Below are 72,089 nucleotides of genomic sequence, written 5' to 3'. Positions count from 1 at the left end.
CATACTTTCTGTGTACTGGATCTAGTCCTTGGTGTCAGGATCGAACAAGCTCAAATAAAGACACAATGCCAGAAATGCTTACCCCAACTCAAAGATGACTATTGTGAGTGAATTTTCTTCAGGAGCACACAGTTTTCTGTTATCGCCACTGAAATAACTCCACAGAGGCCGATATCCTGTCACCAAGTCACCTGTTATTTATACGTGCACAGTACATGGACTCTGACCAGCAAGCTCAGAACCAGACCCAAAAATGAGGAGAATTCCTGCAACTTCTGTTTATTTTTTTATTTTTTTTAACGGCATGTTGCCAGAAACGCTTACCCCAACTCAAAGACAACTAGTGCAAGTGAGTGTTTTCAGGAGCATGCTTTTATTTGGTGGCCACTGAATAAATTCCACAACGGCCAATATCCCGTTACCAAGACACCCTATTTACAAGCAGAGAGTCCTTAACACTGATCCAGCTCCCTCAGAGCCAGCTCTCAGAGTGAACAGAACCCCTGACACTTCTGTTTTTTTTCTTTTTTTTAACAACCGCCTAACTTTGGTGGTGCTTATTTTTCCCCAGCACCCATGTTGTTTGTGTGTGTGCAGGTGTGAGACACAGTGAAAGACACAAGGTGTATGAATCTTTATTCGGTTTCCACCACCAGGAAGAAAAGAAACACCCGGGTGGCCAGCGACAAGCAGTACCCTTCACATCAAAGGGCAATGCTGTGTGATCAAACAGTGAAGGGGAGGACAGGGATTAAATCAAAATAAAGTTGGCGGGGGAAATAATACACTTCACTCCCTGTAGTGCCCACCTCTCCCTGAACAACTCCAGGGTGTTGGTGGACACCGCATGGTCCTTCTCCAGAGACACCCAGGCTCTAACATAACCGCGGAGGCAGTCAACCCTAACAACCCCCTCCATGGCCTGAAGACTCCTGTTTATTTATTTATTTATTTCAAAACAGTGAAGGGGAGGGTACATACTCATATTTATTTATTTATTTATTTATTTATTTATTGTCTTTTGTTAAATTTTTTTTCTTAATTAACCCCCACACTACCGCCTAACTGCGGTAGTGCTTATTTTTCCCCAGCACCCATGTTGTGTGTGTGCAGGTTTGAGACACAGTGAGAGACACAAAGTGCACAAATCTTTATTCAATTTCCACCACCAGGAAGATAGGAAACACCCGAGTGGCCAGTGACAAGCACTGCCCTTCACATCAAAGGGCAATACTGTGTGATCAAACAGTGAAGGGGAGGACAGGGATTAAATCAAAATAGAGTTGGTGGGGAAATAATACACTCCACTCCACTCCCTGCCCACCTCTCCCTGAACAGCTCAAGGGTGTTGGTGGACACCGCGTGCTCCTTCTCCAGAGACACCCAGGCTCTAACATAACCGTGGAAGGCAGTCGGCCCTAACGACCCCCTCCATGGCCTGAAGACTCCTGTTTATTTCTGTCAGCAAGGACTCCCTGATTGGCCCAGGTTAAAAGCTCCAATCAGAGAACCCATATCCAAAGAGATCCACCTGGCCAACCTTATTTCAAACACTAGATTAATAACATTATATTGGAGGATATGTTTGATTAAAAGCATGGATCAATACAAGAAATAAAAGACAAATTTCCTATATTGTTATTTTAATATACATTTAACACTGATTAGCAAATTTAAAAAAAAAGTTAAATCTGGGATAATAAATTAGAACAGCATATCCTCAGACATCAAGGCACAACACCACAGTAATCCATGCAGTTAGGAAGTATGCATGATCAACCTGGGATGACGGATTTCCTGCTATTTTTGTGGCCTTTGCACAGAACTTCCCCAGAATTCACCAAGCAATAAATCACAGTATCGCCCACTTCTTACTATTCTGAGTTGCAGTGAACTAGAGCTGCAATAATTTGCAAAATCACATCCAAAAGAAAGATTTTCAACAATCAAATCTCCAGTATTTATGTAATTTAAGAAATGGTGACAATGTCAATTGGCTTTTTAAAAAAAAAATTGTGTTCCTTTTTTCATATGATTTGTTCAGCAACAATCGTCTGATACGCATCGAAAGTATTGTACAAAGAAGGTACCATTTAAATAAATGTAATTGTGCACCTATTCAAAAGACGTTATGGAATGTAATTCTTCATTTTCCCAATTACATCACCTCCTCCTTACGCCCTGCTCTTATGATTTGTAAATTTCACAATATATTGCAAAAGTAGTGTAGCATCTGGGACGGAACTAAGCAAGACCAAACAATCCTTAAGACATTTACCGCAAAGGAAGCATTGTTCAGAGCATCTATGCTTCTAAAATTACCAGCCACGCTTATTGACTGTTTCATAATCATAAAACAAAGTGAAATTAACGCAGGGCATATCACATTAAAAAAAAGCAAACATATTTTGAATTAACAAAGGAAGTCACTGTTATTGATGCAAACTTAAAAGCACGATTTCTGTACACTATTTATGGTATTTACCTTCTGTGACGGTTCAGGTTTTCATTTCTTACTTTATTTCCTCATTTACCTATAAATATTTTAGAATCTGTTACTAGTGCAGATGAGGGAATTTACCACAACGATGGCTCATTCACAGGAAAGCATCCAACAGTTTGAACTGGGGTTTAGATGCAATAGAATAAAGCTTTTTGACACATTTTCCAGTTGTGGACTTGATTCTCAGTTCCTCCCATATTGTTCTGTTGATGAAAAGGAGAGATGGTTGCATAACAATAATGTTAATGGTGTAATAATCTTGAGGCCCAGACTAACGATCTGGGAACAGTGGGTTCAAATGGCACCACAGTAGCTGATTGGAATTTGAATTTAATTGACAAATCTGTAAAGTAAAGTTAGTGTCTGTGATGGTGACTATGACAATGATTACAATTCTTTTTTTGCAAAATCCTGGTTCACTGATGTCCTTTAAAATCTGCCATCCTCATCTAGTCTAACCTACTACACTAGATCCATAGGAGTGCAGTTGACTCTTAATTTCCCTCTGAAATGGCCTGGCAAGCCACTCAGAACGAGGGCAGTAGGGATGGGCAACAAAAACATTGGCCTTGACAGCGACTCCTGCATCCCAGGAAAGAATAAAAATATGATTGCCCCTGCCTGAATCTGCAATGGCACTCCCTACAACATGACTAACAGTCACTGGAAATTTTGCATGGTTGCTCCTGCTGATAGAAAGCATGATTGCCATTGTATTCTCTCTCTCTCTCTTTCTCTCTCTTTCCATCCTCATATCACAATTAAGCTACTTTCAACACTCTTTCCTTCACACAGTTTTCCAGGCTCTCTGTTTAGCTTTGCTTTTGCAGCCTTTTTCCCTGCTATCTCTGTCTTTCTGTCTCATCTGATTGAAACATTCCTTTGGAACATGGCATTTTGCATCACCACATCTTGATCCTTTGCACATTGATAACCTGCCTTTCCTTGCTTGTCAGATAATGTTTTGAAAGCCTATCTCACCAAAGCATCCGCATTGAACAGAAATAAGGTGCATTGCCATGTTTTTCCACACCACTGTCATCCTATCCTAAAAAAAAGATTACAGCTGTCAGCATACACTTCAAGCTTCCTGTGCCACACTTTCCATTTCATGCTGATGGTACTTACAACACCCATCAGAGCAAATGGCTCAATTCCCTGGATTGCAGACTTAATAGCTCCATCGAATGCACACTCCTAAATGCCTTCGTACTTATGACTATGTTTCTCCTTCTCCCCATTGTCACATCTAAGGCTGAATGAACAATACAGTTGTAGATTTAATTTTGACAAAGAAATCAATAAAGTTTTAGTGGAACTTTCCTAATGCAGCTGCTGCATGTGCTATTTAACCTTGCACCCTACAGTACAGTTTTCATTTCAACTTCTCATCCAAATGCTGCATACTGTATTTCTTTTGTTATAACAAGATGAGTGGGAGGTCCTGGCTCCTCTTCTGTTTAATAGCCTCTCGGTTGGTCACAACACATTTCTTGTATTTTTATTTTTTAGCTCGTAGTCAATTAAACCTAGTGAACTACATCAAAAATGAAGAGTAATTTCCTTTGTTTTTCAGAGTGAATGGGGGTGGAAAAGTATTACCTACAACCCCTCCACAAAAACAAAATCAAACATACAGGAGTACACAGATAAGGAGCTTAAACAGAAAGGGGCAGTGGTATCTGGTAGGTATCTGGGAGGAAGGTAGGAGTAGATGCGGTTTCAAGTTTTTGAAAAGTGAAAGCTAAGTCCAATTGTTTTGTGCTGTCTTTTTCCTTCATAAAAGCTGACAAAGCTGTAGATGTTCTGAAGATGTCAGTGAATTATTGTTGTTGTTTCAATTGATGTTTATCAGCTAGTTTCTGAGCTTAAAGGAGATGAAAGAAAGACAGGGGAGTTTCCAGTAACCTTGCTGTTACCCATTTATATAAAAACTGAAAGAACTGTGGATGCTGTCAATCAGAAACAAAACAGAAGTTACTGGAAAAGCTGAGCAGGTCTGATAGCATCTGTGAAGAGAAATCAGAGTTAATGTTTTGGGTCCAGTGACCCTTCCTAAAAACCCTTCTGAGGAAGGGTCACTGGATCCGAAACATTAACTCTGATTTCTCTTTACAGATGCTGCCAGATTTGCTGAGCTTTTCTAACAATTTCTGTTTTTGTTACCAATCTATGCTGCTTTCTCCCTTCTTTTTGGCTCAAGTATGGCTGGTTTGTATATGCCTCCATTGTATTTTTCAAACACGCCACAGATAACCTTTCATCTCTAATATGTGAAATTAGCATGCAAGTATGAGTAAAACAAGAGATACAAATTTCTTCATGCCTCTCTGAGATTCAGTGCCCATTGATTAAAAGTGTCAGTCCTGGATATCTGGTTCTGAATATTCCTTGTGGATTGCCTGGGCTTATGAGGTGACCTCAGCCACCATTTTGGGTCAGAAGTATCCATTTTAAATAAATTTTAGTCAATGATAGTCTCAGATATTGAAGTCCAATGAGAAAAGTTGAATATTGACAGTCCAATTTATTACACTTGTAACAATATCTAACTATAATTGCAGCATGTATCACTTCTTTCCATTGAAGGCAATGGGGAAACAGAGTCAACCTTATAAATTATTTGAAAAACAATTAGTGAGCATGATTGTCCTGAGAATTATTTTAAAAATTGTTAATATAATCACTGTCAAAGCTTCCATTTAGTGTGTTTTCCTAATTTCCCCATAGAAGGTTCAGGTGAGTTATCGTTCTGATGTGCTGCAAATCCAATGGTGCAGATATATCCACAACACTTTGAGAGAAGGGTTCTAGGATTTTGACTCAGCAATAGTGAAGAAACAACAAATATTTCCAAGACAAGATGGTGTGTGACTTGGATGGATGCTGTATATTTGGAATTCCCATATGCCAGGTGCCCTTTTCCTTTAAGTTGGTAAAGGACATGGATTTAAAACTTGCTGTCTAAGAAACATTGATATGTTGCCACATACATTTTGTAGATAATATAAAATGCAGCATCAGTGTACAGGTGATGGAGAAATATATGATTAACTAATGACCTGACAGTGAAGGCACCCATAAGTTGCAGTAATTATGCTTTTCAACAATATGTTTTATTCATAGTCATGTCAGTACATTATAGAAGAGTTGATGTCAGATATTGCAGCAAACACAATAAAAACATCGCATTTCTCAATTGGGCAACTTATAAGTGTTTCCATCCAAAGCAAAATTGGGATGTTAAGAGTCAGATTGTAATGTCACGTGCACTCAAGCTTCAGAATATAGGATGACAGTGCAAAGTGTATAAAGTTGCCACTTCCAGCATTATCCTGGTGACACACTTGATTACCAGCCTCCACCACATCCTCTAGTAACTCATTCTACACAGGTACCACCCTGTCCGTGAAAAAGTTGCCCCTTAGGTCTCTTTTATATCTTTCCCCTCTCACCCTCAACCTATGCCCTCTAGTTCTGGACTCCCCGATCCCAGGGAAAAGACTTTGTCTATTTATCCTATCCATGCCCCTCATGATTTTGTAAACCTCTATAAGGTCACCCCTCAGCCTCCAACCCTCCAGGGAAAACAACCCCAGCCTATTCAACCTCTCCCTATAGCTTAAATCCTCCAACCCTGGCAACATCCTTTTAAATCTTTTCTGAACCCTTTCAAGTTTCACAACATCTTTCCGATAGGAAGGATTCCAGAATTGCACACAATATTCCGACAGTGGCCTAACCAATGTCCTGTACAGCCGCAACCTGACCTCTCAGCTCCTATACTCAATACTCTGACCAAAAATGGAAAGCATACCAAACGCCTTCTTCACTATCCTACCTACCTGCGACTCCACTTTCAAGGAGCTATGAACCCGCACTCCAAGATCTCTTTGTTCAGCATCACTCCCTAGGACCTTACCATTAGATGTATAAGTCCTGCTAAGATTTTCTTTCCCAAAATGCAGCACCTCACATTTATCTAAATTAAACTCCATCTGCCACTTCTCAGCCCATTGGCCCATCTGATCAAGATCCATTGTAATCTGAGGTACCCTCTTTGCTGTACACTACACCTCCAATTTTGGTGTCATCTGCAAACTTACTGACTGTACCTCTTATGCTCACATCCAAATCATTTATGTAAATGATGAAAAGTAGTGGACCCAGCCTCCAGTCTAAAAAACAAACCTCCACCACCACCCTCTGTCTTCTACCTTTGAGCCAGTTCTGTATCCAAATGACTAATTCTCCCTTTATTCCGTGAGATCTAACCTTGCTAACCAGTCTCCCATGGGGAACCTTGTCGAACGCCTTACTGAAGTCCATGTAGATCACGTCCACCACTCTGCCCTCATCAAACCTCTTTGTTACTTCTTCAAAATACTCAATCAAGTTTGTCAGACATGATTTCCTACACAAAAAGCCATGTTGACTATCCCTAATCAGTCCTTGTGTTTCCAAATACATGTATATCCTGTCCCTCAGAATTCCTTCCAACAACTTGCCCACCACTGACAACAGGCTCACCGGTCTATAGTTCCCTGGCTTGTCCTTACCACCTTTCTTAAGCAGTGGCACCATCTCCAGTCTTCCGGTACCTTACCTGAGACTATTGATGATACAAATATCTCTGTAAGAGGCCCAGAAATCACTTCCCTAGCTTCCCACAGAGTTCTAGGGTACACCTGATCAGGTCCTGGAGATTTATCCACTTTTATGTGTTTCAAGACATCCAGCACTTTCTCCTCTGTAATATGGACATTTTTCAAGATGTCACCATCTATTTCCCTACAGTCTATATCTTCCATGTCCTTTTCCACAGTAAACACTGATGCAAAATACTTGTTTATTGTCTCCCCCATCTCCTGCGGCTCCACACAAAGGCCACTTTGCTGATCTTTGAGGGGCCCTATTCTCTCCCTAGTTACCCTTTTGCCCTTCATGTATTTGTCAAAACCCTTCAGATTCTCCTTAACTCTATTTGCCAAAGTTATCTCATGTCTCCTTTTTGCCCTTCTGAATTCTCTCTTAAGTATACTTCTACTGCCTTTATACTCTTCTAAGGATTCACTTGATCGATCTTGTCTATACCTGACATATGCTTCCTTCTTTTTCTTAACCAAAACCTCAATTTCTTTCATCATCCAGCATTCCCTATACCTACCAGCCTTCCCTTTCACTCTGACAGGAATATACTTTCTCTCGACTCTCGTTATCTCATTTCTGAGGGCTTCCCATTTTCCAGGCAATCCTTTACCTGTGAACATCTGCACCCAATCAGTTTTTGAAAGTTCTTGCCTAATACTGTCAAAATTGCCCTTCCTCCAATTTAGAACTTCAACTTTTAGATCTGGTCTATCCTTTTCCATCACTATTTTAAAACTAATAGAATTATGGTCACTGGCCCCAAAGTGCTCCCCCACTGACACCTCAGTCACCTGCCCTGCCTTATTTCCCAAGAGTAGGTAAAGTTTTGCACCTTCTCTAATAGGTACATCCACATACTGAATCAGAAAATTTTCTTTTACACACTTAACAAATTCCTCTCCATCTAAACCCTTAACACTATCACAGTCCCAGTCTATGTTTGAAAAGTTAAAATCCCCTACCATAACCACCCTATTATTCTTACAGATAACTGAGATCTCCTTACAAATTTGTCTCTCAATTTCCCGCTGACTATTAGAGGGTCTATAATACAATCCCAATAAGGTGATCATCCCTTTCTTATTTCTCCGTTACACACAAATAACTTCCCTGGTTGTATTTCCGGAAATATCCTCCCTCAGTATAGCTGTAATGCTATCCCTTATCAAAAACCCCACTCACCCTCCTTCTTGCCTCCCTTTCTATTTGTCCTGTAGCATTTGTATCCTGGAACATCAAGCTGCCAGTCCTGTCCATCCCTGAGCCATGTTTCTATAGTTGCTATGATATCCCAGTCCCATGTTCCTAACCATGCTCTGAGTTCATCTGCCTTCCCTGTTAGGCCTATTGCATTGAAATAAATGCAGATTAATTTATCAGTCCTACCTTGTTCTCTGCTTTGTCCCTGCCTGCCCTAACTGTTTGATTCGCCTTTGTTCTCAAGTGTACCAGTCTCAGATTGAAATCTTTCCTCACTATCTCCCTGGTACTGGGGAATGAACCTGGTCAGGTGTTAGATTTGGAGGTAGATGAGCTCTTTGGCGATAGTGACCATTATTCGATTACATTTACAATAACAATGGGAAGGGATAGGTATATACTGCAGGGAAAGAGGTATAACTGGGGTAAAGGCAATTATGGTGCGATTAGGCAAGATTTAGGATGCATAGGATGGGGAAGGAAACTGCAGGGGATGGACACACTTGAATGTGGAGCTCATTCAAAGAATGGCAACTGTGGGTCCTTGATAAGTATATACCTTTCAGGCAAGGAAGTAGTTGTTGAGAGAGGGAGCCATGGTTTACTAAAGAAGTTGAAGCTCTTGTCAAAAGGATGAAGGAGGGTTATGCGAGGATGAGGCATGAAGGCTCAGTTAGGGGGCTTGAGAGTTATAAGGTAGCCAGAAAATATTGAAAGAGAGGGTAAAGAAGAGCCAGGAGGGGACATGAGATGTTGTTGGTGGATAGATCAAAGAAAACTCTAAGGCCTTCTATAGGTCTATCAGGAATAAAAGAATGACTAGATTAAGATTAGGGCCAATCAAAGATAGTAGTGGAAAGTTGTGTGTGGAATCTGAGGACATAGGGGAAGTTTTCACATTGGAAAAGTTCATGAGAATATGGAGGTACAGGCTACTAGATTAGATGGGATTGAGGTTGATAAAGAGGAGGTTTTAGCGATTTTGGAAGATCTGAAAATAGATAAGACCCCTAGGCCAGATGGGATTTATCCTCAGATTCTCTGGGAAGGCAGGGAGGAGATTGTCTTTAGCTTTGATCTTTATGTCATCATTGTCGACAGGAGTAGTGCCAGAAGACTGGAGGACAGCAAATGTTGTTCCCTTGTTTAAGAAGAGGAGTCGGGCCAACTCTGGTAATTATAGGCCAGTGAGACTTACTTGTGTTGTGGGTGAGGTGTTGGAAAAGGTTATAAGAGATAGGATTTATAATCGTCTGGAAAGGAATAATTTGATTGGGGATAGTCAATATGGTTTTGTGAAGGGTAGGTCATACCTAACTAACCTTATTGAGTTCTTCGAGAAGGTGACAAAACAGGTGGATGAAGGAAAAGCTGATGATGTGGTGTATGTGGACTTCAGTAAGGTGTTTGATCAGGTTCCACATGGTAGGCTATTGCACAAAAAATTGAGTTTCGGGATTGAAGGTGATTTAGCAGTTTGGATCAGAAATTGGCTAGTTGTAAGAAGACAGAGGGTGGTGGTTGATGGGAAATGTTCATCCTGGTGCTCAGTTTACCAGTGGTGTGCCGCAGGGATCTGTTTTGGGGCCGCTGCCATTTGTCATTTTTATAAATGATCTGGATTTATGTGTAGAAGGATGGTTTAGTAAATTTGAGGATGACACTAAGGTAGTCAGAGTTGTGGATTGTGCTGAAGGATGTTGTGGGTTACAGAGGGACATAGATGATAAGATGCAGGGCTGGGCTGAGAAGTGGCAAATGGAATTTAATGTGGAAAAGTGTGAGGTAATTCACTTTAGAAGAAATAACAGGAATGGAGAGTACTGGGCTAATGGTTAAATTCCTGGCAGTGTACATGAACAGAGAGCTCAGTGTCCAGGTGCATAAATCTCTGAAATCTACCACCGAGGTTGTTAGGGTTGTTAAGAAGGCATATGGTATGTTGGTGATTATTGGTAGGGGGATTAAGCCCTAAGGTCATGCTTATCTGCACAAGACACTGGTTAGGCCATGTGGGATATAGGTAAAGCAGTGTTACTTCTGCAATCATAATTGCTTATGCAAGGTAAATGAACTCACACCAGTGTATAATTGTTTCAGCCAAGAGCTGAGTTAACAAGAATGAAAACTATGTGAAGGAAATATATAATTGCTTTTGCATTAGCTAAAATGTGCATACAAGAATGAAATGTGCCTGCAAACAATGGTAGATGTTACAGACAAATAGGTAAGGTGCTGTGAGGGGAGGGGGTGTAGGTTAAGCTAGATATGCCGGTACAAACAGTTACAAGCATCTGTTTCCCACTTCAGCAAAAACAAAACAAAAGACCACCATCATGGCTCTGTGTAAATAAAGAATAAAAGGAAATATTGCTTTGGCTAGCACAGAAACAGATGGCAGTGAAGAAGGATAAATAACAATAAGACCACAGAGGGAGGTGGTCAAACGGCCTCGTGAGGCCAGAGATAAACATTTTTTCACGGACAAGGCTGGATGAGTTCGGAGTGGGCAGCATGGTGGCACAGTGGTTAGCACAGCTGCCTCACAGCACCAGAAACCGGGGTTCAATTCCCGCCTCAGGCAACTGTCTGTGTGGAGTTTGCACATTCTCCCCGTGTCTGCGTGGGCTTCCTCCAGGTGCTCCGGTTTCCTCCCACAGTCCAAAAATGTGCAGGTTAGGTGAATTGGCCATGTTAAATTGCCCGTCGTGTTAGGTGAAGGGGTAAATTTTGGGGAATGGGTCTGGGTGAGTTGCGCTTCGGCGGGTCGGTGTGGGCTTGTTGGACCGAAGAGCTTGTTTCCACACTGTAAGTAATGTAATCTAATCTAATATAAACAGCCGGGTTTAGATTAGAACAGATGTAAACAGGGGAGGAGCAATGGGACGAGGGAAGAGAAACGAATTACATAAATATTGTGTACTTGTTAAATTCAGTGTGAGTGTGTGCCTTGTGGACAGTGGAGACCACACCCCTCTTGCAAGAGCGTAATAAACGATACTACTGTTTCAGATCTTGTCTCGGACTGAAATTATTGAAGTGAGTGAACTTCGTTTCTCACAGGCCACACCTGGAGTATTGCGTGCAGTTCTGGTCACCGCATTATAGGAAGAATGTGGAAGCTTGCGAAGGGTTCAGAGGAGATTTACTAGGATGCTGCCTGGAAGGAAGATCTTATGAGAAAAAGCTGAGGGAACTGAGGCTGCATTCATTGGAGAGAAGGCTGAGAGATGACTTAATCGAGACATACAAGATAATTGAGGGTTAGATAGGGTGGACAGTGATAGCCTTTTTCTTCAGATGGGTAACACAAGGGGACATAGCTTTAAACTGAAGGGTGATAGATTTAGGACAGATATCAGGGGTAGTATCTTCACTCAGAGAGTAGTGGGGCATGGAACGGCCTACTGCAACAGTAGTAGACTCGCCAACGTTAAGCACATTCAAATGGGTATTGGACATACATATGGATAATAATGGAATGGTGTAGGTTAGATGGGCATCAGACTATTTTCACAGGCCAGCACAACACTGAGGGCTGAAGGGACTACACTGTGCTGTTGATAGAACTATGTTCTATCTACCTGCACTCCAAGGGACTATGAACCTGCACTCCAAGCTCTTTTAGAACAGCAACATTCCCCAGGACCTTACCATTTAGTGTATAAGCCCTGCCCTGATTTGCCTTTCCAAACTTCAGCACCTCACATTGATCTAAATTAAACTCCATTTGCCACTCCTTGGCCCATTGGCCCATCTGATCAATAGCCTATTGTTCTCCAAGGTTACCATCCTCGCTGTCCACTACACCTCCAATTTTGGTGTTGTCTGCAAACTTACTAACCATGCCTCCTATGTTCACATCCAAATCATTTATATAAATGACAAAAAGCAGTGAAATCCAGCACCAATCATTGTGGCACATCACTGGTGACAGGCCTACATTCTGAAAAGCAACCCTCCACCACCACCCCTGTCCTGGACCTTGGAAGGTGTCAGTCTCCAATATCCATTGAAGGACTACTCTTTGCAGTGGCAGCTCAACAAGTTTTGGGCAGACCAAGGAGCAACTTTCACCAAGTTGATGATTTTCTGGGTGCTGGTGATGTTTGTATCGGTGTGCATCCCAGTAAACAGCCCAAAAGCACTGCACATGGAGTTGTTCACAATGAACTTGGACAGAAACCATCTCTCTCCAGAACTTTTTTATAAAGGCACATTCCAAAGGAAGATGTGCAATAGCCTCTTCACCACCACAACCATCTCAAGGGCAGCATATGGTGGCAGACAGTCTGGGCCTGCATGAAAGATCTAACCAGCAAAGTTACATCTTGGTACTTGTTGGACTCACAGGATAATAATGGTATGACATTCAGAGATAATAATGCCATTGAATGTCAAGAGGAGATGGTCCAGCTGTCTCTTGTTAGAGATGGTTATTGCCTGTTACTTATGTGGCATGCATGTTACAACATATCGCATTGAAAGTCCCACCTTTGGACTTGATAGCTACAGAAAGAATATCATACCAAAGCCAAAGAGGTTGATAATGAATCTGTAAATCTGTAAATAGGGCAGGGAATAACAGAGAAACTTCTGGTCAAGCAGAATGGTGTGGTAGCTGCAGTGCAACAGTTTTCGCATGTTAAGAAGTCTCCAAATGTGGGATCTTTCTGTAAGTGAATGTCTTCTTTGTTTCAAGGGACTAGCCCAACACACTTGCCATTTGTCAGTTTCAATATTGAATGTTACCCACAGTTTGCTGTATGTGGTCATGAGTTGCTTCATTGTCTGAGGAGCAAAAGGAACTGAACACATATTGGACCTCAGAGAACATTCCCATTTCTGCATTTCTGAAGCAGCTGAACTCTGTCTGGGGAACCTCTGGACAGATTTAAAATAAAAAGAGAAAATGCTGGAGAAAACAAAAAACATCCAAAATTGCCAGAGAAACTCAGCAGATCTGGCAGCATCTGTGAAAAGGATGCTGAGTTAATGTCTCAAGTCTCCTATGACTCTCCTTTGGAACTGACAGGAGTTGGAAAATTATGGTTTTTATGCTGTCAATGGAGGAACAAATAGAACAGATCAGGGAGTGGCACAGTGGCTGAGTGGTTTGCACTGCTGCCTTACAGCACCAGCAAACTGGTTTGTTTCCAGCCTCAGGCAACTGTACATTCTTCCAGTGTCTGCATGGGTTTCCTCTGGACGCTCTGGATGTGCAAGATAGGTGGATTGGATATGCTAAATTGTCCCAAAGTGTCCATGGATGTGCAGGCTAGGTGGGTTAGCCATGGGAAATGTGGGGTTATGGGAATAGGTTTGGAGGCTGGGTCTGGGTGGGATGCACTTCAGAGGATAGATGCAGACTAAATGGCCACTTTCTGCACTGTTGAGATTTGATGATTAAAAGCAAAAGACAAACGCTGTCTGGACTGATTGCTTTTGGTTGAAATAGTTGTCTTCCAGTAATCTTTTCACCAACCATCCTGATGGAACAGAGAGAAAAGACATACAGTACCAACCTTGGATTTGCATCCCTGAAATTGCACCGTTAGGACAGTAAGGGGGAGCTCTCCGCTCAGTCAATGTATTTTTCTCTTTCAGTGCGCATGTTTTGGAAGCTGGGTGGGTTGGTCAGAATACGGAAGCAATCTTTTGCTAACTTTCTCCTAAAAAAACAACTTCAATGATAAATGCTCTTCAGTGCGTTGGAAATTAAAAGCATTGGAGTTATTAACTGTTGATGGCATTAATACTAAAGAAAAAAAAAGAAATTTTGATGGTTTCAGTCGTGTGACAGGTTGCTTACTTAAGAGCTGTGTGGTGGAGTGCGAGAGGGTTACCTGGCCAGGTGAGCGTGGGATGGAGTCAGAGCACGAGCAGGCTTCAGGTGTCTCTCTGGGACTTGGCATTGCCTTGCTCGCCAGCCTCGTGAATGGCTCCACTTTCGTTTTGCAAAGAAAAGGCATCCTTCGAGCTGAGAGACGAGGTTTGTAATCATTGGATTACCTCACCAACAACCCACCCCACCCCCGGCAAAAAAAAAGTTAACCTCTACATGCAAAAATGACGCCAAAAACAAAATCTGGAAATGTTTAGCGGACAATGGAACCAGTGTGTCACAAGCTTCAACCGGAAAGGGCTGGGTCATCTGCACAGCCTGACCACTCTCTGAAACTGCAGTGTAGATTGTAAACTGCTGATCGCATCTCATGATGTGTGGTCTTTGTAGAATGTCAGCTCTGTCAGAAACACCTGATAGAGCTGAATTGTAAGTGTCTTTCCTCCCCCCCCCCCCGTAATGAGCCAATGATCCATTTTGCGAAGTGGACGAAATGTACAGTATTGGATAACAGCCATCAAGACTTGAAAGTTATTTCTAATTGTAATTGAAAATGCAAATATCAGCAATTTAAGCCTTGATTTGCATTTTGTCTGGTTTCCACCAATGCAAAAGTAAAATTAACACATTGCTTGTTCCAAAACACCTGTTTTGCTCCTCCCATTTAAAAAGTATTTAAAATTGTGTTTTCTAGCCTACACTTGCATTGAAAGTGTCAGAAGGATTACATTGTCTTGCCAAAGAAAAATATGACTTTATCCAAAATTAGTGTTTTGTGTATCTCATCCTAATGTTATTTGTTCTCTCTAACTTGAAAAATGATGATGCCAGCAATGGTTTTATATCCTTGGTTAGAGTTTATGAAATATTGGTCCATGGCACAGAAGGCAGCCTTGTGGCAAACATTTCACTTGAGAACTTGACTCAATCCTACTATCCATTAATTGCTCTATTTTCAGATTTAAATAAGACTTTTTTTAAATTTTGCCCTCAACAGATAAATGGCATTTTGACTCAAATATCTTCTATTAGAAAACTTTCCATGTTAGAACAATCTCAAATGGAAAATAACTCTCTTCAATCCCTTCATCACAATTTTAAAAAAGTGTTGAAAACTGTATGGATTTTGTAACCAAAAGAAGTTATCTTTTTGCCATTCATGATTTAATGCCATTTTGAAAATACCTATTGAATCTCCAGTTGTTTTTCTTCATTGTGGAAAAGTTCCAGTACCTTGAGCCTGTCATCATAATTTTATTCTCATTTGTTAGTATCATGTTTGTAAACATAGTCAGTGGGAAATTGAGAAATAAATATGTAAGGAGATCTCAGTTATCTGTAAGAGTAATAGGTTGGTTATGGTAGGGGATTTTAACTTTCCAAATATAGACTAGACTGCCATAGTATTAAGGGTTTAGATAGAGGGGAATTTGTTAAGTGTACAAGAATATTTTGTGATTTCAATGTGTGGACATACCTACTGGAGAAGGTGTAAAACTTGACCTACTCTTGGGGAAATAAGGCAGGGCAGGTGACTGAGGTGTCAGTGGGGGAGCACTTTGGGGCCAGTGACCATAATTCTATTAGTTTTAAAATAGTGATGGAAAGGATAGACCAGATCTAAGTTGGAGGAAGGCTAATTTTGATGGTATTAGGCAAGAACTTCCAAAAGCTGATTGGGGCAGATGTTCACTGGTGAAGGAACTGCTGGAAAATGAGAAGCCTTCAGTATTGAGATGACAAGAGTCCAGACGCAGTATATTCCTGTTAGGGTGAAAGGAAAGGCTGGTAGATGTAGGGAATGCTGGATGACTAAAGAAATTGAGGGTTTGGTTTATAAAAAGAAGGAACCATATGTCAGGTATAGACAGGATAGATTGAGTGAATCCTTTGAAGGGTATAAAGACAGTAGGAGTTAAGCAGAAAATCAGGAGGGCAAAAAGGGAACCTGCGATAGTTTTGGCAAATAGAGTTGAGGAGAATCCAAACGGTTATTATAACTATGTTAAGGACAAAAGGGGTAGGGAGAAAATAGGGTCCCTTGAAGATCAGCAAGGTATAGTTAATATGTTTGTAGATGACATCAACATTAGAGGTATGTGGAGCCGCAGGAGATAGGGGAGATACTAAACGAGTATTTTGCATCAGTGTTTACTGTGGAAAAGGACATGGAAGATATAGAATGTAGGGAAATAGATGGTGACATCTTGAAAAATGTCCATATTACAGAGGAGGAAGTGCTGGATGTCCTGAATTGCATAAAAGTGGATAAATCCCCCAGGACCTGATTAGGTGTACCCTAGAACTCTGTGGGAAGGTAGGGAAGTGATTGCTGGGCCTCTTGCTGAGATATTTGTATCATCGGTAGTCACAGGTGAGATGTCACAAGACTGGAGGTTGGCTAACATGGTGCCTTAAGAAAGGTGACAAGGACAAGCCAGGGAACTATATACATGTCGGTGGTGGGCAAGTTTTTGGAGGGAATCCTGAGGGACTGGATGTACATGTATTTGGAAAGGCAAGGACTGATTAGGGATAGTCAACATGGCTTTGTGCATGGGAAGTCATGTCTCTCAAACTTGATTGAGATCTTTGAAGAAGAAACAAAGAGGTTTGATGAGGGCAGAGTGGTGGGCGTGATCTACATGACTTCAGTAAGGCGTTCGACAAGGAAAACTGGTTAGCAAGATTAGATCTTATGGAATACAGGGAGAACTAGCCATTTGGATTCAGAATTGGCTCAAAGGTAGAAGACAGATGGTGGTGGTGGAGGGTTGTTTTTCAGACTAGACGCCTGTAACCAGTGGAGTGCCACAAGGATCGGTGCTGGGTCCACTAATTTTCATCATTTATATAAATGATTTGGAATTGAACATAAGAGGTAAAGTTAGTAAGTTTGTAGATGACATCAACATTGGAGGTGTTGTGGACAATGAAGAAGATTACCTCAGATTACAATGGGATCTTGATCAGATGGGCCAATGGGCTGAGAAGTGGCAGATGGAGTTTAATTCAGATAAATGTGAGGTGCTGCATTTTGGGAAAACAAATCTTAGCAGGACTTATACACTTAATGGTAAGGTCCCAGGAAGTGTTGCTAAACAAAGACATCTTGGAGTTAAGGTTCATAGTTCATTGAAAATGGAGTCGCAGGTAGATAGGATAGTGATGAAAGCATTTGGTATGCTTTCCTTTATTGGTCAGAGTATTGAGTACAGGAGTTGGGAGATCATGTTGTGGCTGTACAGGACATTGGATAGGCCCCTGTTGGAATATTGCGTGCAATTCTGGTCTCCTTCCTAACAGAAAGGTGTTGTGAAACCTGAAATGGTTCAGAAAAGATTTACAAGGATATTGCTAGGGTTGGAGGATTTGAGCTATAGAGAGAGGTTGAATAGGCCAGGGCTGTTTTCCCTGGAGTGTCAGAGGCTGAGGGGTGACCTTATAGAGGTTTATAAAATCTAGAGGGGCATGGATAGGATAAATAGACAATAAAAAGCCCTTCAACACATTCAGTTTCCGCTGGTCAGAAACAACCACCTGACTATTCTAATTCCATTTTCCAGGACTTAACCCATAGCCTTGTATACTTTGGTACTGCAAGTGCACATTTCAGAACGTTTTAAATGTTATGAAGGTTTCTGCCTCTACCACTCTTAAAGGCAGTGGGCTCCAGGTTTCCACCACTGTCTGGTCATAGATCTTTCCATTGAGAGGAAAAGTTCCTTTCTGACTACCTTATGCCCTCATAATTTTTAACATGTGAAGCATGCCTCTTTGCTCCAACCTCCACCCCACCATCCCCTCTGCTGCAATTTTCTTTTCATAACTAAAACTCTCCAACCCAGGCAACATCCGAATAAAACTCCTCTGCACCCTTTCCAGTTCAATCACATCCCTCCAGTAATGTGACTTTCAGTACTGCACATAATACTTTTCGTTCTTTTTTTTTCCCCAAAATAAATTACTTCAAGTTTTTCCAGATTAAATTTCATTTGTCACTTGGCATTCTGCTAACTAATCAAACCTTAAAGTTTGTAGCATTGACAAATTTGAATAACGTGGTCACCATGTCAAGGTCCAAAATTATGTATGTATATCATAAAACAGAGCTAAAGTAACCATGTATTTGTGTGCAGTAATACATTATATATGAATACAATATCTTGCAGATTCTTAGAAATATTACTTCCAATTCTTTCTCTTCATACAACATGCATTCACCATATGTCTATTTCTTGTTTGCAAAATTTTGCAATCGATGCTGATGTGTTTAATTTCCTGTGAGATGCCTTATGAAAATCAATTTGGATCACTTATCTATTCAAGCAGTCACTTAAATAATACTAAGTTTATCAAATGTGACTTTCTTCTTAATGTTGTTCTGATTTTTTTTTAAGCAATTATATAATCAGACTTTATTGTTGGCTGAATTGCTACTCAAAGATTCAAGTGCTCATAACATTGGCCTAAGACCTATCTGCTTTTACCCATTGTCCTCAATGAACTGATTGAATGCTCCTTTGTGGAACATCATAGTTTTAACCATGAAAAGTCTGTGATCAAATCCTTCACAGATAATGAGGACTGAGTGCATAGCCCATTTAATTATATGAAAATAGTGTTCCCTTAACATTACTAGAGCAAGATTTAATAGTTTGGTTTTATAATAAAATAATTCAAAAAATATTCATTTCATATAAGATAATTGTAACTCTCACTGTTCAAAATTGTAGATCACAATTAATTTTAAAGTATGACTTGTATAAATTCAGAAAGCCAAGTTTGAAAAGACAATGTTAAATTTAGCTTATGCTTTTTTGAAAGCAAGAAGTGCTGATATGTAAACAAACAGTCCATTTTGAAGAATTAAACCTTGCAAAGTTCCCAGAATGATGCAGCTCTGAGTATCCTGAAAAAGAATCAAGGAAAGGATAAAATGTTGGCAAATTTCAATAATAAAACTATTCCTTAGCTCAATGATAGAGACTGCTTTAGAATTAAGAGACAGTCAGTAAAAGGTTTTTTTATGAAAATATAAAGAATGGTGGCAAATTTAGGAATTAAAAAGCTAAAGAGAGAAATTACTTTAAAATGGGTGAATTCCAAGATGAGGTCCATGAAATGCAACATGTATGCAACTCTAAGCAGGATGCAATGTTCAAAAGTTTACACAAAGCAACTGATGGCCAATTTGAGAGCAACTCAATGCATTACTGAGTAATCGTGATGGTGCTCAGTCAAATGTTTCATAATGTGAGTGCTATTGGTCAGAAAAACAAAAAAAAAAAGCCAAAGTGTAGTCAGGAGGAGAAAAGACAGGAACAGTGGGGCAGAAACAAACCAAACATGACTCCACATTTAAGATGTGAGAAATTAGTAAGAATTGTCTTTGGAGACTGTTGCTGAATGAAATATGGTTTGCCGCACAATTCTTTTGTGCAGAGTACTGTAGGGCCACAGAGTGCTGGAGGATATAAGTAGTTAATGGTAGATGAAGATAAGGTCATCATGGTCTTAACAGAACATAGATCTGCTCTCTCATTTAAAGAGACTTGACAACTAATGGTGGTCAATCTGGCAACCTGAGGGTCACCATGCCTCAAAAGGGGAGAGGTTGAGAAGGAGTAAACTAATGGTAACCTCAGCTGGCGTGGGGTTTGACCCCACACTGTAGGCATCACTAAACAGCTGTCCAGTCAACTGAGTTAAATCAACCAACATAAGCCAATGCTTAGTAGATTATTGAGGAGTGTAATAGCAAAGAGAGTTTTGACTGTTGATGCATTTTCTTTAGCAAGACAACCAAGATACGGCAATATTACAGAAAAATATTACCCGGGTGGTACGGTGACTCAGTGGTTAGCACTGCTGCGTCGCAGTGCCAGGGACCCGGGTTTGATTCCAGCCTCGGGCAACCGTTTGTGTGGAGTTTGCATATTCTCCCCGTGTCTACATGGGTTTCCTTCAAGGGCTCCTGTTGCCTCCCTTGGTCCAGAGATGTGCAGGTTAGATGGACTGGCCATGCTAAATTGCCCATAGTGTCCATGGATGTGTAGGTTAGGTGGAGTAGCCACGGGGAATGCAGGGATAGGGTAGGTGGGTGGGATGCTCTTTGGAGGGTCAGTGTGAATTCTGTGAGCCAAATGGCCTGCTGCCTTGCAATAGGAGTTCTATGATGTTAAATACAAATGTAATTCTTGGGGCTGCATGGTGGAGAGGGCCTAGTAAAAGAAGATTTGGGTAAAAATGTGGGGAGCTTTTGGGAGTTTTTAAATTTGTTTGGCGTAATCTTTAAACAGGAGCTTCATTTTTAAAAAAGGCAGACTAAGGGAATGTTGAACTAATGTTATTATGCACACAATGAAAAATTAGCTTGACCACCATCCAGTAGTTTGGGAGATGGTATAAAGTGCACCTTTGCAGCTGTCATGCAGACTTTGGATAATCTGTTAGTTGAACTCTTATCATTTTATTTCTATTGTTTGTACGAGAATCTGGTTCTAAATAGGTTTATTATGTATCAAAAAAGTGACTTCTGCTTATTTCCTCTTGGAGCTGACCAAAATGTAACAGTAACGCATTTCAAAAAAAGGCTCCTTCCTGTTGAAATAGGCAAAATGTTTGACCACAAACACCCATGTCGCCAGTATTAATCAAATGTGTTTTTTCAATCTTAGTTTTAGAAACTGAAATTCTCCTGTCTCTGGCTAGCACAGTGAAGTCAGGTTTGCCAGTGGTCAGTAGAGAGGGATGTGGGTCACTGACTTTTGATTTTGAGGTATTGACTCTGTTTATGACACAGACTTCCTTCAATTACTAATGAGAAAATGTCACCTCTTCCCTTTTGACAGGTGTTTCCTATTTAACAGAATTGGCTTGGTGGAGTGGAACCGTTGGAAGTAAGTGGCAATTTTTAGCGTCTCATTCTTGTTTTCAAATCCTTCCATGGCCTCTCCCCTCACTATTTGTGTAACCTGTATCAGGCCTACAAGCCATTGTGATTTCTGACCTCTTGCACGCCCTCAATTTTATTTGCACCAGCTGCCTAGGCCCAGGGTTCTAGAATTCAGTTCCCAAATCTTTCTGGCTCTCTTTCCTTTTATTATGTTCACGTACTCTTATCTCTTTTAAGCAAGGTTTTATTTATCTGCCTGAATATCTGCTATGGTGTGATATCAAACAAAAATTTGATAGCACTTCTTCCTTGCTACATTATGTTCTTTCAGAATAAATACATCAATGCAAGTTATTCTGTTATCTTTTTACCTGCATTTCAACTAAACCCATAGAATCTCTACAGTGTGGAAGCAGGCTATTTGGCTCATCGAGTCCACACTGACTCTCGAGCATCCCACCCAGAACTAAACCCATCCCTGCAACCCTGCATTTCCCATGCCCAATCCAACTAATCTCTCACATGTGTGTGAGGAAACCAGAGCATCCAGAGGGGACCTACACAGACACTGGGAGAATGTTCAAGCTCAACACAGATTGTTGCCCAAGGCTGGAATTGAACCTGGGACCCTTGACTTGGACTCGACCTACAAGGTCTGGTGAGATATGAGCTGAGGAAGCTCCATCCATCAGCAGATGTGTTTCCCAGAGCAACTGTCCTAAGTCTCTAATAAATGGTCATTCAGCATGGATGAACCATCAGACCCTTCAGTCCAACCAATCCACACCAACCATGTTCCCAAATTAAACCAGTCCCACCTGCGTGCATTTGGCCCAGTTCCATCCAAACCTTTTCGATTCACGAACTTATCAAAAGTTTTGTAACTATCTACATCCACCAGTTTCCTTGACAGTTCATCCCACACCTGAACCACTGTCTGTGTGGGGGAGAAAAAATGTTGCCCTTCATGTCCTGTTTTAAATCTTTCTCCTCTCTCCTTAGAAATATGCCCCCTAGTTTTGAATTCCCCCACCCTAGGGAAAATATCCTTGTCATTCACCTTATCTATGCCCCTCACTATTTAATAAACCTCAATAAGGTCATCCCTCAAACTCCTATTCGACAGTGAAAAATGGACCCAGTACTGATCTCTATGGAACACCACTGGTCACAGGCTTCCAGCCCGAAAAACAACCCTCCATCCACAACAACTCTCTGTCTCTGACCGTAAAGCCAATTTTGTATCAATTGGCAAGTTCATGAATCTTATGTGATCCAACTTTACTAATGAGTCTACCACAGAGAACATTGTTAAAGGCTTTACTAAAGTACATGTAGGTAATGTCTACCGCACTGCCCTCATCATTTCATGACAAAGGATGACTTACTGGTTTTGGATTAAAGTCATTTTTAAAAAATATATTTTAATTGAAAAATAGATTTTTAAAATATTCAAACAAATACAAAACGATACAATTCAAAACAATACAAAGAAAGAGCACCAAAAAAATACAAAAACCCAAACCGCCCTCATGTACAAATGTATAAATATGTATAGAAAAATATATATTTAAAAAACTCCAACTAATACTTAACTAAATAAGTAATAAACAACAACAAACTAATAAATAATAATAACTCAGCTCAACCAAACAATACACCTACACTCGAATATCAAAAGCATTAATTTTCACCCATTCATGCATTCACAGCTCCCCCTCTCTGGATATTGGATTTGTAAAGCACAATCGTTACAGCTTATTAGTGTGGCAGACAAATGTGTCCAGGTGGTCCAAAAAGGGCCTCCATGTCTTATAGAAATTCTCAGTTTTGTGGTGTAACATACTTGTGAGACAATCCAAGGGAATATGCGCCATAACAATCTTCCACCAACTGGACAGGCCTGGGGGATTAATCTAACAAGATTAGATTACTTAGTGTGGAAACAGGTCCTTTGGCCCAACAAGTCCACACCGACCCTCCGAAGAGCAACCCACCCAGACCCATTCCCCTACATTTACCCCTTCACCTAAGACTGCGGGCAATTTAGCATGGCCAATTCACCTAACCTGCCCATCTTTGGACTGTGGGAGGAAACTGGAGCACCCGGAGGAAACCCACGCAGACACAGGGAGAATGTGCAAACTTCACACGGGCAGTTCCCTGAGGCAGGAATTGAACCCAGGTTTCTGGCGCTGTGAGGCAGCAGTGCTAACCACTGTGCCACCGTGCAGAAAGTGAGGATGTCAAAGTGTTTTCTTGTGTGCATTGACAGGAAATACACTGGGCAGGCCAAGAAAAAGAGAGATTGGGCCTTTCTCCACGCTTACACCCAAAATCCCCTCCATTTTACCTGCCCCAGAGTTCCAGTATGTTTGAAGCCTACCACAGGACCGGACACAATGGGAAAGAGTACCCGTACCAAGTCTACACTTGAGTTATGTTGAAGATAACCTTGCTTTAAATTTTGACAAACGATCCAGAGCCAAGAGGATACTGTGGAGAATCTTCAACTGTCAAGTATGGGTCCTGTTGCAAATTGATATTTTTCTTGCATTTTCCCAAATATCTTCCCATGCCTCTGAGGAGACTTCGATGCCTAGCTCTCTCTTACATGCTGCAGAGTTGATCGAACTCATCTGAGGAGGCCCCCCCCCCCCCCCAATTGATGATATAAAGTGCTAACAGAAAGTGTGGTCTTAGTACAGAGCACCCTCCTGTCTATGTCAGATTTGTAGGGATCAGTCAAAAGTGTAGTCTTTTTTTGAACATGGTCCCTAACTTGAAAAAAGCAAAAAAGGTCCCTGTTCGATAGCTTGTATTTCCATGCTAACTGATCAAAGGACATTATTGCGTCTCCCTCAAATCGCCCATGCAAGACACATCCCTAGCTGCCCGATGATTGAATCCTGAAACTACCATCCCCGGTTGAAAACCCGGCATACCTACTTTCGGTGTAAGAGAAGATGTTTTGCCAATATTGCCTTCCCTCTGCCGAATTGCCCTCCATGCTTTAACCGTACTGATAACTATTGGGTTATGGCAATATTCCCTAACTGTTCTCATATTGTCCAAAAACAGCAAGCTAGTAAGGGGCACTTTGCTTGAGAGGTTTTGATATCTAACCATATTGAAAGAGGGTCCCCATATCACTCACATAAGATAAAAACAAGTTTAGTTAATAGGTTTTAATATCTGGGAGATCCACTTCCACCCAGTCTGAGGCAATTGCAGTTTAGCTAATTTAATAAGGGGCTGCTTACCATGCCAAATAAAAGAGCTGAAGCAGCCGTTCAGTCTCCTGAATGTTTGTTTATCGAAAATTAGGGGGAGCATCTGTATATGCTACAACAAAAGGGGGAGAATATTCATCTTAATAAACACTATCTGACCTAACCATGAGAGCGAAAGCACTCCCATCTTTGAAGGTCTTGTTTGATTTTGTCAAATAATTGAAAAAGATTAGCTTTGAACAACCGATCAAGAATTGGAATGATGAATATGCCCAAATACATAAAACCCCTCTGTGACCACTTAAATGGGAATCGATATTTGCCCTCAAGACCTAGCACTTTCGTAAGACTGTGCATAGGCATATCCATGATTTTGCAAAATTAATTTTGTACTCCAAAAAGGTGCCAAACTAGCTGATGCATTGTATCAGACGAAGCACTGAAATTGCTGGGTTTGGCAAAAAAAAAATTAATACATCATCCGGATACAACAAAATCTTATTTAATTTTGACCCCACTTCTGGAGCCGATAGATTGGGATCCCTACGAATAGCCTCCACCAATGGTTCAATCACCAATGTAAAAAGCAGTGGTGAAAGGGTGCCCGTAAAAATGCTAAAATTGCTTGATCGTACCCGATTGGTGATGACTGCAGCAAGAGGGTCACTGTAGGAAACCTTTACCCATCTTATAAAGGCTTTGGACAAGCCGAACCATGCCAGAGTATAAAAAAGGTACGGCCACTCAACTCCGTCAAATGCCTTCTCTCATCTAGAGAAATCACCAATTCCTGTATTGACTGTTGTTGACACACTTGAATTACATTAAACAGCCTCCGAATATTATTGGAGGATCTGTGGCCCGATATGAAGCCCGTCTGGTCCTCTTTAACAATACAAGGTAACACAGTCTCCAGTCTTAACGCAAGAGTTTTAAAGAGGATTTTAAAGTCCACATTTAATAATAAAATGGGCTGTATGAAGTACAGTCATCCAGGACCTTCCTTTTTTTAAGAATAAGCAAAATATTGGTCTCTCTGAGATAGCGGGAGATGATCATGACCAAATGAGTCATTGAACATGTTGACCATTGGACCTGAAAATGTGCTTACAAATTCCTTATAGGATTCCCTGGGAGGTCCATTGGGACTGAGCGTCTTTCCACTCTGAAGCTGCCTCACAGCCTCCTGCACCCCTTGCTTTATTAAGGGGACATTGAGGAAAGACTGGTGTTCGGGGGTCACACCTGGGAGCTCCAGAACTTTGAGAAAGAACTCCATCTTGGCCCACCCCTCCTCTCAACCCTTTGATTGGTCTAACTTAGGGTAAGATATCTGGAATGCCACATTAATCTTTTTGGAATCACATGTTAGGTTCCCAGACCCTTCCCTAATCAACATAATGGCTTGAGGGACACTCCTTTTCCTGGCGAGATACGCTAGGTACTTGCCCAGCTTGTCACCATGCTCATATAACCTTTGCTTTGCAAAAATAAGTTGCTTCTTTGCTATCTGCGTGAGAACTGAGTTCAATGCAGACCGTAGTGCTGTAACACTATGTAGCTTGGCCCACAGGGGCCTGTCACAGTAAGCTTTCTTGGCTGCCGTCAACGGTGCTTCGAGCGGACGTTGCTGTTTGCCCTTTTGCCGTTTCCTATTGGCAGAGTTGGAAATAACTAACCCCCTGACATAGGCTTTGGCAGTTTCCCAAGGACGGGTAGGCTACTTACAGCCTTAATTAATGTCTCGGAATGCCCAAAAGTCTGCAGAGAAGTGCTCCACAAACTTCTTATCCTTCAGGATAAAGGGATCCATTCACCAGTGCCTCGGGGCCACTATAGCATCCTTAATCTTAACCAACAAGTACACTGGAGCGTGATTGCTGATAGTAATATTACCAATCGTACAAGATGCCACCAAATTCAGGGTTGCCATGGAGGTCAGGAAAAAAAATGTAAAATCCCTGCCTGTAGGGCGGAGAGACCTCCAGACATCCACCAACCCTAACTCCACACACAGACCCACTAATTCTTTAGTTTGTACAGAGGGTGCTGTGGGATCGATGAGACAATTAAAATCTCCCCCTATAATGATATGCTGGAACTCAGTCTACTCAATTTAGAGAACTCATAGAACAGAAATTTGAGGGGATGGGCCAGAAGGCAATAAACATTTAAAACACCATATTCTTCCCCACTTATCAGGGCTTTGAGAATTACAAACTTCTCATGTATGTCTTTAACACACTATAGTAACTTAAATGGGTGATTCCTCCTAACCAATATAGACACTCCCCTACTTCTGGTATTAAAAGATGAAAAGTAAACCTGATCAAAGCCAGTCTGCTGCAGTTTCAAATGTTTCCTATCATCCAAGTGTGTCTCCTGTAACAAAGCAATATCCACCTTTTCTTTTCTAAGAATTGAGTACTTTCTTCCTCTTAATTGGTGAGTGACTTCCCTTCATGTTCCGCGTACACCATTTAATCAAGTCATGAGCCATAACCTTCTGCTGTAACATTTAGATTCCAGAGAGGAGGAACACAAACCACAAATTGCTGAGTCTTAGTGTCGCAAGATCCATCAAACATAAAAACTACGCAAAGTAAAACAACTGCAGTTAACAGACCTACAAAACTATCAAAGATTATATACAACAAAAACCAAAACACAAACCAACATATAAAGCACCAATGGCGCTGAAAAGGGAAACTAACCCCCTGCCCAAAGGGGGCGTCTATCCACCCCAAAACCCAACTTCCCATCCTGCTGTTAATACTGCTAAATACTTGAACCGGACATAAACTGCCTGTAAGTAGGCATCTAGCCATCCCAACCATTTCACTCCTCCTAGCTATAGCCACACCGCAAACACAAGGAGAAAAGAAAGAAAATACACCATGAAATAACAATGTGAATAAAGAAATTTTGAAAAAAAAAGGGTTAAGTACCCCACCCATCCTTTGGTGTAACTTAGAAATTGAAAGTAAACATCTCATCCGCCACCAAACATCGTTTAGACCAGATTATTACCAGTAAAAAAGATAAGAAAGAAAGCTCCTAATCTGTCTTTTTAAAAAAAAACAGATTAGGAGCTTTCTTTCTTATCTTTAAAAAAAAGACATACCCAAACAACAATACTATTTGTGCAAATTAATTGTTCAGATTAAGATAATTTGTCCACAAAGTCTCTTGCCTTCTCCGACATGTCAAAAAGTTGTACAGATCCATCTAAGGTGATCCAAAGCACCGTCGGATACCTCAGAGTACTGGATCCTAAGCTCCCTCAGTCTTCTCTCAACGCCATTATAGGATTTTCTTTTCTGGATCACTGTCGCTGAGAGGTCCTGGAAGAACATGATCTTAGAGCCCTTTGGATCCTTCCCCTGGATTCTGGAAGCTTCCACGATTCTCTCCTAATATCTATAATGATGAAATCGCACCAAGACAGGATGATGACGTTGGTCCAGACCTGACCTCTGCGCCGTGACCCATTGAGCCATCTCAATCTTCAAGCTTCCCATTCCAGCCAGTTAAGGAATTTCAGCAATCAGTCCTCAATAAATTCCGCTGGCCGCTCACCTTCTTTACCCTCCAGCAGACCTATGATCCAAATATTTTTTTCTCCTGCTCCTATTCTCGAGGTCATCAACTTGCTCAAGTATATTATGGACCTGTGTCTCCAGGGCTTGGAACCTATCCTTGGAGGAACCGGTATCAGCTTCCACCACAGCGGCTCTGCGTTCTACCTCATCTGTCCTTTTCTCCAGGTCTCCTAGCTGCTGTTCATGCTTCTGCAGCACAATGGAGATCTGGGCCAGCTTCTCCTCTGTCTGCTTCCCCAACATTTCGCAAGAATTTGTGAGCTCCTTCACCACAGCCTGGTCGGAAATTGAGTCTGAGGATCCTGCAGGCTGGGCCATGGGCCTGACTCAGATGCTCCTCCTCCCTTCTTCGGTATCCCTGGACGGTGAAAACCAAGGTAATTTGAATTTTAAGAGTTTTCTGGGACTCCATGACTTTTTTGGTTGTCCAGGGTAAGGCAGGTTAAAAATTCTAGATGAAAGTGAGGGCTGCAGATACTGGAGATCAGAGTCGAGTGTATGGTGATGGAAAAGCATAGCAGGTCAGGCAGCCTCTGACGAACAGGAGAATCGATGTTTCGGGCAAAAGCCCTTCATCTGGAATCAGGTTAAAAGTTCATCCTGCTTGCATTGGTTTGCAGAGCTCTGCAATGCGATCTTCCCAGATTGCGGCCATCTTTAATCCCCACCTGGATTAAAGTTTGATTGTTCCAGATTCACGCCAGAAAAATACCCTACATGAGATGCACCAGGGAAACTAGACCAACATTCAAATTGAAATCCACTGCAATCTTGACAATCTCTTTGGTTACTTCTTTTAAAGACTTAATCAAGTTTGTGAGACACGATTTTCCTTGCAAATGCTGACTATCCCTAATCAATCCTTGCCCCTCCAAATGCATGTAAATCCTATCTGGTGGTGTCTTGTTAAAAACAGCTTGTTTCCAGTAACTGATTGTGATTAACATTTGTGAAATTGAGTCATGTACTTCAACCACAGCATTGTATCAGCAAGTAAGCTGAACAGACTCGAACACAACAGGAACAGAAGGATAGCTGAGAATATATTGCCATTTACCAGTACTGTGACCAAGATTGGCTAAGCCAAAGACCCAGTGTGTCGTCATGAAGACTTATCTTGAGCAACAACAACAATCATGAACAAGGATGACTTACCAGTTTTGGATTAAAGTTGATTGTTCCAGATTCACTGCAGAAAAATATCCTGTATGAGATGCACCAGGGAGAATTCAGATCACCAAGAGTAGAGCCAGGATTGGATGATCGATGTTCTGGCTAGGGATCTCAGAGGAGATTGAAGACCTCAATCTGTATCTGTATCACTGTCTAAGGATATGGGGTAGGCAATTTAAGGGGACCATCTTTGGGTAAATGTATAAGTTCATGATTCTGAAAGGATCAATGCATTAGTTTTAACCCAATCTGATGTCATCAGGATTTTAGGGAAAAGCCAGAACACCGTAGGATCTTGTAGGTCTCCCAATAGTCTTAGTAACAACATCTAGCCTACTAATGTAACTTGTACCAGGTTCCTCACACACACAAATTTGCAAGTTGTCCAAGATGAGTCTCTTCTCATTCAGACTCACTCATGACTTTTTTTCTTTACCACTGTGAACCAAATAGACCCATACATTTGGTCAAGGAAAGAGGGTGGCGGCAACAAATTACTCCAACTGCAAGTCCATAGTGGTTGACATTGCAGCACTTGTAACAGCAATAAGAAGGGAGGAACTCCTAACACACGACTGTTTTTTTTTCAATACTGACTCCCATCTGAAATCACATTATTCATAAAAGGGGGAAAAAAAACAAACAAAAAGCAAATAGTGGAAATCAGAAAAATAATGGAGAAAATGACAAGTTAATGCTTTGTCATAAACCTTCAGATTGGATAAAGGAGGTGTTTTTTTAACAAAGTAACACAATGAAGAAGGCAAGCTCAAAACAAGAGGAAAAATTCATAGACTGGCTTCAAATACATTTGAAAGGAAAGCAGGAGCTGGTCAAATGGCTGAAAGCTCTTCAGTTGTCAACCTCTTGTCTATGTTTTAAGATGCTACTGAAAACCTCCTTTGAATAGAACTGTCTTAATGTCTCACGTATAGGTGTCACATGAACTATGCTCTTGTGAAACATCTTGGGATTGTACTGATATCTCAAAGGTACTATATAAATATGAGCTATTGTTACTCCCACACCGGATGAGATCACCATGAAGATCACATCTTTTCAACCTTTCCTCTTGTCTGCGGCGCAATGACCCTTTAGTTCAAACACCCCCAGATGTCTGTCTTTCATGAGAGGACAGTCCTAATGTCAGAGTCATAGCATTGGACAGCACAGAAACCGACTTTTCAGTCCAACTCACCCATGCTGGCCAGATATCCTAAACTGATCTAGTCCCATTTGTACACATTTGGCTCACAGCCCTCTGAACTCTTCCTATTCATGTACCCATTTGAATGCCTTTTAAATGGCATAATTGTACCCGCCTCCATCATATCCTCTGGTAGCTTGTTCCATAATGCAGTACCCTCTGCGTGAAAAAGTTGCCCCTCAGGTCCCTTTTAAATTTTTCCAGTCTTGTGCCTTCTGGGACTATGCTGACTTGAACTTTAATCTTAATGTTAAGCACATGTCAAGATGAGAAAAAACCCTGGTAAAGGAAATTGAAGGTATTTTAGAGACATGGAGCATGTGCACACAGTTAAGTTGGATATGATGTCCTGGATTTTTTTTTTCAAAAATGTAATTTTTACAATAAGCTACTTCGGGATGTTCTTTTTTCCATGTAAGATTTGCCACTTCCCTCTGAGGTTGGTCCATGTTTGATTTTGATTTATTTATTGTCACATGTACTTTGTTACAAAATACAGTGAGGTGTTGCATCGTGTCACCACTTTCTGGTACCATCTTCAAACACAGAAAAGTAAACCAAACCATAGAATATAAAGGCAGAAGAATAAATAAATTAAGAAAAAGCATTCAACTTCACAATCTTTCTTGTTCAGTGCTCCACCATTGGCCTGGTGTCTGGGCATGAGTCCGCTTGTCTGCACTGCTGCCGCTGAAATGCAAGTCACGCTATGCATTATCACGGATTGCTGCAGGATACCACACCAGCTCAAACTTGACTGCGCCACCATCTCCAATAAGCTGCATTGGACACCGGTGTTACTGGGAACCCAAGCTTTCTCTGCCATAGCAGCCAAGAATCCATGTTGGGCCCACTTGCCGACCGCCATGAGTCCACGCTGCACTTACTCACCAACGCTGTTGCTGCAACCAAGCTCTTCAACTGGAGGGAAGTAAAATAGAGGAAAAAGAGAGGGAAAGAAAAAAAGTGGACGGAGCGGACTAGCCCCTGGATCAGAAGCCTTACTCCAGTGTAGTCCTACTGGGAAAAATATCCTGTGGTTGATGGATGAACTTTAAAACCACTCTGTGGTGTCACAAACTGGTGCTGTGATTCTGCACCACCCTCATGCTCTTGGAAATATTCTAGTTTAGTTTTGGTGTAAGTGGTTAAATGCTTCTTTTGTTTTGAAACCAGCATGAATGAACTAATACTGATTTTCTTCTTGTTGCAGTGGGACTGGGTCAAATAGGAAACTTCTTCGCTTACAACACTGCCCCTGCTGCTTTGGTAACGCCACTAGGAGCCCTCGGCGTCCCATTTGGGTACTATTTTTCACTTGCAGTGTATTTATTTATTGCGCTATGTCATGGAAATTGGTTTTCATTGTGACCAGTTGCAGGGCTATGACACTGGATGTTATTTCAACACTTTTTTTCTCTTGAATGAGTACATGACTTTACTTCTATCAATTGTTCTGTGCCTCATGCCTCTTTTAAAATGCTAATTTTTTTTAAAAACTCACTTCTTTGAACAAATCTGCTTTCATGATAGGTATCAAATGATCATGCTCCAGAGGAGATTATTGATAATTCTATGTTTACATAGCATCACTGAGCTATCAGTAGCTGTTATGAACCATTCTTAAGTTTTATTTACTGATCTGGTCGCATCTTATTTGCAAGAACAGCTTGGAGGAAGATGCTCAGTATTTCCTGAGATAGAGCACCTTAATCATCATAGAATCATAATCTAATGTTTAAAATCTCAGATATTATAATCCAGTCTAGTCTTGATTTAGAGATAATTCTAAGTATTAATCGAGTGGAACAATGTAGGACTGAAGAACTGAAGTAGCAGCTGTTTGGAATTCATCCAATAACTGGGCAGGAATATGATTTGCTTTGGATCCTTGATGTAGTAATTGTTTGTTCAAGTGCAGATAATTAAATGTGCCTTTTCTTTCACCCACTCATTCCTTTTCTGCCCTGGTCTTCTTTCTAGGTCAATCTTGGCTTCATATATGTTACAGGAGAAGCTGAACCTGTTAGGGAAACTAGGATGTCTGCTCAGCTGTGCAGGTTCAATAGTGCTGCTTATTCATGCTCCCACAACTGAGAATGTAACATCAAGGTTACAACTAGAAGAAAAGTTAGCAGACCCAGGTAAATCTGAGTAAATGTAGTGTTGTGACATTCACATGAATTTATATGGATGGAAGGACTGTAATGCTGATTGCTAAAGCATCCTAGTCATTCTGTGACATAACTCAGTGGGGTGGCACAGTGGCTCAGTGGTTAGCGCTGCTGCCTCAAAGAACCAGGGCCCTGGATTTGATTCCACCAACAGACGACTGTCTGTGTGGAGTTTGCAATTTCTCCTTGTGTCTGCGTGGGTTTCCTCTGGGTGCTTCAGTTTCCTCCCACAGTCCAAAGATGTGCAGGTGAGATGAATTGGCCATGCTGAATTGCCCATAGTCTGCAGGGATATGTAGGCTAGATGGATTAGTTATGAAGATGCAAGGTTATGAGGATTGGGTAGTGGGGTAGGTTTGGGTGAGATGCTGTTTGGAGGGTGATGGGCTGACACACTGAAAGGATTCTATGATTATAATCTAACTCCTCCATCAATTAACCATTATTTCTTCCTCTTCTGACTTTTTTTTATCAATCCAGCCTTAATTCCTCATCATCTCTAGCTTTGAACAATAGCCTTTCATGCAAAAACTTGGTCAAGTTCCTTTTTGGAAAGCATCTTGTTGACAGGCTTTCTCTGATTCATTTAACCCACACTTACAAGGTTGGTCAAGTAAGTTCTTCCCCTTCTCCATTCACAGGTGTCAACTTGTAGTTACACAGTTAATCCCTACTCTGATAATTAGTTTAATTGTTTTTCTTTCAACTGGAACTGGAGATAGTGGACTAATGGTCATGACATTAGACAAGTAATTCCAAGACCAAAGTTAATTATCTTGGAGCACTCAGTTCAAATCCCACATTGACAGCTGGTGAAATTTAAATTAAATTAATAAAATCTGTAATTGAAAACTAATGGTAACCATGAAAGTGTTGTTGATTTGTCATTGAAGACCAATTTGGTTGACTTGTGTTGGAAATCTGCTCCTCTTCCCTGACCTGGCCTACACATCATTCTAGATCCCTCCCCCCTTTTGAATGTGGTTGTCTCTTAACTGATCTCTGAAATAGCCCAGCAAGTAACTCCAAGGGCAATTAAGGATGAGCAACAAATACTGGAGTTGCCAGTGATGCCCACATCCCATCAGTTTTTTTTTAAAATGATTTAATACCATTGAATTTCTAGTGGTTTGGGTATCATCATCATTGTTTTGAAAATGCCATCATGTTAGTGTATTTTTGATTCCGTTATGATCTTGCAAAAATTCATTACCATTCATAAATAACAAACAGCTCTCATCCCTAATCTATCTTGCTAACTTGTGTAAGTACCCTTTGAATATCTTTAACCTACAACTTGTTTTGTAATTTTCTTCTTCTCCTGCTTTTTCTAACTTCATGGTGTTCTTGTCCATGGTCCTTTCAACTAGATCTCAAACTTGAAACAAGCTGTAATGTTTTGTGGTGCAATTAATATGAAAGCATGATTAGGAAGTACTGACAAAACAAAATAAGGGTAAGTAGGTGTCTTGCTGTGCTTTTGTTCAAATAATGTTTGTTTTTTCTCATTGTTGTATCTGTCTAATATTATAGTGATTACATCTTCCACTAAAGGAGGGAAAATTCAGGCTTAGCTAAGCTTGCGTGGTTCTGCTGCATTTCCTGATGTGTGGTTGAAAGCGCAGGTAGAGCCAAACTGCCCTCCATCAGATAATCGTGCTCGTGCACTTCAGGGAAAGGAAAATAGAATTGTAGATCAGCAATGCATACAAACTTACAAATCGGGAGTGATATTGGCAGTTTGGCCCCATGAGCCTCTTTTGCTACTTAATATATTATGGCTGACCTGGTTGTAACCTGAACTCCACATTTCCATTGACTCATGATAACGTGTAACCCCCTTCCTTGCCAAAAATCTATAACACAGCAAGGTGACCTATACTGCACACAGTATTCCAGATGTTGCCTTTGCCATGTATAATTGAAGCATAATCTACGTGCTTTTTATTTTACCTGCCTCCACAACAAACATTTGCATTCTATTAATTGTCTTAATTACTTGCTGTACATTCATGCTAACTTCATGATTCATGCAGTGGACAAACAGCCCTCTCTGCAGACTCTCTCCATTTATACAATGTGCTTTTATGTTCTCACCAAAATGTACAATGGCACACATTACCACACTATGGTCCACTTGCCGGAAGGTTGCTCTGTTATAGCCTCCTTATGTTCTCATCACAACTTACTTTTCTACCTATCTTTGTGACATCAGCAAGTTTAGCAAGCATATCTTTGGTTCCTTGATCCAAATAAAGTATACAAATTGTAAGTAGTTGAGGCCCCATCACTGATCCCTGTGGGACACCACTCATTACATCTTGACACCCAGAACAGGGCAAACCACTAGTACAAGAACGAAATATCACGCATGGTAGAGATCTAAAATGAAATCATAAAATACTGGGCAGGTCTGGCAGAATCTGAGGAGAGGAAAGTAGAATTAATCTTTCATGTAGAATCACTGCCCTGAAACACTGACTCAATTTATCTCTGCACACATGATCAAACGTAGTGAGGATTTTCAGCTGTGTCTTTTTTTTTTGTCTTTGTTGCAGACCAAGACTCCTTGATGCATTTGTGCTTGTGCTGGAGCAATTAATGCCAATAACATGGCCTGATATGACACCAGTAAACATTTTATAAATGGAAGGTTGGGGTGGGGGAATAGGTCAACTTAAAAAGCACCTTTTTTTAAACCCATCTTTCATAATAATTATTATTCTTTTCCAGTGTTTCTTGGTTACATCGGCATTGTTTTCGCACTTCTTATCCTGCTTATTTTCGGGATCGCACCTTCTCATGGATCCACCAACATTCTAGTTTACATTAGTATTTGTTCGTTACTGGGGAGCTTCACTGTGCCCAGCAGCAAAGGCATTGGTTTAGCAGCTCAAGAAGCATTTAGTAATAATCCATCAAGTCAAAGAGCCTTTTGCCTCTTCATCATCCTATTGGTAACATTGGTTTGCAGTATTCTTATTCAATTTATATACATTAACAAGGCTTTGCAATACTTTGACTCATCCATATTCAGTGCAATATACTATGTGATTTTCACAACTTTGGTCATTCTGGCTTCTGCCATCCTGTTTCGAGAGTGGAATAATGTTGGATTTGTAGATTTTCTTGGAATGCTGTGTGGATTTATCACTGTTTCGGTAGGAATCATACTCTTGCAGGTTTTCAAGGAATTCAGCATCTCTGCCAGTGACTTAAGAAAAATCACTTCAAAGAAGCACTGAAACATAAGGATGTATTGACTCTTTCATAAGTTGTGTTTCAGATTTTGAACAAATAATGCTTGTATGGTGGTAAGGATTGAGGATATTTAGAACACAGCTATTGGAAATTGCAACATGTTTAATCCTTAATTCGTATTGGCCCCCATGTCAAATGCACTTCTTACCCTGCTGTTCACTACTTCCTATCCTTCCCTTGTCCATTTGAGAGAATCTTGAGAAGCTTACTCCTGAAGGAGAGCAATTTCAGGCTCTACAAAAACTCAGACCCATAGTTTAAAAGAGGAAAAGGAAAAGAGACTGAATTTAGATTGTGATTTTGTGGCTTCATGACATCCCAACATGCTTTTTAATATATTTTCCATTTTAGTCACTGCTGTAAAACAAAATGACAGGTAGTTAACACTGAACAAACTCTCCACAAACAGCTCTTAAACATTGGCCAATTCACCAGGGATAATTCACCGTTTTTCTTTGAAATGGTGGCATGGGATCCTTTCTATCTGAAAGCGAGCAGCTCAGGTCTCAATTTAACATCTTCCACTCAGTGTACTGAGCTGAAGTGTCAGCCTTCTGAGTCAGCAGCAAGTTTGATCTCCATTGAGCCATGGATGATGAATGCTGGTCCTGGTCATGCCCTCTTGCACCCATCCCCGCCCATCCGTCTATTAATTTTCAAGGGGAAATAAAAACCTGTCAGCTTAGCAACTGTCCACGTGACGCAGTAACAATATGAGAGAGCTCAGATGAAGGGACCCATATTCTGTTACTCTGCTGTTGACACAACTTTGTATCAACACAGCATTTGGGTTGTTGCCAGAGGCAACTGTCACAAGAAGTTACTTGGAATTGTGATGCAACAGAAGTTTGGGTAATAATATTGACCAATAAAACTTGGAAATTGTTTTGTGATGGTAATTTTTTATTACTCTTTATACTTTTTCTTTTAAGCTGTGGTTTTAAAAGAGTTACCACTTTTTGAAAACTGAAAACTTGTGACCCTTTTAATTTCCTTCATGCACTAAACAGCAGCAATGGATTAGATATTCGGGCACTGAATTATCTTCAGCAAACTTTTAAAATGTACAAGCTGAGACATCTTAGGAGATATTGGGAAACTTTGCAACATAACATAAAGAGTACAGTTCTAATCTGGGTACAGGAAAAGAGGGACTTGAGTGCATATATACACAGATCATTTGAGAGTGGCCCGAGAGGCAGAGTAGTTAATAAAACGTACTGTATCCTGGGGATTTGTCATAGGGGTACAGAGTATAAGAACTAGGAGCAGGAGTAGGCTGTCTGACCCATCTAGCCTACTCTGCCATTCAATAAGATCATGGCGGATCTTTTCATGGACTCAGCTCCACTTACCCACACTCTCACTGCATCCCTTAATTCCTTTATTGTTCAAAAAAAATTGATCTTTTAGTTTTAAAAAATGTTTACTGAAGTAGTGTCAACTACTTCACTGGGCAGGAAATTTCATAGATTTACAACCCTCTGGGTGAAGAAGTTCCTTCTCGATTCAGTCCTAGATACGCTTCCTCTAATCTTGAGGCTCTTGTCCTCTTGTCCTAGTTTCACCAATGGAAACATCCTCTTGACTTCTAGCTTGCCTATTCCCTTCACAATTTTAGATGTTTCTATAAGATTCCCCCCCCCCCCCCCCCCCATTCTTCTGAATTCCACTGAATATAATCCCAGTCTACTCAGTGTCTCCTCTTAAGCTAACCCCCTGAACTCCTGAATCAACCGAGAGAACCTCCTCTGCACCCCCTCCAGTGCCAACACATCCTTTCTCAAGTAAGGGGAGCAAATCTGCACACAGTACTCCAGGTGTGGCCTCACCAGCACCCTGTATAGCTATAAAATAACCTCCCTGCTTTTAAACTCAATCCCTTTAGCAATCAAGGGCAAAATTCCATCTGCCTTCCAAATTACTTGTTGTATCTGCAGGTGAACCTTCCATGATTAATGCACAAGACATTTGTCTGCATAGCAGTATGCTGCAACTTTTTACCATTCAAGTAATAATCCTTGTTACTGTTACTCCTTCCAAAATGGATGACTTCACATTTATTTATATTTGTATTCCATCAGCCAGACCTTTGCCCATTCACTTAAAGTATCTACGTTCCTCTGCAAAGTTTCAAAGTTCTCTGCACACTTTTTTCTGCCACTCCTCTTAGTGTCATCTGGAAATTTTGACACACTACACATGGTCCTCATTTAAATAAATTATGAATAAAACTAATCCCTGAGATACACCACTCACTGGTTGCCAGCCAGAATAGCACTCATTTATACCCACACTTTGCTTCCTGTTAATCAACCGTTCCTCAATCCATGCTAATACTTCACCCGTAACGCCACACACTTTATTTTATGCAGCAGCCTTTTGTGCAGTATCTTGTTGAAGGCCTTTTGGAAATCTAGGTATGCCACATCCACTGAGTCCCTGGTGTCCACCTTGCTTGTAATGTCTTCGTAGAATTCCAAAAGATCTGTTAAGCATGACCTGCCTTCATGAACCCATGCTGCGTCTGCCCAATGGGACAATTTCTATCGAGATGCCTTGCTATTTCTTCCTTGATAATAGACTCCAGCACCTTCCCCACTACAGAGGTTAAGCTGACCGGTCTATAATTCCCCATCTTTTGTCTACTGCACTTTTTAAACATTTGCTGTTTCCCAATCTGCTGTGACTGCCCCAGAGTCCAGTGACTTATGGAAAATTACCACCAATGCTGTTTCTCCTGCCATCTCTTTCAGTACTCTGGGACGCAGTCCAGGAGACTTGTCTATCCTCAGCTCCATTAGCTTGCCCAACACTACCTCTTCCATAATAATGATTGTTTCCACGTCCTCACTGACCTTCGTCTCTTTGTCAATTACTGGCATGTTATTAGTATCCTCCACTGTGAAGACTGATACAAAATACCTGTTCAATGCCTTGGCCATTTCATCATATCCCATAACTAAATGCCCCTTCACATCCTCTAAAGGACCAACATTTACTTTAGCCATTCTTCATTTTTATGTTTATAGAAACTTTTGCTATTTGTCTTAATATTCTATGCTAGTTTTTTTTTCTCATGTTCTACCTTATTTTTCTTCTCAGCTTTTTTGTTTGTGGCTTACTGTTAACCTTTAAAGTTTTTCCAATCTTCTAGTTTCATGCTATTCTTGCCCACTTTGTGTGCCTTCTCTTTCAATTTGTCACCTCCCTTATTTCTTTAGACACCCATGGCAGATTACCCCTTTTCCTACAGCCCTTCCTTTTCACTGGAATATATTTTGCTGAGCACTTTGAAAAATTGCTTTGAAAGTCTTTCACAGCTCATCAAGAGCAAGGAGCTAATGCTGAATTTGTACAAAACACACATTAAACTGTGTACTATACGAGAGGAAGACTTTGAAAGGATTGGAGAGAGTGTGGTTGACAAGAATGGTTCCAACAATGTGAAACTTCAGTTATGGGGATAGTTTGGATATATTTGGAGTGTCTTCACTGGAGAGAAGAAGGCTAAGAGGAGGTTAAGTGAAAGTTTTCAAACTCCTGATGGGGCTGGATAGAGTTGATGGGAGAAACTGTTTCCACTCTTAAAAGGATCACAAACAAGAGGGCCCAGATTTGTAGTAATTTGCAGAAGAAGTAACTGTAATGTGAGAAACCTTTTTGCAGTGAGTTATTCAGGTTTGGAGTGCCTGGAAGTTTGATTGAGGCAGGTTCAAATGAGGCATTAAGTAAAAACCTCATGAGGCATTCCAGAGAACATTGTTTCTGTTTAAATAATCCTCCAATGTGCAGGGATATGGGGAAAAGGCAGGAGAGTGGCACCAATCATGGCGCTAATTTGAAGAATTGGTACAGACATGATGGACTAAATAAGGTAAAAACAATGACTGCAGATGCTGGAAACCAGATTCTGGATTAGTGGTGCTGGAAGAGCACAGCAGTTCAGGCAGCATCCAAGTAGCTTCGAAATCAACGTTTCAGGCAAAAGCCCTGATGAAGGACTTTTGCCCGAAACGTTGATTTCGAAGCTACTTGGATGCTGCCTGAACTGCTGTGCTCTTCCAGCACCACTAATCCAGAATGATGGACTAAATAGCCTACTTTCTGCACTGTGACACTTGTGTGATTCTGTAAACTCTGTCAGATACCATATTTGCATGGCTCCCAGTGAGTATCATACTGTAAATGATCCTTAATGGGGATGCAACACTTGATTAATCAGAATATTAAAACTCCTCAAGCCTTCAATGAAACAATAAAAAATTGTGTGATTATAATTAGAGAGTTTGATGACTTTATGTGCATTTCTTTTAAGTAAAATGTGTAGGTTTTTAAAGAATAAATGTAACTTGCTTCTGTACATTTCAACAAAGCATTGGTGAAGCACGTGGTGAAAATGTCTGATGTCATTTCATGGCTCCTTTTTAGAAGTATAACTCCATGTTTGGGAATTGAAATGCTTAAATGTAGGATAATGAAATAAACTAGGTATAGGAAACTCTTAAACACTCCTGACTAATTACAATTCCAAGAAATGTCCATATTTACTTGAGGCTTAGAATTAGAAGCAAGATGAGGTTAATCCCCTTGAAGTTTCTTGGTAGAGGTGATATTTCTACAGTAGTCTTCATGAAGGATTGATATTATTTAACTAACTAAAGAAGTTTTGAAAACAACACAAACAATAAAGATCTTTAAGAATTTTACATGTTTTTCAGATCAAAGGACAATCTTAGAGCCTGAATTAATTGGTTTCAATTTCTATTTAGCATATTCCAGGTGTGCCACATTGTTGTGGGGATAAATTGCCAATTAGTAGTTTATCTTTGTTTTGGATTATACCTCTAGCATTTCCTCCCACAAACTGCAATTAGAGTCTGCAGCAGAAAGTCAGAATTTGACAGACACAAAGAGCAATCAGAAATCAGGAGGGTTGGAGGGCCTCTTAGTTGGCCTCAATGTATGTAAACATAGAGGCATAAAGAAATCTCTGTGGAAAGTAGTAGAAACATTGAGGAGAATCAAAGTGAAATTCTGAAAGTTGTGGCGCATCACAATTTCAACCCAGGAACAATTGAGATCCAGTGAAATGCATGGAAAGATTGGGTGGAAGTAAAAATATTAGGTGGAGGCCAACATTGTGGCTCAGTGATTCGCACTGCAGCTTCATAGCATCAGCCACCTGGGTTCAATTCCAGTCTCAGGCTGTATGGAGTTTGCACATTCTGCGTGGGTTTTGTCTGGGTGTTCTGGTTTCCTCCCACAATCCAAACATGTCCAGGTTAGGTGAATTGGCCATGCTAAATTGCCCGTAGTCTTCAGGGATGTGTAGGTTAGGTGCATTCGTCAGGAGTAAATATAGAGTAATAGGATAGGAGAATGGGTCTTCAAGGAGAAAGTGAGGACTACAGATGTTGGAGATCAGAGCTGAAAATGTGTTTCTGGAAAAGCACTACAGGTCAGGCAGCATCCAAGGAGCAGGAAAATCGACGTTTCGGGCATGAGCCCTTCTTCAGGAATGAGGAAAGTGTGTCCAGCAGCTAAGATAAAAGGTAGGGAGGAGGGACTTGGAGAGGGACGTTGGAAATGTGATAGGTGGAAGGAGGTCAAGGTGAAGGTGATAGGCCAGAGTGGGGGTGGGGGCGGGGGCGGAGAGGTCAGAAGAAGATTGCAGATTAGGAAGGCGGTGCTAAATTCGAGGGATTTGACTGAGACAAGGTTGAGAATGGGTCTATTCGGCTTACTGATCAGAGAGTCAGTGTGGACTTGTTGGGCCAAATGGCCTGTTTCTATACTGCAGGGATTCTATTAAAAAAATAGTGTTCTGCTAGATTTTTTAGCTTAAAGTACAAGTGTAACCTTTCATCAGAACATTTCTAATGAAAGGTTACAGACTGGACCTGTTGTGATTAAAGATTGCAGATTTGAAATGTTAACTGTCTGTGTCTCTCTCTTTTTCTCTCTCTCCCTCTCTCTCTCTTTCTTTTTCTCTCTCTCTTTTTCTCTCTCCCTCACCCCATCCCCATCCCCACCTCTCACTCACTGTCAATTCAGTTCTGCTCAGGGGCACAGTGGTTCAGGGGTTAATACTGCTGTCTCTCAGCGCCAGGCACCTGAGTTTGATTCTAGCATCAGGCGACTGTGTGGAGTTTGCACATTCTCCCTGTGTCTGCATGAGTTTCCTCCAGACGCTTTGGTTCCTCCCACAGTCAGATGTGCAAGTTAGGTGGCTTAGCCAGGTGCAGGGGTGTGTAGGATAAGTGTATGAGCCTTGGGAAATACAGGGTCATAGGATAGGGGGATTTACTTTTGGGTGGAATACTCTTTGGAGAGTCAGTGTGGGATTATTGGGCCAAATGGCCTGTTTCCACACTGTACGGATTCTGTTCTATGGAATGTATCCAGCAATTTGTGTTTTTTTTAATTTCCAGATTTCCAGTATCTGTTTATTTTGCTTTTGTTTTGACTTAACAATTTTTGAATTTAAAATAAAGCTTGGGTTACTTTTATGATATGATTGCAGCAATGGTTCCCCTAAAGATATAAATTAAAGTCTGTTGTTGATTATTTCTCTGATCTATGAATGTTAATATGTATTGAATAAAAGTCATCCTGATTTATTATCTCAAATAATTTTTGTAACTGTTGTATAATTTACTTTGTTTCAGTTGGATGAGTACACTAACAATTTGTTTTACAGCTACTTTGTTTTAAATTAGTGCTTTTCAAAATGATGAATCTGAAAAATTTTGTTTCATTAGCTCTGCACAATTGGCTTGATTGACTCCTAGCATTTTGAAAATTCAGAAATGGTACTTTTGAATATCGGTGTTGTTTAGTTTCTAAGCATTTTATTCTGAGTTGGTACTTCTCTTTTTGTTTAAAAAATATTTTAACTCCAACTCTGGCATTTGAGACATAATCAATTATTTAATATTCTAAAGTAATGGATGTGTAATTGTTTTAATGATCCTGCTGAGGTGTGAGGGAATTCTATTTGAATTTAATTCTTTTATCTAGTTTGTATTAAGCTTGTATTAAACTTATAGCATGTTAAATAAATGTCTTGAACTTGCAAATTACATTTCAGGGCATTTTGTGATAAGAAAATTTTTCACTTGAAATTAATAGAGAACTGTACTGCGAAATTGGAAAGTGTGGTGATTTACCAACCTGATGTAGTAATAATTTTAATCCACCTTGAAAGATTGAATTATACTGCATCAGGGCTGCAAATGTGTAAAACAACTCCTCAAAGTAATTTGAAATTCTATTTGATATGTGCATATGTAATACGTGTGTATTTTATGATATGAATAGAAAAGTATCTCTTGTGTATTTTTCCTATGTACAGATTTAGAACTGAATTTAACTGATTTCACTTGAATGCAATAATAAAGACAGATATGCACAATCCATGTTGACAATGAGTTCTCCCTGTTACTAGAAATTAGGAGCAAGAGTAGGCCATTTGGCCCCTCAGTGAGATCATGGCTATCTCAGTGCCCTATTTCTGCTTTCTGACCCCTTCATGCCCTTAATATCTAAAAATTTATCAACCTGTTTCTTGAATATATTTAGTGACTCAGCCTTCATAACCTTATGAGGTAGTGAATTCCATAGGTTGAGCACCCTCAGAAGAAATGTTTCTTCATCTCTGACCTAAGTGGTGTACTTTATATCCTGAGATCATGCCCTCTGGTTCTGGGAGTCCCCAACCTGGGGAATTATCCTTGCATCTGGATTGTCTAGCTCTATTAGAACTTTTGTATGTTTTAATTAGAACCCCTTTCATCCTTCAAAACTCCGTGATTGTAGGTACAATCAAACCAATCTCTCCTCATAGAGCAGTCCTTCCAACTTCAGTTGTAAACCTTTGCTTTGCACCCTCTATGGCAAGAACATCCAATCTTCTTCAGTAGAGAGAGCAAAACAGCACACAATACTTTGGGTGCATACTTACCAAGGCTCAATATTTGTAGCAGAAAACCCACCACTGTTCTACCATTCTCACATTCTGATCACTTAATCTGAACTATCAACATCTTTTCTTCATCAGCACCCTACACACACTACCCACACGCCACCACCACCCTCCCAACCCCAAACTATAACATAAATGCTGTCCCCTCCACACTTCAGCTCTGATGAAGAGTCATCTAGACTCAAACTTGCTTACTCTCCATGAATGCTGTCTGACCCACTGTGATATCCTGCATTGGTTTTTCTTCAGTACAGTTGTTTCTGCTATAGCATGCGTTTCTTCAATGCGCATTGGCTTAACATGATCAAAGAATTTAGACAGTTATTTCTAAAACAGGGACTTTCCTTACCTGTATTGGCTCTAATGCGATTCTGACCCCAATAGTTTAAATGGCGCAGTGGTTTAAGCTATTTCTTAAATTTTCTTGATGCGAGATCACACGAGATGGGAACTATTGTTTTATAGTTGACTGTATAACTGCAGTAAGACATCCTTGCTTCTGAACTCAAATCCTTTTGCATTGAAGGCCAATATATCATTTGCTTTAATAATTGATCGCTGTGCCTTCCTGTTTACTTTTACTGAGGTATACAAGGACACCCAGATTTCTTTGTACACTTTTCAATGTCTCACCACTTAAATAATACTCTGCCTTTGTGTTCTCACATATGACTTCATGTTTACCCAAGTTTTACTGCAATCTGCCATATGTTTGTCAGTACATTCAACTTGTGTAGATCACTCTAAATCCTCCTTGCAACCTCTTTACAACTGTCAATCATACCTAGTTTTGTGCCATCAGCAAACTTGGAAATATTGCATTTAGTTCCCCTATACAAGTCATTTATACATATGAAGCTGCAACATACTTTTAGCCACTGCCTGCCACCTGGGGAAAAAAACCCCATTAATTCTCACTCTGTTCCCTGTCTGCCAATCCATGACTGTGTATTACTGTCTATCACATGCTTTAATTTTGCACTAGCATCTTATGTGGGATCATTAGAGAAGTCATATTGAAGTCCAAGTTGGCTTTATTGCAGAGGGGAATGTGTTAAATCACTAACTTTTTTGGTATTTTTCAATTGAGGTACTTAGATTTGGCTTTTGAGCTATTTGTATCAGTCATTGTTTTATGACTACCAAACTTAATCTGTTAAAGTATAGATGAATCCATGAGTAAATAACAGGTTTTATACAATATATCAATGTACCTAAACTGATCAGATTCCCTACAGTGTGAAAACAGGCCCTTTGGCCCAACAAGTCCATACTGACCCTCCAAAAAATAACCCACTCCCCTCTGACTAACGCACCAAACACTTCGGACAATTTTCCTGACCTGCACGTCTTTGGACTGTGGGAGGAAACCGGCGCACCCAGAGAAAACCCACACAGACCCAGGGAGAACGTACAAACTCCACACAGCCCAAGGCTGGAATCGGACCTGGGATCCTGTTGCTGTGAGGCAGCCGTGCTAACCAGTGAGCCACCGTGCTGCCCAAATTGGAAAGTTTGGATACTTCAAATTGAAAAGTTAGATGTTATTATTTAAAGTTGAATAGAGATGGTATTATTTCCTCTAGGATGACATATTACCAGTTTACAGTTGGTCCAGACTGAGCAGAGAGTTTAGGATACATTTCTTTATTCAGAGGATTGAGAGATTAAAAATGTTTTTCCTGTTCTTTCCTGTGTTGGCCAGCAGAGGTCACTGAAAAATAATTACAAGTCGACCCTGACTCAAATGTTTTTTGCATAATCAATTTACTTTTGCTTCTGCATTACTTGAAAATGTGCCTGCAATATCCCCTAGATTCATAAACAGATAAAACACAGCTGCACCTGTTTTTGCACAATTATGTTTTGGGTATGCTGCTACCTTTAACATTTGAGTTGATTTATTACTGTCAAGTACTGAGGTACAGTCTTGTTTTGCGTGCTTTACAGGCAGATTGTATTATACACGTGCATCAAGGTAACAGAAGAATGCAGGATACAATGTTATAGCTGCCAAGAAGGTGCAGAGAGGGATCAATATTAACATTTAAAGGTCTGATGATAACTTGCTAATGAGTTGGTCTGACCCTTTGAATTTTTCTTACTCAGGAATGTTTCTATTCACTATACAAGTAGCCCTTGATTAGCGGGTTGTTTACATTCCTGAAAATCACAGCATTAAGCAAAACTGCATTATTAAGAACACTTATTTCCACAGAAACCTATAAAAGTGTTCAGGTAATGTCCTTGGAACATCCAATGGGTACAGTACACAAGCACAAACTTAATATAAAACAGCAAAATAGAAATGAAAATATGTGAAATGTCAACCTTTTAATGTTTATTGTCTGCTACATAATTGCTTATCTGGAAATGGAAGGCTGTTATCAGCTTTTCAAAACTGATCTAGCCTGAGTTGAGGCAAGCAATGACCAAAATGAGGTGAACAAACAGAAAATTGCCCAGGGACACAAGGATTTGGCATGTATTTATTTCTCTGCTCTAATGGGACAGCTGGCTCCCTGGTCAGCTCCAGACGCTCTGTTCTGAGAAACTATCCTGAAAATATTCAATGAATTCCTCATCTTTTTTTCAGTATTCAGGGACACAGACAATGACTGTGAGTGAGGCAGGTAAGCAGGACCCAGACAGCAGGACAGCCTTACAATTGTTCAACAGCGCATTAATTAAGTCATGGCACTGTGATACAAGTAGCCACTCTAGATAGGGGAGTAAGTAGGAATGTAGTGGTTGCAGGAGGCAGTCTATTGAATGGAATTGACAGTCTTCTCTACAGCAAAGAGTGAGAGTTCAGATGACTGCATTGACTGCCAAAGCCATGGCTTGGGACATCTGCTGAAAGCTGGAAAGGAACTTGGGGTGGGCGAATCCACTCCTCATCACCTATCCCGATATCAGCAACAGACCAGGGCAAAGGAGGAAGTTCTGCACAATCCGTATGAGGAGGTAGGTGCCCAAGTAACAAGTAGAACCTCAAAATCATAATCTCTGGACAACCACTTGCCAATTGACATCGGGCAGATCAGATTTAGGGAGATGAATGAAAGCCTCAAAGACTGGTGTGAAGGCAGTGGATTCTGGGTTTTGGACCCTCGTAACATTAGTAAAGAAAATGGGATTTGCATTGATGGGACCATCTTCACCTGAACCATTGCTGTGGCTGAAGTTTTGATAGCCTCAAAACTAGAGTGTGAGAAAGGGATTAAATTTGAGAAGCTGGGTATCAAAGAGTGGAGGCCAAAGAAGACACATTAATATGGGAAATTGTAAACAGACTTTGATGTGAAAGTATGAATAGTATTAACCTGTCAATAGAATTTGCAAAGAGAGTACAAAGGCAGCCACACAAATGCCAGGCAATGACCAAAACCAATAAGAGACAATCTAACCACCACCCCTTGAGATTCAATGGTGTTGCCGTCACTGAATTCCCTCACTACCAACAACGTGGGGTTATAATTGATCAGAAACTGGACTCTCCACATAAACACAGTGGCTACTAGAGCAGGTCAGAGGCTAGGACTACTGCAGCGAGTAACTTACCTCCTTGACTCCCCAAAGCTATCTACAAGACACAAGTCAGAAGTATGATGGAATGCTCCCCATTTGCCTGGATGATACAACCCCAAAAACACTCAAGAAGCTTGATACCATCGAGGACAAAGCAACCTAATTGATTGGCACTACAGCCACAGGCAGCCACTTCCTCCACCACCAATGCTCAGATTAGATTAGATTACTTACTGTGTGGAAACAGGCCCTTCGGCCCAACAAGTCCACACCGCCCCGCCGAAGCACAACCCACCCATACCCCTACATCTACCCCTTACCTACACTACGGGCAATTTAGGATGGTCAATTCACCTGACCTGCACATTTTTGGACTGTGGGAGGAAACCGGAGCACCCGGAGGAAACCCACGCAGACACGGGGAGAGCGTGCAAACTCCACACAGTCAGTCGCCTGAGGCAGGAATTGAACCCGGGTCTCTGGCGCTGTGAGGCAGCAGTGCTAACCACTGTGCCACCGTGCCGCCCACTCAGTAGCAGCAATGTGTACAAGTCACAAGATACACTGCAGAAATTCACCAAAGATCCTCAGACAGCACCTTCCAAACCCATAACCACAAGGGCAGCAGATATATGGGAACACCATGTTCCCCTTCAAGTTCCCCTCCAAGCCACTCACCATCCTGACTTGGAAACACATCTCTATTCCTTCACTGTTGCTGGGTAAAAATGCTGGAATTCCCTCCCTAATAACATTGTGGGTCAACTCAGAGCAGGTGGACTGCAACAGTCCAAGGGGGCAGCTCACCACCACCTTCTCAATGGCAAGTGGCAATGGGCACTAAATGCTGGCCAGCCAGGGACACCATATCCCACAAATGAATAATTTTTTTAAAAAGCTAAAATTAAAGGCTCTCTATCTGAATATGTGTAGCATTCAAAGCAAAATCATGATATATTTCCAAGTTTCCAGGGTAACTTGCACAGTCGCTCAGTGGTTAGCACTGCTGCCTCACGGGACACAGGTTTGATTCCAGCCTCAGGCGACTGTCGATGTGGAGTTTGCACATTCTCCCTGTGTCTACATGGACTTCAGTAAGAACATTAACATGTCCCACATGGAAGGCAGATCCTGAGGTCCATGGGGTTCAAGGCAAGTTCGCAAACTGGGTCCAAAATTGGCTTACAAATGGGAGACCAAGGATGGTGGCAGGTTCTTTTTGTGATTAGTAGCATATGACCAGTGGTGCACAACAGGGATCAGTTCTGGGACTCTTGGTGTTTGCTATTTACAGTAATAACTTGGATGCAAATGTAGAAGGTATCATTAGTAAGTAACAAAAAATTAGTAAGTTTGCAAATGACATGAAAATTGATGGTGTTGTTAATAGTGAGAAGGATGGTCTCAGGTTACAATCCGACATTGGTCAGCTGGTAAATTAGGCAGAGCAATGTAAGATGGGAATGAATCCCGATGAATGCAAGGTGAAGCATTTTGGGATGTCTAATGAGGTAAGGACAGACACAATGAATGGTAGGTCCCTGGGGTGTACTGAAGAACAAAGGGATCTTGGTGCGGAAGTCCAGAGATCCCTGAAGGTGTCAGTACAGCTACATAGGGTGGTGAAGAAGGTATAAGGGACTGATGCTTGCCCTCATCAGCCAGGGATTAGAATTCAAGAGCAAGTAGGTCTTGCTATTTCATTACAAACGATATGTTCAGCCCCAGATGGAATGTTGTGTGCAATTCTGCTTGCCACATTATCAGAAGGATGTGATTGCACTGAAGAATGTGAAAAGCAGATTCACCAGGACGTTGTCTGGGATTAAAAGTCTCAGTTATGATGAGAGACTGGATAGATTGTGTTTGTTTTCCTTGGAGCAAAGGAGGCGAAGGGAGAGGTGCAAATTACTGCAGATGCTGGAATCTGTACTAAAACAAAAAGTGTAGGAAATCACAGTGGGTCAGGCAGCATCTGTGGAGAGGGGGCATTGACTGTTCAGCAGAGCTGATGTGATGTGTAGAGGAGATGGCATTTTTGCAATTGTGGGGTGTGGATTGTAGATCTCTGAGTGTAGCATAGCAATCCAGAGCTGGCAAACTCAAAACATCTCTCTCTTTCTTTCTCTCTCTGTCTAATGCGTCTCAGTGTTGAGTGTAAATACGGAAAATCGAAAGGCTCTAAAATGAAAGAATTCTGATACAAGAAACAACTTAAATCCAATGATCAGCTATAAAATTGAGGAATGACTATTGCTCTGCAGCCGACATCATGCCATCAGACCTAAAATCAAAACGACAGTGAAAAATAATTCTCTATCTTATGATCTGGACCTTTGATCGACAGGTTGTTTTCCCTGTCTATATTTTTTTATCCACAGTACTTATTTGTGAATTAATTCATGTGCTTGTGGTTTAAAGGGCTATAGTTTAAGTTAGATTGTAGTAAATTAGTAATTCACATTTTTTGTCAGTTGTTGAAGAATACCTTTTTTATAATAAATTAATTTGTTTCCATGTTAATGATGAAACCTGATATGAAATACTTTTGTCACAAATAGCAGGCAGGCAAGTAGATCAGCTTGGTGCCTCAACTGGAAATTTATAAATTTGCGATGGCTTGTGAAATATTAGGGCTCGATTATCAGCACCGTCTCCCCAATTGAGTCACAGCAACACTTAATGTCACTGTTTCAAAATCTTATTCATTTTGAGGAATCGATATGCCACCAATTCTCAAAGAAAAACCACTATCCAATGGAGCAAATTTCCCATCTTGGATCCTCCAAAGATTGATGGGTTGGACTTTGCCAAATTCATTGGAGTTTGCCTGCTGCAAGGCATTTTTTAATGACCTGATTTTTTTAGAAATCCTGATTTCAAATGGGTGTCTGGCTCAGTCATGTCAGAAAACATTTAATCAGGCAAGACTGGAGCTATCCCTTCAGGTGGGGGTAGGTGGGGATCCAAAATTGGCTTAATGAGGTTGGCAAACGTGGTGCCACCATTTAAGAAGGGTGGTAAAGACAAACCAGGGAACTATAGACCAGTGAGCCTGACCTCGGTGGTGGGCAAGTTGTTGGAGGGAATCCTGAGGGACAGGATGTACATGTATTTGGAAAGGCAAGGACTGATTAGGGATAGTCAACATGGCTTTGTTCCTGGGAAATCATGTCTCACAAACTTGATTGAGTTTTTTGAAGAAGTAACAAGGAGGATTGATGAGGGTAGAGCAGGAGATATTATCTATATGGACTTCAGTAAGGCGTTCGACAAGGTTCCCCATGGGAGACTGATTAGCAAGGTTAGATATCATGGAATACAGGGGATCTAGCCATTTGGATACAGAACTGGCTCAAAGGTGGTGGTGGAGGGTTGTTCTTCAGACTGGAGGACTGTGACCAGTGGAGTGCCACAGGGATCGATGCTGGGTCCTCTACTTTTTGTCATTTACATAAATGATTTGGATGCGAGTATAAGAGGTACAGTTAGTAAGTTTGCAGATGACACCAAAATTGGAGGTGTAGTGGACAGTAAAGAGGGATACATCAGATTACAACAGGATCTTGAACAGATGGGCCAATGGGCTGAGATGTGGCAGATGGAGTTTAATTCAGATAAATGCGAAGTGCTGCATTTTGGGAAAGCAAATCTTATCAGGACTTATACACTTAATGGTAAGGTACTAGGGAGTGTTGATGAACAAAGAGACCTTGGAGTGCAGGTTCATTGCTTCTTGAAAGTGGAGTTGCAGGTAGATAGGATAGTGAAGAAGGTGTTTGGTGTGCTTTCCTTTATTGGTCAGAGTATTGAGTACAGGAGTTGGGAGGTCATGTTGCGGCTGTACAGGACATTGGTTAGGCCACTGTTGGACTATTGCATGCAATTCTGGTCTCCTTCCTATCAGAAAGATGTGTGAAACTTGAAAGGGTTTGGAAAAGATTTACAAGGATGTTGCCAGGGTTGGAGGATTTGAGCTATAGGGAGAGGATGAACAGGCTGGGGCTGTTTTCCCTGGAGCATCAGAGACTGAAGGGTGACCTTATAGAGGTTTACAAAAATGTGAGGGGCATGGATAGGGTAAATAGGCAAAGTCTTTTCTCTGGGGTTGGGGAGTCCAGAACTAGAAGACATAGTTTTAGGGTTAGAGGGGAAAGATATAAAAGAGACCTAAGGGGCAACTTTTTCACACAGAGGGTGATACGTGTATGGAATGTGCTGCCAGAGGAAGTGGTGGAGATGAATACAATTGCAACATTTAAGAGGCATTTGGATGGGTATATGAATAGGAAGGGTTTGGAGGGATATGGGCCGGGTGCTGGCAGGTGGGACTAGATTAAGTTGGGATATCTGGTCGGCATGGACGGGTTGGACCGAAGGGTCCGTTTCCATGCTGTACATCTCTATGACTCTATGGCAGGAGACTGAGGATGGTAGTTGAAGGCTGTTTGCGTGACTGAAGCCTGTGTGCAGTGGCATATCACAGGGATCCGTGCTGGCTCTCTTATTGTTTGTGACATTCATAAGCAATGTAGATGAGAATGTGATGGGGGATGACACAAAGGTTGAGTGGTTAGGAAGAAAGGTGGTAAGCAGATAGGTCAGATGGAATTTGGCAGATACGATATTGTGGGGATAACTGAGACATGGCTTCATGGGGACAGGGCCTGGGAAATGAATATTCAAGGCTACACGTGCTATCGTAAGGATAGACTGACGGGCAGAGGGGGTGGGGTGGCCTTGTTGGTAAGGGAGGATATTCAGTTCCTTGCACGGGCGGACCTAGAGTCAGGGGATGTAGAGTCAGTGTGGATAGAGCTTCGAAACACTAAGGGTAAAAAGACCCTCATGGGAGTCATCTACAGGCCCCCAAACAGTAGTCTGGATGTTGGAGGTAAGTTGAATCAGGAGCTGAAATTGGCTTGTCGCAAAGATGTTACTACAGTTGTTATGGGGGATTTTAACATGCAGGTAGACTGGGAGAATCAGGATGGTATCGGGCCTCAAGAAAGAGACTTTGTGGAGTGCCTCAGAGATGGATTTTTAGAGCAGCTGGTGCTGGAGCCAACCAGGGATAAGGTGATTCTGGATCTGGTATTGTGTAACGAACCAGAATTGGTCAGTGACCTCGAAGTGAAGGAGCCATTGGGAAGTAGTGACCATAATACAATAAGCTTCAATCTGCAATTTGAGAGGGAGTGGGTACAATCTGAAGTGACAATATTTCAGTTGAATAAAGGGAAATATGGAGCTATGAGGGAGCAACTGGCCAAAGTTCAATGGTTCAATACCTTAACAGGGAAGACCGTGGAGGAACAATGGCGGATATTTCTGTGTATAATGCAGAAGATGCAGGATCAGTTCATTCCTAAAAGGAAGAAAGATCCCAGGAGGAGACATGGGCGGCCGTGGCTGACGAGGGAAGTAAAGAAACATATAAGGTTAAAAGAGAAAAAGTATAACTTAGCAAAGATAAGCGGGAAAACGGAGGACTGGGAAGCTTTTAAAGAACAACAGAGGATTAGTAAGAAGGAAATACGCAGAGAAAAAATGAGGTACGAAGGTAAACTGGCCAAGAATATAAAGGAGGATAGTAAAAGCTTTTTTAGGTATGTCCAAGGCAAAAAAATGGTTAGGACAAAAATTGGGCCCTTGAAGACAGAAGCAGGGGAATATATTACTGGGAACGAAGAAATGGCAGAGGAATTAAATGGGTACTTCAGATCTGTGTTCACTGGGGAAGACACAAGCAATCTCCCTGAGGTAACAGTGGCTGAAGGACCTGAACTTAAGGGAATTTCTATTTGCCAGGATTTGGTGTTGGAGAGACTGTTAGGTCTGAAGGTTGATAAGTCTCCGGGACCTGATGGCCTGCATCCCAGGGTACTGAAGGAGGTGGCTCGGGAAATCGTGGATGCGTTGGTGATTATTTTCCAGAGTTCAATAGAATCGGGGTCGGTTCCTGAGGATTGGAGGGCGGCTAATGTTGTGCCACTTTTTAATAAGGGTGGGCGGGAGAAAGCAGGAAATTATAGACCAGTTAGTCTGACCTCAGTGGTGGGAAAGATGCTGGAGTCTATTATAAAGGATGAAATTACGGCACATCTGGATAATGGTAACAGGATAGGACAGAGTCAGCATGGATTTATGAAGGGGAAATCATGCTTGACTAATCTTCTTGAATTTTTTGAGGATGTAACTCGGAAGATGGACGAGGGAGATCCAGTGGATGTAGTGTACCTGGACTTTCAGAAAGCTTTTGATAAAGTCCCACACAAGAGGTTAGTGTGTAAAATTAGGGCGCACGGGATTGGGGGCAAAGTACTAGATTGGATAGAGAATTGGTTGGCTAATAGGAAACAAAGGGTAGTGATTAACGGCTCCATTTCGAAATGGCAGGCAGTGACCAGTGGGGTACCGCAGGGATCCGTGCTGGGACCGCAGCTTTTTACAATATATGTAAATGACATAGAAGATGGTATCAGCAATAACATTAGCAAATTTGCTGATGACACAAAGGTAGGTGGTAGGGTGAAATGTGATGAGGATGTTAGGGGATTACAGGGTGACCTGGACAAGTTAGGTGAGTGGGCAGATGCATGGCAGATGCAGTTTAATGTGGATAAATGTCTGGTTATCCACTTTGGTGGCAAGAACAGGAAGGCAGATTACTACCTCAATGGTATCAAATTAGGTAAAGGGGCTGTTCAGAGAGATCTGGGTGTTCTTGTCCACCAGTCAATGAAGGCAAGCATGCAGGTACAGCAGGTCGTGAAGAAGGCTAATAGCATGCTGGCCTTCATAACAAGAGGGATTGAGTATAGAAGCAAAGAGGTGCTTCTGCAGCTGTACAGGGCCCTGGTGAAACCACACCTGGAGTACTGTGTACAGTTCTGGTCTCCAAATTTGAGGAAAGACATTCTGGCTATTGAGGGAGTGCAGCGTAGGTTCACGAGGTCAATTCCTGGAATGGCAGGATTGCCTTACACGGAAAGACTGAAGCGACTGGGCTTGTATACCCTTGAGTTTAGAAGACTGAGAGGGGATCTGATTGAAACGTATAGGATTATGAAAGGACTGGACACTCTGACAGGAGGGAACATATTTCCGTTGATGGGGGAGTGCCGAACCAGAGGACACAACTTAAAAATACGGAGTAGACCATTTAGGACAGAGATGAGGAGAAACTACTTCACCCAGAGAGTGGTGGCTGTGTGGAATGCTCTGCCCCAGAGGGCAGTGGAGGCCCAGTCTCTGGATTCATTTAAGAAAGAATTGGATAGAGCTCTTAAAGATAGTGGAGTCAAGAGTTATGGAGATAAGGCTGGAACAGGATACTGATTAGGAATGATCAGCCATGATCATATTGAATGGCGGTGCAGGCTCGAAGGGCAGAATGGCCTACTCCTGCATCTATTGTCTATTGTCTATTGTCTAATGTAAGCTGCTTTTTTTGGAGCAGAGAAGGTTGAGTGGGGATCTGATAAAGATGTATAAGATAATAGGGGGTATGGACAACTGTTCCTCTTAATCAAAGGGTCAATAACAAGGATCCATCATTTAAGGTGAAAGGCAGGTGGTTTAGAAGGGATTTGAGGAAAACCCTTTTCACCCAGAGGATGGAGGAGTCTGGAATGCACTGCCTTGGAGGGTAGTTGAGGTAGGAAATCTCACAACTTTTACAAAGTACTTGGATAAGCACTTGAAGTCTCATAACATTCAAGGCTGCGGGCCTAGTGTGGGAAATTGGGACCACTGAAGGTTCTTCTGTACTGCATGATTCTATGATCCTATCTCTGAAGAATACAGTCGACTTGGTTGATCTTTTTTATACCTGTCCAGACTAAATTTTATTTTCATCACTTTTGATAGAGGAACTTGAACTCCCAGTATCTCAGTCACCAGTGTACTGCTGTAATCATCAGTCTACTGTTGTGTAATGGGAAAATTGACCAGGACAAAGAGAGTACCATGGCTTATCTGTAAATTATGTAGTGGATCATTAATATCCACACGAGTAGATCGTTTGGATCTTGATTTGACATTCGCAGACTGACATACCTTCAGACATTCATCCATTATGAATGAAATATTCTTTCTGTCTTTTTCCATTAATCTTGTTCAGTTATTACTGTGTTTGCACATGGTTATAATAAAGCCTTTTGTGCCAAGAAATGAAATATATTAAACCAGACAGTAGCATTTGTTCCAGTAGGAAATAGTTCATATTTTATTTATAGTTTTTGATTATTAAAATTGAGTAAGTCATTAACTAAACATAGCAAGAATAATCTCAGTTCTGAACTATCATGTGCTCACTGTGATACAATGGAAAAACTGGTTGAGTAAAATAAACGGTCTTTTTGGATCAATTATTTAGTAGAACGAATACGATAGTGTACTAATGTAGTCCATGTATTGGAAAACATGAATGAGATGCAAGGAAAGATAAGCAGTTTGAGAATATCAGATGGCCCAGAAATAGTTAATAAACATGGGGAAAATGTGAAGCAGTCATAGAGTCATAGAGATATGCAGCATGGACAGAGAACCTTCTGTCCAACTTGTCCATGCCAACCAGATATCCCAACCCAATCTAGTCCCACCTGCCAACACCCGGTCCATATCCCTCCAAACCCTTCCTATTCATATACCCATTCAGATGCCTCTTAAATGTTGCAATTGTACCAGCCTCCACCACTTCCTCCAGCAGCTCATTCCATACACCTACCACCCTCTGCGTAAAAAGGTTGCCTCTTAGGTCTCTTTTATATATTTCCCCTCTCACCCTAAACCTATGCCCTCTAGTTCTGGACTCCCCGACCCCAGGGAAAAGACCTTGTCTATTTATCCTATCCATGCCCATCATGATTTTATAAACCTCCATAAGGTCACCCACCAGCCTCCGCGCTCCAGGGAAAACAGCCCTAGCCTATTCAGTCTCTCCGTTTAACTCAAATCCTCAGACCCTGGCAACATCCTTGTACTGTAAATCTTTTCTGAACCCTTTCAAGTTTCACAACATCTTTCCGATAGGAAGGAAACCAGAATTGACGCAATGTTCCAACAGTGGCCGAAGCAATGCCCTGTACAGCTGTAACATGACCTCCCAACTCCTGTACTCAATACTCTGACCAATAAAGGAAAGCATACCAAATGCCTTCTTCACTATCTACCTGCGACTCCACTTTCAAGGAGCTATGAACTTGTACTCCAAGGTCTCTTTGTTCATCAACACTCCCTAGGACAATGCAACATTTAAAAGGCATTTGGATGGGTATATGAATAGGAAGGGTGTGGAGGGATATGGGCCGGGCGCTGGCAGGTGGGGCTAGATTGGTTTGGGATATCTGGTCGGCATGGACGGGTTGGACCAAAGGGTCTGTTTCCGTGCTGTACATCTCTATGACTCTATGAATCATTTAGTGTCTTTCAGACAGAGACAGATAGGATCTCAAATGAAGAATTAGAATTAGAATCCCTACAGAATGGAAACAGGCCCTTCGGCCCAACAAGTCCACACCGATGCTCTGACGAGTAACCCACCCAAACCCATTTCCCTACCCTATATTTACCCCTGACTAATGCACCTAACACTATGAGCAATTTAGCATGGCCAATTCACCTATCCTGCACATCTTTGGATTGTGGGAGGAAACCGGAGCACCCGGAGGAAACCCATGCAGACAAGGGGAGAATGTGCAGTGGTATTACGTGGGGAGAATGTGCAAGTGGTAAGGGGATGAAGGGTTATGGGGAGAAGGCAGGAGAATGGGGTTCATATCAGCCGTGTTTGAAAGGCAAAGCAGACTAGATAGGCTGAATGGCCTAATTCTGCTCCTATATCTTCAGGTCTTATGGTTCTGGACTCTGCACTATAGAAAGGATGAGTGCATGAGGGAGGGTGTAGGAGAGATTCACCAAAGTGTTACCTAAGCTGGTGCAACGAAGAGAAAGACTGAGGTTGTTTCCTTTAGAAGACTGTGGTTGGGGGGGATCCTGTTTGAAGCATACAATACTATGAGGGATGTAGATAAGGTATACTGGAAGAAATGTCCCCCCTTAGTAGAGGGATAAGTAATTATGATGCACAGATTTAATGAAAAAGGCAATCTTGACTTGCCACCCCACTTTGAGCTCATTCTGCAGTCCACTCCAGATCTTGACCTCCCATTCCATCATCCCAAGTGTATGTGTGACATTGTAGAAACATTCGAGACTTGACAGTTGAAATAATTCCACAGAGGCTGGTATTCTGTCACCAAGTCACCCTTTATTTACACATGATCTGCCCTTGACTTTAGGACTGCCTCTTTAGAGTCAGCTATAAGGGTGTCAGTTTCTCTGACACTCCCCTTTTTATTTTTAATTTTTCTTTTTTTTTCCTTTTTCTCCACACTACCGCCTAACTGCGGTGGTGCTTATTTTTTCCCCAGCACCCATGGTGTGTGTGTGCGGGTATGAGACACAGTGAGAGACACAAGGTGCACAAATCTTTTTTTTTTCTCTTTTTTTTTGTGTAGATGTGAGACACAGTGAAAAGACACAAAGTGCACAAATCTTTATTCAATTTCCACCACCAGGAAGATATGAAAAACACCTGAGTGGCCAGTGACAAGCACTGCCCTTCAAACCACAGGGCAATGCTATGTGAGCAAAACAGTGAAGGGGAGGGTAGGGACTAAATCAAAATAGAGTTGGAGGGAGAAATGATGCACTCCACTCCCTGTGGCGCCCACCTCTCCCTGAACGACTCCAGGGTGTCGGTGGACACCGCGTGCTCCTTCTCCAAGGACACCCGGGCTCTAACGTAACCCCGGAAGAGGGGCAGGCAGTCGGCCCTAACGACCCTCTCCACGGCCCGCTGCCTGGACCTGTTGATGGCCAGTTTGGCCAGGCCCAGGAGCAGACCCACGAGGAGGTCTCGGACCTGCCCTCCCTCCTCCGTACCGGGTGCCCGAAGATCAGGAGCGTGGGACTGAAGTGCAGCCAGAAACAGAGGAGAAGGTTCTTAAGAAAATCAAAAAAGGAGTGCAAACGCCCACACCCAATATATACATGGTCCACGGACTCCACAGCGCCACAGAACAAGCAGTTGGGCTGGGAGTCCGTGAACCACCGCAATCTGCGGTTGCAGGGGACTGCTGCGTGCAGCACCCTCCACCCCAGATCCCCGAGAGAAAGGGGGAGGACTCCCGCGTAGAGAGCCCTCCACTGGGGATCTCCACCGCCCGGTGGCAAATGGGCACGCCAAGGTGTGTCCGGACAGTGGATGAGGGAGAAGAGGTGGACGGTGTGCAGCAGCAGTCGATACAGGGCCTTCCTTTTTATATCTTTGAAAGGAACAAAACAAAAATTCCAGAGGCGGCTCAGGTTGTGGGGCACAGGCTCCCGCGGGAAGTACGGGACCTTGGGGCCAATGTGAAATTCCGTCCAGGCCGGGGTGAGCGCAGACGGGATCCCACCGCACACCTGAGCGTCCTCCAACTGGTGCACTATGTCGGGTCCGAGCACCGCCGTTTTAAGGCGTCGGATGGCGGTGGCCACGTACCGGACGTCTACCGCTGCCCTGCTCGCTATGTCCTGCGGCAGCGTCCAGCCCAGGCCCCCGGCACCCAGCACGTCCCAGACCCTGGTCGCCCTCGCCGCCACGGCCCTCCCCTCCGACAGCCACTCGAACCCGCGAGTACGGAGGTGCGGATTCCTGAGCAACGGCTCCCTGACGACAGCCGCTACTCCAGCCGGAGGGTAGGCGCGACGCGATTCGACCATGTTCCAGACAGTGATCAGGTCCTGGTAAAAGACAGGCAGCACCTTGAGGGCGACCTCCAAACCGTCGCGGTCGATGAACAGGAGCTGCGTGTCGTAGTTGAGGTTACGCACCTGGCGGAAAAAATACGTCGCCAGGGCGCACCACCTAGGAGGAGGCTCGACGGAAAGGTATCGCCGCAAGGTCTGAAGGCGGGACGTCGCGACCTGGGTGCGGACGCACACCAGCGACTGACCGCCCTCCTCGATAGGGAGACTCAGAACCTGCGCGGCGACCCAGTGCATCTTTTTGTCCCAGAAGAAGTCGACCAACGTTCTCTGGATGTCAGCGACAAAGCCAGGAGGAGGGACCAAAGTGACCAGCCGGTACCACAGCATGGCGGCCACCAGCTGGTTTATGACCAGCACTCGACTCCTGTAAGATAGCACTCGGAGCAGTCCTGTCCAGCGGCCTAGGCGAGCCGAGACTTTGGCCTCCAGCTCCTGCCAGTTGGCCGGCCAGGATTCCTCAGCCGGGCTGAGGTAGACCCCCAGGTAGAGGAGATGGGTGGTGCTCCAGCTGAACCCCCGTAACTCCTCCGGCAGAGAGTCCACCCGCCACGGACCGACCAGTAGTCCGGAACACTTGGCCCAGTTGATCCTGGCGGAAGACGCCGCCGAGTACACGGCCTGGCACTCGCGCATCCTCCCCAGGTCAGCCAGGTCGGTGAAAGTGAGGAGCACGTCGTCGGCGTAGGCCGAGAGGACCACCCCCGTGCCCGCGCCGCGCAGAACCAGCCCCGACAACCTCCTCTGCAAGAGGCGCAGGAAAGGCTCCACGCACAGGGAATACAGCTGGCCGGACAGGGGGCAGCCTTGACGCACTCCTCTCCCGAAGCGAAGGGGCGCCGTCAGGGACCCGTTAACTTTAACCAGACACTCTGCGGCGGCATACAAAAGTCGGATCCGGGCGACGAAACGCGTCCCGAACCCGAATGCCCGCAGAGTCCCGAGCAGGTACTCGTGATCGACCCTGTCGAACGCCTTCTCCTGGTCGAGAGACAGGAAGGCGCTCGGCAGACCAGCCCGTCGACAGAAATGGATCAGGTCCCAGACCAGGTGGACGTTGTCGTGTATCCTCCGGCCCGGGACTGTGTAGGACTGGTCCGGGTGGATCACGTGGGCCAGCACGGAAGCCAGGCGAGACGACAACACCCTGGCGAAAATTTTGTAGTCCGTGCTGAGGAGGGAGACCGGACGCCAGTTCTTCAAAGAACGAAGGTCCCCCTTCTTCGGCAGCAGGACGATGACCGCCCTGCACCAAGAAAGGGGCAGCTGTCCGGCATTTAGACACTCCCCCAGGACCTGTGCGTAGTTGCTCCCCAGGACGTCCCAGAACGCCCTGAAGTCAGCCCGTCCAGCCCCGGGGTTTTGCCCCTCGAGAGCCGGTAGAGGGCGCTGGTCAGCTCCTCTAAAGTGACGGGAGCGTCGAGCCTTCCGGCGTCCTCCAGGCTGAGCTGCGGCAGGTCCTCCCACAGAACTCTGCGAGCGTCCTCGCTGGACGGATCCGGAGAGAACAGAGCCGTGTAATAGTTTCGGACGTGGGCCCTGATGCCCTCCGGATCAGAGACGAGGGACCCGTCGTCGGCCAGCAGCACAAGGAGCTGCTGACGGGTGCCGCGCCTTTTTCCAGCGAGTCGAAGAAGGGGGAGCCGCGGTCCAGGTCCTGGAGGAGCTGGATCCACGACCTCACGTACGCGCCCCGAGCCCCGACGAGCTGCAGGTCCCGGAGCGCGGCCTTCTTCTCTTCGTACGCCCCGCGCAGGGCCGGGTCCGCGTCGGGCTGACCGAGGCGTGACTCCAGGTCGAGCATCTCCCTCTCCAACTCCACGATCCTGGATTTCCGCCTCTTGGTCAACACCCTCGCATACTCCTGACAGAAGACGCGGACGTGAGCCTTGCCCACGTCCCACCATAGCCTCAGGGAGGGGAAGCTTCCCCGCTTCCTTCTCCAGCCGGCCCAGAAACGACAAAACGAGTCCCGGAACCGCTCGTCCTCCAGCAGCAGGTTGTTAAAGTGCCAGTACGCGGAGCCGAGCCTGGCGCCGAACGGAAAGAGTTCCGCCCACACCAGGTGATGGTCCGTGCACGACACCTGCCACGTGGAGGCCTTCGGAAAACAGGAGGCGTACGCCCGCGAAACGTACAGGCGGTCGATTCTGGACGCTCCGACCCCAGGCCTCACGAAGGTGAAGGCGATGGAGTCGGGATGGAGATTCCGCCAGTGCGGGCACCGCCGTGGTCCCTGCCCTCGAGGATGCAGTTAAAATCTCCCCCGAGGACGACGCACTGGTTCTCGTCGATGGAAGCGAGATGAGCGGACACTTCGAAGAAGCTTGCTTGCCTTGGCCCGGCCAGGGGAGCGTAGACGTTCACCAAGTGAAGCACCGCGCCCCCCAGCTGAACCGTCAGGTGAAGCAAACGGCCTGGCACTGGCTCCCTGACCCCCAAGATCTCTGGCTGAAAAATGCAGGGCCAACAGGATAGCCACCCCGCCAGATCTGCGGGTGAGGAGACTCATGTAGACCCCCCCCCCCCCCCCCCCCCGGCCACTCCAGGAGCCAGGTGGCTTCATCTCCCGGGGTAGTATGGATTTCTTGCAGGAAGCACACCGCATACCTCCCGTCCCGAAGAACCGAGGGGGTCTGGAATCTGCGCGGTGACTCCCTGCTGCCGTTGATGTTGAGGCTGGCTATAGTTGTCTCCATGTCGGAAGCGTTGTGCAACCACCACCAGTACAGTTAAAAACCAATTACTGGGAGGACGAGGGAGGGGCACAGGAGTCCCTTGCCCTCACCAGGAGTGCCCCCAGGAAGTTCCTGACTCGCTTTCGCTCGTTGATGTCGAGCCCAGGTGCCTGGCGAGCAGCATGGGCTGACCAATAAACTTTTTCAAAAGAGCTCCAGCAGCCAATAGACAATAGACAATAGATGCAGGAGTAGGCCATTCTGCCCTTCGAGCCTGCACCGCCATTCAATATGATCATGGCTGATCATTCCTAATCAGTATCCTGTTCCAGCCTTATCTCCATAACCCTTGACTCCACTATCTTTAAGAGCTCTATCCAATTCTTTCTTAAATGAATCCAGAGACTGGGCCTCCACTGCCCTCTGGGGCAGAGCATTCCACACAGCCACCACTCTCTGGGTGAAGTAGTTTCTCCTCATCTGTCCTAAATGGTCTACCCCGTATTTTTAAGTTGTGTCCTCTGGTTCGGCACTCCCCCATCAACGGAAATATGTTTCCTCCTGCCAGAGTGTCCAATCCTTTCATAATCCTATACGTTTCAATCAGATCCCCTCTCAGTCTTTTAAACTCAAGGGTATACAAGCCCAGTCGCTTCAGTCTTTCCGTGTAAGGCAATCCTGCCATTCCAGGAATTGACCTCGTGAACCTACGCTGCACTCCCTCAATAGCCAGAATGTCTTTCCTCAAATTTGGAGACCAGAACTGTACACAGTACTCCAGGTGTGGTTTCACCAGGGCCCTGTACAGCTGCAGAAGCACCTCTTTGCTTCTATTCTTTTCTTGGCCAGTCACAACTCCAGGGTGTCAGTGGACACCCGCGTGCTCCTTCTCCAAGGACACCCGAGCTTGCACCTGTTTTTTTTTTTTCTTCTTTCTTTTTTTCTTTTTTTTTCTTTTTTTTTTAACCCCCACGCTACCGCCTAAGTGCGGTAGTGCTTATTTTTATTCCCCAGCACCCATGGTGAGTGTGTGCAGGTGTGAGACACAGTGAAAAGACACAAAGTGCACGAATCTTTATTCAATTTCCACCACCAGGAAGATAGGAAAGACACCCGAGTGGCCAGTGACAAGCACTGCCCTTCAAACCACAGGGCAATGCTGTGTGATCAAAACAGTGAAGGGGAGGGTAGGGATCAAATCAAAATAGAGTTGGAGGGAGAAATGATGCACTCCACTCCCTGCGGCGCCCACCTCTCCCTGAACGACTCCAGGGTGTCGGTGGACACCGCGTGCTCCTTCTCCAAGGACACCCGGGCTCTAACGTAACCCCGGAAGAGGGGCAGGCAGTCGGCCCTAACGACCCCCTCCACGGCCCGCTGCCTGGACCTGTTGATGGCCAGTTTGGCCAGGCCCAGGAGCAGACCCACGAGGAGGTCCTCGGACCTGCCCTCCCTCCTCCGTACCGGGTGCCCGAAGATCAGGAGCGTGGGACTGAAGTGCAGCCAGAAACGGAGGAGAAGGTTCTTAAGAAAATCAAAAAGGGAGTGCAAACGCCCACACCCAATATATACATGGTCCACGGACTCCACAGCGCCACAGAACAAGCAGTTGGGCTGGGAGTCCGTGAACCACCGCAATCTGCGGTTGCAGGGGACTGCTGCGTGCAGCACCCTCCACCCCAGATCCCCGAGAGAAAGGGGGAGGACTCCCGTGTAGAGAGCCCTCCACTGGGGATCTCCGCCGCCCGGTGGCAAATGGGCACGCCAAGGCGTGTCCGGACGGTGGATGAGGGAGAAGAGGTGGACGGTGTGCAGCAGCAGTCGATACAGGGCCCTCCTTTTTATGTCCCTAAAAGCAACAAAATTAAAATTCCGGAGGCGGCTCAGGTTGTGGGGCACAGGCTCCCGCGGGAAGTACGGGACCTTGGGGCCAATGTGAAATTCCGTCCGGGCCGGGGTGAGCGCGGACGGGATCCCACCGCACACCTGAGCGTCCTCCAACTGGTGCACTACGTCGGGTCCGAGCACCGCCGTTTTAAGGCGTCGGATGGCGGTGGCCACGTACCGGACGTCTACCGCTGCCCTGCTAGCTATGTCCTGCGGCAGCGTCCAGCCCAGGCCCCCGGCACCCAGCACGTCCCCGACCCTGGTCGCCCTCGCCGCCACGGCCCTCCCCTCCGACAGCCACTCGAACCCGCGAGTACGGAGGTGCGGATTCCTGAGCAACGGCTCCCTGACGACAGCCGCTACTCCAGCCGGAGGGTAGGCGCGACGCGATTCGACCATGTTCCAGACAGTGATCAGGTCCTGGTAAAAGACAGGCAGCACCTTGAGGGCGACCTCCAAACCGTCACGGTCGACGAACAGGAGCTGCGTGTCGTAGTTGAGGTTACGCACCTGGCGGAAAAAATACGTCGCCAGGGCGCACCACCTAGGAGGAGGCTCGACGTAAAGGTATCGCCGCAAGGTCTGAAGGCGGAACGTCGCGACCTGGGTGCGGACGCACACCAGCGACTGACCGCCCTCCTCGATAGGGAGACTCAGAACCTGCGCGGCGACCCAGTGCATCTTTTTGTCCCAGAAGAAGTCGACCAACGTTCTCTGGATGTCAGCGACAAAGCCAGGAGGAGGGACCAAAGTGACCAGCCGGTACCACAGCATGGCGGCCACCAGCTGGTTTATGACCAGCACTCGACTCCTGTAAGATAGCACTCGGAGCAGTCCTGTCCAGCGGCCTAGGCGAGCCGAGACTTTGGCCTCCAGCTCCTGCCAGTTGGCCGGCCAGGATTCCTCAGCCGGGCTGAGGTAGACCCCCAGGTAGAGGAGATGGGTGGTACTCCAGCTGAACCCCCGTAACTCCTCCGGCAGAGAGTCCACCCGCCACGGGCCGACCAGTAGTCCGGAACACTTGGCCCAGTTGATCCTGGCGGAAGACGCCGCCGAGTACACGGCCTGGCACTCGCGCATCCTCCCCAGGTCAGCCGGGTCGGTGAAAGTGAGGAGCACGTCGTCGGCGTAGGCCGAGAGGACCACCCCCGTGCCCGCGCCGCGCAGAACCAGCCCCGACAACCTCCTCCGCAAGAGGCGCAGGAAAGGCTCCACGCACAGGGAATACAGCTGGCCGGACAGGGGGCAGCCTTGACGCACTCCTCTCCCGAAGCGAAGGGGCGCCGTCAGGGACCCGTTAACTTTAACCAGACACTCTGCGGCGGCGTACAAGAGTCGGATCCGGGCGACGAACCGCGTCCCGAACCCGAACGCCCGCAGAGTCCCGAGCAGGTACTCGTGATCGACCCTGTCGAACGCCTTCTCCTGGTCGAGGGACAGGAAGGCGCTCGGCAGACCAGCCCGTCGACAGAAATGGATCAGGTCCCAGACCAGGTGGACGTTGTCGTGTATCCTCCGGCCCGGGACCGTGTAGGACTGGTCCGGGTGAATCATGTGGGCCAGCACGGAAGCCAGGCGAGAAGACAACACCCTGGCGAAGATTTTGTAGTCCGTGCTGAGGAGGGAGACCGGACGCCAGTTCTTCAAAGAACGAAGGTCCCCCTTCTTCGGCAGCAGGACGATGACCGCCCTGCGCCAAGAAAGGGGCAGCTGTCCGGCATTTAGACACTCCCCCAGGACCTGTGCGTAGTCGTTCCCCAGGACGTTCCAGAACGCCCTGAAGAACTCCACAGTCAGCCCGTCCAGCCCCGGGGTTTTGCCCCTCGAGAGCCGGTCGAGGGCGCCGGTCAGCTCCTCTAAGGTGACGGGAGCGTCGAGCCTTCCGGCGTCCTCCGGGCTGAGCTGCGGCAGGTCCTCCCACAGAACTCTGCGAGCGTCCTCGCTGGACGGATCCGGAGAGAACAGAGCCGTGTAATAGTTTCGGACGTGGGCCCTGACGCCCTCCGGATCCGAGACGAGGGACCCGTCGTCGGCCAGCAGCACAAGGAGCTGCTTACGGGTGCCGCGCCTTTTTTCCAGCGAGTAGAAGAAGGGGGAGCCGCGGTCCAGGTCCTGCAGGAGCTGGATCCGCGACCTCACGTACGCGCCCCGAGCCCCGACGAGCTGCAGGTCCCGGAGCGCGGCCTTCTTCTCTTCGTACACCCCGCGCAGGGCCGGGTCCGCGTCGGGCTGACCGAGGCGTGACTCCAGGTCGAGCATCTCCCTCTCCAACTCCGCGATCCTGGATTTCCGCCTCTTGGTCGACCCCCTCGCGTACTCCTGACAGAAGACGCGGACGTGAGCCTTGCCCACGTCCCACCATAGCCTCAGGGAGGGGAAGCTTCCCCGCTTCCTTCTCCAGCCGGCCCAGAAACGACGAAACGAGTCCCGGAACCGCTCGTCCTCCAGCAGCAGGTTGTTAAAGTGCCAGTACGCGGAGCCGAGCCTGGCGCCGAATGGAAGGAGTTCCGCCCACACCAGGTGATGGTCCGTGCACGACACCTGCCGCGTGGAGGCCTTCGGAAAACAGGAGGCGTACGCCCGCGAAACGTACAGGCGGTCGATTCTGGACGCTCCGACCCCAGGCCTCACGAAGGTGAAGGCGATGGAGTCGGGATGGAGAGTCCGCCAGACGTCCACCAGGTCGAAGGACTTGACCAAGTCCCCCAACCTCTTCCCCGACGCGCAGCCAGTGCGGGTACCGCCGTGGTCCCTGCCCTCGAGGACGCAGTTAAAATCTCCCCCGAGGACGACGCACTGGTTTTCGTCGATGGAAGCCAGATGAGCGGACAGTTCTTCGAAGAAGCTCGCTTGCCTCGGCCCGGCCAGGGGAGCGTATACGTTCACCAAGTGAAGCACCGCGCCCCCCAGCCGAACCGTCAGGTGAAGCAAACGGCCTGGCACGGCTCCCTGACCCCCAAGATCTCGGGCTGAAAATGCGGGGCCAACAGGATAGCCACCCCGCCAGATCTGCGGGTGAGGTGACTCATGTAGACCCCCCCTCGCCACTCCAGGAGCCAGGTGGCTTCATCTCCCGGGGCAGTGTGGGTTTCTTGCAGGAAGCACACCGCATACCTCCCGTCCCGAAGAACCAAGGGGGTCTGGAATCTGCGCGGTGACTCCCTGCTGCCGTTGATGTTGAGGCTGGCTATAGTTGTCTCCATGTCGGAAGCGTTGTGCAACCACCACCAGTACAGTTAAAAACCAATTACTGGGAGGACGAGGGAGGGGCACAGGAGTCCCTTGCCCTCACCAGGAGTGCCCCCAGGAAGTTCCTGACTCGCTTTCGCTCGTTGATGTCGAGCCCAGGTGCCTGGCGAGCAGCATGGGCTGACCAATAAACTTTTTCAAAAGAGCTCCAGCAGCCAATAGACAATAGACAATAGATGCAGGAGTAGGCCATTCTGCCCTTCGAGCCTGCACCGCCATTCAATATGATCATGGCTGATCATTCCTAATCAGTATCCTGTTCCAGCCTTATCTCCATAACCCTTGACTCCACTATCTTTAAGAGCTCTATCCAATTCTTTCTTAAATGAATCCAGAGACTGGGCCTCCACTGCCCTCTGGGGCAGAGCATTCCACACAGCCACCACTCTCTGGGTGAAGTAGTTTCTCCTCATCTGTCCTAAATGGTCTACCCCGTATTTTTAAGTTGTGTCCTCTGGTTCGGCACTCCCCCATCAACGGAAATATGTTTCCTCCTGCCAGAGTGTCCAATCCTTTCATAATCCTATACGTTTCAATCAGATCCCCTCTCAGTCTTCTAAACTCAAGGGTATACAAGCCCAGTCGCTTCAGTCTTTCCGTGTAAGGCAATCCTGCCATTCCAGGAATTGACCTCGTGAACCTACGCTGCACTCCCTCAATAGCCAGAATGTCTTTCCTCAAATTTGGAGACCAGAACTGTACACAGTACTCCAGGTGTGGTTTCACCAGGGCCCTGTACAGCTGCAGAAGCACCTCTTTGCTTCTATACTCAATCCCTCTTGTAATGAAGGCCAGCATGCTATTAGCCTTCTTCACGACCTGCTGTACCTGCATGCTTGCCTTCATTGACTGGTGGACAAGAACACCCAGATCTCTCTGAACAGCCCCTTTACCTAATTTGATACCATTGAGGTAGTAATCTGCCTTCCTGTTCTTGCCACCAAAGTGGATAACCAGACATTTATCCACATTAAACTGCATCTGCCATGCATCAGCCCACTCACCTAACTTGTCCAGGTCATCCTGTAATCTCCTAACATCCTCATCACATTTCACCCTACCACCCAGCTTTGTATCATCAGCAAATTTGCTAATGTTGTTGCTAATACCATCTTCTATATCATTTACATATATTGTAAAAAGCTGCGGTCCCAGCACGGATCCCTGCGGTACCCCACTGGTCACTGCCTGCCATTCCGAAATGGAGCCGTTAATCACTACCCTTTGTTTCCTATTAGCCAACCAATTCTCTATCCAATCTAGTACTTTGCCCCCAATACCGTGCACCCTAATTTTACACACTAACCTCTTGTGTGGGACTTTATCAAAAGCTTTCTGAAAGTCCAGATACACTACATCCACTGGATCTCCCTCGTCCATCTTCCGAGTTACATCCTCAAAAAAACCAAGAAGATTAGTCAAGCATGATTTCCCCTTCATAAATCCATGCTGACTCTGTCCTATCCTGTTACTATTATCCAGATATGCCGTAATTTCATCCTTTATAATAGACTCCAGCATCTTTCCCACCACTGAGGTCAGACTAACTGGTCTATAATTTCCTGCTTTCTCCCGCCCACTGGTCGAGCGCCAGTTGGGCTCTATCCCGGCGACCCAGAGTTTCCTCGACAAATTCCCAGAGTTCCTCGAGGGGGATGAGGGGGAAAAGATCATCCTCCAGGGCCAAGGCACCCAGAAAAACAGTCTGGGAGGGAGGAGCGAGGATAACACCTTCCTCCCCTCCACCGCTCGGTGACCCAGTAAGGGGTCCTCTGTCGTCGCCCGCACCGCAGCCTTCGTGGCTGTTAAAGTCCCCCCCCAGGGGCCAGAGGAGTCGAGGCAGCAGCAGGCCCTGCCACAGCCCCCGGGGGTTGTGGCAGGTCAGGCCATGGTGCGGGACAGCTGGGTGGCAGCATTGGCTCGTCCCCTGGAGAGGGGCTGCACCGCCGGCGCACTGTAGCAGTATCTCTCCCCTCCAAAGGCCAGCACCTCTTCCCTAGAGAGGCAGGGGGGAATTTATGTGCTGTTCCCTCCCCGCCCGCCTCGGTGGTCATGGGGCCTGAGGCCCCTTCCCCCAGCCTTTGGAATACGATTGGCTGGGGGAAGGCAGGGGCCATGGTCAGGGTGGGGAGGGTCAGCTGTGTCACTTCCTGCCCCACCCCTGGTTTATCAGGTGATGGCAGGCGGGGTAGGGGCCCAGTTCCCTCTCTGGGGCCCGGAGATATGGTCGCTGCAGGAGATTGGGCAGCGGTGCCTCTCCCCAGGTTAGTGCCAGGGTGGGGCAGGGCTCGGGCTCTGGAGCCCCTGGGCCAGTTGTTGCAGCGCCAGGGGCGGGCGTCGAAGCCCCAGGCGTTTCTCTATGGGGGTCAGGGTCGGGTACGGGTTTGGGGGTCAGGGTTCCCGTGCTGGGGTGACGCTGGCACGGCTGCAGGGGCATTGTTGTGCCAGGGCAGGGCAGGTCGTGGGCTGGGTGTCAGGGAACGGGATAGGGTGGTCTCCCTGTGGGCCCTAAAGGAGCCTTCCACATCCATCAAAGTTTTACTTGCACATCTCCAGGACACCCACACCAATCAACCACACCGCGCCGTGACCCAACATATCAACTCCCCCTCCACTCTGCCGAGAACATGGAGGTCCTGGGCCTCCTTCACCGCCGCTCCCTCACCACCAGACGCCTGGAGGAAGAACACCTCATCTTCCACCTCGGAACACTTCAACCCCAGGGCATCAATGTGGACTTCAACAGTTTCCTCATTTCCCCTTCCCCCACCTCACCCTAGTTATAAACTTCCAGCTCAGCACTGTCCCCATGACTTGTCCGGACTTGTCCTACCTGCCTATCTCCTTTTCCACCTATCCACTCCATCCTCTCCTCCTTGACCTATCACCTTCATCTCCTCCCCCACTCACCCATTGTACTCTATGCTACTTTCTCCCCACCCCCGCCCTCCTCTAGCTTATCTCTCCACGCATCAGGCTCACTGCCTTTATTCCTGATGAAGGGCTTTTGCCCGAAACGTCGATTTCGAAGCTCCTTGGATGCTGCCTGAACTGCTGTGCTCTTCCAGCACCACTAATCCAGAAACGAATCTTTTGCTGTAAATTCTGTGTCTTATAGTCCTGCTTCACAACCACCTGATGAAGAAGTAGCACTTTGAAAGCCAGTGCTTCCAAATAAACCTATTGGACTTTAATCTGGTGTTGTGTGATTTTTAACTTTGTGAATGACAGCTCCCTCCCCACAAGCTTTGCATCTAAATCCTCTATCCAAGGGATTGGGTTTTTATCGAGCTGCAAAAAGCAGTTTACCATTTACTTCAAATTTCCAAAAAGGCAAACCAACCCATCAGGCTTCAAAATTGATACAACTGCAACTCGACTGGTTTGATGATTCCTTCACTTTCCGGACTTCTGATTTCTGCCTCTTCTTTTGCCCGTAAGGCAAATGGCACTTGGCAGACCTTGCATAGTCATGGAATTGCTTCCTGGTCAACATGCAAGGTGGCTTTGGCTCCTCTGATAATCCTAAGATCTCCCAGTATTTAATTCAGATTTCACTCAGGCAGCCATTTCCTAATTGAAAAATGTTGAGCCAATCTAGGTGAATCTCTCACAACTGATTTTGTCCCATTAAGCTTGAGCCCAGGTCTTTTACTATCATCACTGGTTACTGAACCACCTACTTTTCATAAGAGACCAGAACCAAAGTTGTGCCTTTAATCTGTAAACGTTCCTCAGTATATGTTCTCAGTCTAGCCAAGGTCTTTTGCAAACTTAAGTCCAGAGCGAATTTTGTTAAAAACTGATCCTGAATGCTGAGACAACCACATCAGTATTGACCTCCATTCGAACCGGATGACTGTTTAACCTGCCATTTATTTTGATTGGTTCTGATTTTGATGTTGCTCAGCAATTTAACTGTTCCAAACCTATGTAGGTGGACTTTCCAGGGTATGATACCCTTCTGAATAAAGGCGAATGAATTACCTTACTCAGTTTCGGTCTAGGAGAAAGTGAGGACTGCAGATGCTGGAGATCAGAGCTGAAAATGTGATGCTGGAAAAGCGCAGCAGGTCAGGCAGCATCCAAGGAACAGGAGAATCGACGTTTCGGGCATAAGCCTGAAGAAGGGCTCATGCCCAAAACGTCGATTCTCCTGTTCCTTGGATGCTGCCTGACCTGCTGCGCTTTTCCAGCAACACATTTTCAGCTCAGTTTCAGTCTAGTAGGGCTCTTTAGCTACCTTAAGTCTGCATACCAGCTGCAACTACAATGGATTACTAACCCGGATCCTGAAGAATTTTAACCATTTGGCCGAGGCTTGGTTTTGTTTTGGGTTTTGCTGTGGGCTAACTTAGAGTCCCTCTGTTCAGGATAAGTCCTGAGTGAGGCTATGCAATTACCTGCACTCAAGTGGTGTTCCTCAAGCCCAGTCAGACTGACGAGGGTATCCACTTCCATCGGAATATCCTGCAACTCCTATACTTCACTAGCTGCATTTCTCAATGATAAAGCCAGTTGTAGCACCTATTTGAAGTCATTTGGGCTTTAGCGAGGAAATGATTTTGCATAGTTACGGCATTAATCCCACATACCAAATGATCTGATTAAGGATTGAACCAAAGTCATAACCTAACAGTAGTCTTGACCTAGTCAAAAATCCGGGTATGGATTCCCCAGTTCTCGAGTTGCTGAGTAAAAACGATAGCATATCAGAATTAGAGGAGGCTTGGGGTCGTAATATTCCTTTTGTAAATCAGTTAATTCTTAGCAGGTTTTAGTATCTGGTGCCTCAGGAAGAGTTAGGCTCATAATAATAGCCAAAGGTAAAGCTCCACAGGCTGTTGGGAGAATTACTCATTGCTTTTCCTCCACCATAATGTCCTTTGCTCAGAAGTTTTAAAAAATTCTTTCCACGTACTGGACCCCTGTCCTCAACGACGGGGTCAAACAAGTCCAACTTCCTGAACAAAAGCATGATGTAGGAAATGTTTACCCCAACTCAAACACTGTTGTTGTGAGTGAGTTTCTTCAGGAACATGCTTTACTTTGTTGCCACTGAAATAACTAAAGAGGCCAGTATCCCGTCACCAAGTCACTGTTTATTTACGCATGACTCGTCCCTGACTTTAGTACTGCCTCTTTAGAGTCAGGTATAAGCATGTCAATATCTCTGACACCCCCCTTTTTATCT

The 72,089-nt window shown here is 44.4% G+C and overlaps 1 protein-coding gene across 1 annotated transcript; it reads left to right on the top strand.

Moving 5' to 3' along the window:
* Positions 1 to 13,970: 13,970 nt before the first annotated feature.
* Positions 13,971 to 37,401, top strand: nipa1 (NIPA magnesium transporter 1). Its single transcript, XM_072576971.1, has 5 exons — positions 13,971 to 14,345; positions 21,053 to 21,100; positions 31,525 to 31,615; positions 32,295 to 32,455; positions 35,219 to 37,401. The coding sequence occupies exons 1-5, from the start codon at positions 14,219 to 14,221 to the stop codon at positions 35,728 to 35,730; spliced, it is 939 nt and encodes a 312-aa protein (XP_072433072.1). The 5' UTR covers positions 13,971 to 14,218; the 3' UTR covers positions 35,731 to 37,401.
* The last annotated feature ends 34,688 nt before the right edge of the window (positions 37,402 to 72,089 follow it).

The sequence above is a fragment of the Chiloscyllium punctatum genome, chromosome 9 (assembly GCF_047496795.1).
Source record: "Chiloscyllium punctatum isolate Juve2018m chromosome 9, sChiPun1.3, whole genome shotgun sequence".
Lineage (NCBI taxonomy): Eukaryota > Metazoa > Chordata > Chondrichthyes > Orectolobiformes > Hemiscylliidae > Chiloscyllium > Chiloscyllium punctatum.
This window is presented reverse-complemented; position numbering and strand designations above follow the sequence as displayed.

What these genes read in the sequence shown, in the direction of transcription:
- nipa1 (XM_072576971.1), top strand. Translation starts at nt 14,219, where the DNA reads ATGGAGTCAGAGCACGAGCAGGCTTCAGGTGTCTCTCTGGGACTTGGC. An exon ending in GTGGAGTGGAACCGTTGGAA is followed by an intron (nt 21,101 to 31,524) that starts GTAAGTGGCAAT and finishes TTCTTGTTGCAG; the next exon opens with TGGGACTGGGTCAAATAGGA. An exon ending in AGAAAAGTTAGCAGACCCAG is followed by an intron (nt 32,456 to 35,218) that starts GTAAATCTGAGT and finishes ATTCTTTTCCAG; the next exon opens with TGTTTCTTGGTTACATCGGC.